Raw genomic sequence first — 72,089 nt, forward strand, 5'->3', positions numbered from 1 at the left:
TCGGACGAGCCACCGTGCCAGGCTTCCTCCGTCCGACGCGTCTGGTGCCGCCTGGGCTCGCGGTCTCGATCGGCGGCGCGCGCGAGCCCCTGCTCGCATGCGCGTCGCCGCGTGATCGCACGTCCTCGGCTCCTGTCGCGTCGCATCGCGTTTGATCGGGGCCGGCTAGGGTTTGGCGGGCTTGGCCGGTGGCGCGCGCGAGCCCTTGCTCGCCGGCGCGTCGCCCCATGCCCGTCGCCCTCGGCTCCCACTCGATTGGCAACCCTCTTCGATCGATCATAGCGCAATTCGTCCCGGCGCAAGCGCCGACGAATCGCACATCTAGTTCGTTCGAATAATTCAAGTTCTATGATTCGAATGTTCTTGAGTTCAACATGCATAAACATAAAAAATAAAAACACAAGAACATGCTTCGTAATCAATCAAGACATGCATACATGAATTTCGCGAAATTTAAATCCAAATAATCAGAGCCAAAGACTGGCTCTGATACCAATTGTTGGTGCACGCAGCGGAAGAGCATGTAAATAAATCACATAATAATCAGATCTATTTAGCAGATTATTTAGACAAAATCTATTCGCGTAATTATCACATGTATCATGCTCATAACTTGAATTAATCATGCTTTAAGAATATTGAAAACCTAAAACATGCTTTTCTACGGAGTAGAATAATACCTAATTAATTCTCCAAAGAATTGAAGATGGCTAGCGACTTCTCCACGTGTAGCTTTAAGTACTAGACCACAAATCTTCTCTCTGGTTCCCGAACTGTACTCTAATATCAGTGTGGGCTGATCTTACTAGAATACTAGGACTTAAATAAAGAAGACAGAAGAAATCCTTTTTGGAATAGGACTCAAATTCGAAATCTCCTACAGCTGGGAGAGATCGAAATTTTCGAAAATTGCAATATGAGATATTGTGTATTTTCTGTCTCCTTTATTCTCCTATTTATATTAAGTTCCTTTTGGGCCCAGACAGGGATCTATGGAAGGCTTTGGATATGGGCTCATCCAATTTACTTTTTACTAATTAAATTGAACCCACAATTTAATATAAGTTATAATTGGAATATTACGAGCAGCCACTACAGAAGTAATATTGAACTCTCCCCATCCAAATCCGAAATTATAAGTAATCCGGGTTTCCGTTTATCTTTCATTTCCCGTGCTTAAGATTAATATGTCCATTAATTAATTAATGTCTGCTATTGACTTAATTAATTAACTTCTTATTAATTCCAAGAGTGGACTTAGCATGAAACACTCATTTATTATTCATAGAGTAATCATACTCCAACTAGCTAGGTTCCGAATAATAAAACTTAGTTTCGCGCTCCTCTTGAGGACATTATCAAACGAGACTCACCTCGTGCACGATTCAATATAATAGCAATCCTAGCACCGCTAGATATCGATCACCACTGCCCAATATATCAGGATAATTGGGCTACGAAAAACCCGCACCATTTGATAAGTCAAAGCAATGCATAATCAATACCGTATGCTCAATGCTAACCTACATTGATTAAGAAATAAATATTTATCAAGACCTCGCCTTTCAGTAGATAGCCCAAGGCAAGTCTTGCTGTTAGATCCGTTCAGTGCTATACCACACCAATGTCATCTTATTTCAGTAAGGCTTAGAAATATACGGACTGACATTGCAACCTTTCTCGATGGGTAGTCTAATTCCATCTAGGTTGTGAAATTCATATTTTTCTTTGTTTAGAACTGACCGTATTACCTTAAAGTGGACGACGCCCACAACCGGTCTACTAAAACAAAGACTTAGACTTTGTTAAGTTAACTTATACATTTAAACATGCATTAACATCCATTAAATGTAAAACATAACAACATTATGACAAAAATAATCTGTTTTATTCATTGGAAAATAAAATAAGAGTTTTACAGTATTCAATCACTCGAAACGTGATTTCTAGTATACAAACTCTAACAGACGGATGCCTAAAAATTGAAGCTAGCTCATGTATATGTGTTTATGTGTTTGTATATTTTTCTTAAACTTTTTTTAGTTTTACTTTGAGTCTAGGTCAAGGAGTCGGTCAAGAGAATAACCTTGCTTGAAATTCGCCTTATTCTTTTTTCTTTTCTTGTCTTTATACTTGAGGACAAGTATGGTTTAAGTGTGAGCAGTTTGATAAGGCTAATTTCATGCATCGGTTATATGGTGAAAAGAGTTATAATTTGCTGGGTCTAACACGTTTCCTAAGCCAGGTGTGTGGAGAAAAATCGCTAGATCGAGGAAATGCTGAAGGAGATGGTCTAGCGAAGTAATGAAGTGAAGTGAGCAGAATTTAAAAGAAAAGAAGGCGTGAAGGAGGGAGTCAATAGCTGAGGGCAACAAAGTCTATCTATACCTCGCTGGGCCCCACTCCAACGCCTATATATAGAAGAGCATGCAACGCACATCATATCACTTTTTCACTCTTTAAGCTCACACACATACACACACTTGGGAATGGGAGATCTGGGGTAGTCGGGTTACGAAGGGTTAATTTCTTTAGAAGTTTCACAGTTGCAACACCGTCCGCGTGTGGACGAAGATACAATCTCTTTAATTTCGTTAGTTTTGCACTTTTGTGGTCGAACTTCACTTTCGGGAGTCGACTTGGTTGTTGATGATACTCGTTACCTTTTCGTTTTGGTTGATTTGCGTTTGGTTGTTAAATTTCAAGTTGATTTACGTAGATCTCGCTGCTCAGAGTTTATTTTAACAAGTATTATGTCGATCTCTGTTTTATTTTGATGTTGTGGTGCTTGATATGGGAATTCGGTGATAGATCTGTGGTTTATTGACTGATTGGAGGTTGTTGTTCGAATCTGAGGCGATGAAGTGTTTCTGTTGGTTAGAGTTTGTGTTGGACGCTTGGATCCGGAGTGGATTTAGCGTCTGAGGTTGGATTCGAAGTGAGAAAAGGAAGTTGTTAGATGATTTGAGTTTTCTTCTTGTTTTCTGTTTTACTTCGTCTAGCATCTGCAGATCTGTTTAGTTCTTCGTTGTTATGCATAAATTTGACTTAGATTTAGTTTGCTCTGCTCTAATTTCGTTCATGTTGATTTTCTTATGAGTTTTTGCGAAATTTGGTTGTAGAAGATGATGTCGCTGTTAGTTAGCGAGTTAGTTATTCTGCCAGGTTTTCGTCCGTACTCTGCTTTTTCAGACATGGTCCCCACAGTCGGTTTGTTTCGTAGGTCTAGGTAATTACAGTAGTTTTCTTAGATCTAGTGTTTGAGCAGTTATTTTCTCGCAACGTTCTCTTGTTATTCCACCTAGGTCTAGTTATTAGCGTAGGAGTTTTAAGATTCCCAAGTCAGGTTTAAATTATTTTCCTCAACCCAAGAAAAAATGTGTGGCAGCAGCCAACACCAAAAACAAATCCAAATCCTTGAACATGAGTATTACGCATCCTTCTCTGTGGGATCGATCCCTACTTCCCTATACTAGGTTTAGTAAAGTGGTTGAGGGTTTTTTAAAGAAGTGCTCTGTGTGTCCGACGACCAGGATTTCCTGCGACCAACGAGTTCCTAGACCGCGTGATCTAGTGGATTTGCTGGACCTAGGGGACCTGTTATTTCCTTCTGTACGCACTAAGAAACATCGCACTTTCAGTTTTACAACTGCCACTTTAGATATTGATAGATTAATAATACAATTTTATTATATTCTAACAAGTTTTCTCGTAATAAGTGTAGAGGTTAGTGATAAAATATATATATATATATATATATATATATATATTGTACAAACTGCAAACTATGATCTGGATTGTTAAAAAATATCAACAAATGACAAAATATTAGCAACAAAAAATGTTAACAACATATCAACACAGCATCAATCGTTGACACTGTGTTGACATTTTTTGTTGCTACTATTTTGTCATATATTGACATTTTCTAATAGTCCAGATCATAGGTTGAAGTTTGTATAATATTTAGAGTCTACATTTCATTACATTTCCTAAGTGTTCCATGTTCTTCCAAATTAAATGTGCAATCAATTTTAAACGTTATAAATCAATAACAGTGCCATATTAAAAATATAAAGTGAGTGATACAAAATTCTAAATTGATAATTTAGCTTTCAAGTTAGACACTACTTCCTTGTTCCAAGGAAGATTTATGCAGGTTTATCTTGTGTGTTAAGTAGAAGAGTACAGTAAGATAGAATGAATAAAGTAGAAGTAAAAGATTTTTTCAGTTTTAGTAATGAGTCATCTTAGTTGGAACAAACTAAAAAAGAAAGTAAGTTATCTTTAGTGGGACAGAGAGAGTACTATCATTAGTAGTTCTGAAATACTTCCTACATCGCATTAAATATGAAACATTGGGGAATCAATGCGAAATTTTATATAATGTTGTTTTGTTAGTTAATGAAGAGAGAGTAAAGTAAGAGAAATGAAAAACTGAGATATAATTGTTTCTATTTTAGGAAACGTTTTAGGTTTAATAAGACAATCTAAAAAGAAAAATGTTTCATTTTTAATGGACAGATAGAGTATATATTTATAATGTACAAAATTTCAAAGTAGTAAGTATTACTCCCTCTGTCCCATTAGAAATGAAACGTTTTCCTTTTTGGTTTGTCCCATTAAAAATGAAACATTTCTAAAAATGGAAACAATATTCTCTCTACTTTTTCTTCTCTCTTACTTTACTCTCTCTTCATTAACTCACAAAACAACACTACATAAAATCTTGTGCCGAAAAGCAAATATTGCATTTTTAATGGGATGGAGGGAGTAATTATTACCTTCATACCACTCAAGATGTCCACATTTCCTTTTTAGTTTATCTCACTCAAGATATCCACTTTCCCCATATTTAGATTTAAATTCATCTCTCATCTCGCATTAAAATAGTCAACTATTATATTTTTCTCTTTACTCACTCCACCTAATCATTTCTCCTAAAATTTCATACTGACACTCAAGAATTTGGACATTTTAAGTGAGACAGATTATGAGTATATTTTTTTCCTAATATAGCTTTATGTGCTAGCTACATTTATACTACAACTGAGTAATTTATAATCTTGTGTCTAAAAGAAAGTTTCATTATTCATTTGTCACACTATTTTCCATTTTCTTAAACAAATTGATAATTCTATTTGTAATAATGTATTTAATGTTTTATTTTCATTACATAAATTGACCGACTAATCATCTACTACTAATTTAATTTGAGTTTAGGACGTTATGATAGAGTGTTTTTTTTTGGATTTGGAGCCTGTTCAAATTGATTTTGTCTATTTTTTTTTATTAAATTTACAGCATGGTGATTTTTTTATTCATGTATTAGAACAACTTTGTGTATAAAAATTTGTAGTTATCTTTTTTACTATAAGTGTTAATTTTAATTACATGTACATATATTTATTTATTGATAGATTATAATATAATATACTAATATATAAGAGCATCCACAATGGCAATAGGCCAGCCATAGGCCAGCCACTCTCTCTCCCTGTCACGTTATCAGTACTAAAAATCCACCTGCCACATCATCATTTTAATCAAATAGGCTAGCCTAAGGCCAGCCACAGGCTAGCCGCAATAAAAATAATTCAAAAACAACAACATTTACGGAATTAAATTTACGATAAATTACGGAATTAAATTTACGAGACATATACGGGAAAATTCATTAATTTCATTTTAAAAAAAGTACATTCATTTTTTAAAAAAAATTACATAATAAAGAAAAAAACTATCGCCGTGCAGTCTTCCGTGCCCACAACTCTTTAATTATATCCTTTTGGAGTTGAATATGAGCATCAACTTGGCGCATGTTGGCATGTGCCTGGAGACGGTCGGCTTCATCGTGAGGTACCCCCCTTCGTACGTTGGGGGTGGCCACGCCGTGGCTTGGATCGGCTGCATCAATATCGTCATTGGCCCAATTAGTCAGTTGTACGCCTTCGTCTTTGACGATCATGTTGTGCATGATAATGCAAGCGTACATTATATCAGCAATGCATTTGACATCCCACAAACGCGTTGGACCCTTAATTGCCGCCCATCGAGACTGGAGCACACCAAATGCGTGCTCCACGTCCTTGCGCGCCGACTCCTGTCGTTCCGCAAAGTAGACCTTCCTGTCATCATTTGCGTGCCTGATCGTCTACGCAAAGACAGGCCACCTGGGGTATATCTCATCCGCCAAGTAGTAGCTCATATCATGTCGGTTGCCGTTGGCCACAAATGAGACGGCCGGACCGATGCCCTGACACTTCTCGTTGAAGAGGGGCGACGAGTTGAGGTTCGACCCGGCTACCCCAAAATACGCATTGCCAGATCCACAGCCGGTAATCAGCTACGGCCTCGAGGATCATCGTGGGATTCTTTCCCTTGTAGCCGGTCGTGTAGGCCCTCATCCAGGCAGTTGGACAGTTCTTCCACTCCCAATGCATACAATCTATGCTGCCTAACATCCCGGGAAACCCATGCTGCTCCCCGTGCATCTGCATCAGATACTGACAATCTTGGGGGGTAGGGCTTCGAAGGTACTGATCACCGAAAATTTGAATCACGCCCTGACAGAAAAACTTCAGACATTCCAGAGCAGTCGTCTCTCCGATGTGGAGGTACTCATCCCACATGTCTGCGCGCCTCCGTAGGCCAACTGCCTGATTGCCGTCGTGCACTTTTGAATAGGGGTGTGGCCGGGTCTGCCAGCCGCATCGTGCATGAAGCGGAAATATAGATATCGATGCTCCAAAGCGTCAACGATACGCATAAACAACTCCCTGCGCATTCTAAAACGTCGCCTGAACATGTTTGCGTTAAACCGTCGGTCCAGTGCGAAGTAGTCGTCATATAGCCACTGATGTGCAGCTACGTGATCCCGATCAATCACTGTTCGACAGTGGACAACGGGTCGAGGGCGAGGTACCGCCTGTTGTTCGACCCTTTGCATGTACCGCTCTATCTCGCGGTTCATGTAGGCCTCCATAGCCTCGTTCATCCGTCGTTCGTACTCCCCAGCATCCCCACCACTACCACCAACCGCATTACTCATCGCTCGATGTTGCTCTTGTACAGAAATTTAGAGAGAAAGAGAGAAAACTCGTTAAAACAAGTGGTGCAAATGAAAATGAAAATGAAATTAAAATCGTGTATATATAGTGTTTCAAAAATTTTCAAAAAAAAAATAAAAAAATTGTGCTGGCCGATCGCGAGCCTGCAATGGCGGCCAGCGCTCGCAAATCGGCGTGCACTCGCCTATTTTCTCGCTGGAAAGGCGCTGGCCGATTCCAATGGTTCAGCTAGCCGGTGCGCTAGCCGCCATTGTGGATGCTCTAAGCATGTAATAGAGCCCCTATCTGCTCCGCCACAAGAGAGAGTGTAATTTTAAATTTTAATTTAGCTATTTGCAAGTTTATATTGTTTCATTTTTATTTCACAAATATAACCAATGTTTGACATCGGTGAAAAATAAATAAAATATGAGATGAAAATTTAAATTATAACCAAAATGATGCTAAAACACATTATGATCGAACCAATAACATGAAAGTTGAAAACCAGATTGGTCAATAACATTGAAAAGAGTGTCTCGATTGCATGAATAGACGAGAGCACATGATATAGTTATTGGCATTTTTGGGAAAAAGGGGACAAAATGGGGGTGCACATTAATAGTGAGGTTGCAGGAAAAGGAACCTACCTCTACTGCTTATTTCATTTGTTTAAGTATCTTTAGATTAGCGGTGAGTCCAAAATGGCAATGGAGGCGGAGGTACCTCTACTCAATCACAATGATGCTAACCGTTGGCGGAAATTGGGCGAAGATATGAAGCGTGTGAATCTGATCGCGCTGCCCATGATAGTTGTGACGTTATCTCAGTACCTTCAGCGCACCTCCCCATTGTTCATGTTAGGCCATTTAGGCGAACTCTCTCTCTCTAGCGCCTCCATCGCCACCTCTTTCTCCAATGTCACCGGGTTCAGCTTACTCGTAAGTAAAGTAAAGACTCATGTTTCTATTTTTCTTTTTAATTTCTTAATCATGTTGTTTGGGTTTGTGCAGTTCGGAATGTCTAGCGCTTTGGAGACTCTATGTGGGCAGGCTTACGGCGCGAAGCAGCTGCAGAGAGTTGGGACTTTCACTTGTGGCGCTATCCTGTGTCTGTTTATTGTGTGCCTCCCTGTTTGCGTGCTTTGGATTTACACGGAGGAGTTGCTTATATTTGTGGGGCAGGATCCTTTGATTTCAGCTGAAGCTGGAAAGTTCACCATTTATCTCATCCCTGCGCTCTTTCCTTACGCTATTCTGCAGTCCCTCATTCGTTACCTGCAGGCGCAGAGTTTAATCCTCCCCATGCTCTGGACCTCATTACTCTCCCTCTTCTCCCAGTTGCTCCTCTGCTGGGCTTTTCTGTTCAAGTTCAATCTTGGAAACCCTGGGGCCGCCTTCTCCATTGCCATATCCTGTTGGTTTAACGTTGTTTTGCTTCTGCTTTATGTCAAATATTCACCTGCCTGTGACAAAACTCGTGCTTCCTTTTCCATGGATGTTCTTCTCACCATGTGGGACTTCTTTCGCTTTGCTGTCCCGTCCGCTGTAATGGTCTGGTAATACACTACACTACTGTTACGGACTTAATTCCCACATCGGTTGTGAGAACAACTGGTGTGGGGTATATAGACTAAATGGACTCTCTCACCTAACATGCTAGTCTTTTGGGCTGAGTTCTCATGTTTGGTCTGTATCAACTACTATAGTTGATGGTTTATTTTTATTTATTTTCGGATTGTGATTCTTGCAGTTTGGAGTGGTGGTCGTTCGAGCTAGTCATATTGCTCTCAGGACTGTTGCCAAATCCACAGCTGGCCACATCCATTCTTTCTATAGGGTATGTTATGTTCCTGTGCAAGCGCATAATATCATACTAATTTGGTGTGCCTAATTGTTGGTGGTGTGCGCAGTTTTGCCGTTACTTCACTGCACTATTACATACCCTACTCTTTTGGTGCTGCTGCAAGGTTGGTTGAGCTATACTTGTATTAATGCTAAAATACAAATAATTAATGATGGGGATTGTGTTTGATGATACATAGCACCTTGGTGTCGAACGAGCTTGGAGCAGGGAAGCCAGAGGGAGCTCGAGCTGCTGTGTATGCAGTGCTAGTGTTGGCGGTAGCAGAGTTCCTGATAGCCAGCGCGACCATGTACTCGTGCCGCGGTATTTTAGGGTATGCATTTAGTGGGGAGAAAGAAGTGGTTGATGGCGTGAAAACAATGGTTCCTCTGCTTTGCCTGTCTACCATCATGGATAGCGCACAGGGAGTGCTTTCAGGAGTGGCGAGAGGAAGCGGATGGCAGCACATAGGGGCGTACGTGAATCTTGGGTCATACTATATAGTTGGGATCCCGGTGGCTTTGGTGATGGGGTTTGTGTTGGACTTTAAGGGGAATGGTCTTTGGAGTGGATTGGTAGCAGGGGCAACTGTGCAGTCTATCTCACTTTCTCTCATTACATCTCTCACAAATTGGGACAAACAGGTATCTCATTTTTTCCTTTTATGACCATTACCATTTACCGATATAGGCTGGCTGTTGTTGTATACTTGTATTTGTATGTATGCTACTTTTATTGATGCTGCACTTGCTAAATATACAGGCAAGGGAGGCTAGAGAAAGAGTTTTTTCTCAAAAAATTCCAGTGGACCATTAAATCCGTTTTAGGGTGATGATTCTTATTCTTCACTTGTAATGTATTCTAATAAGAGTACTACATTCTTGTATTCTATTCTAGGAGCCTTTACTCTGTCGAACTTAATGTCATTTTTGTGTTGCTGATAGCATTTCTTCACTATCAAATCCCACAAATTTTATTATTTTGACTTATGAGTGTTCTCAATAAAGCGACATGAATCGGTAATCTATACATATATGAAAGGGGAGTTTTGGGGGGATTTATGAAATTACCGATAAGTTTTGGGGGTATTTATGAAAATATAACTCTTAATGCTAGAATGACATTCTATGGCGTTTCGAAATCATCATTTTCAAATCACATCTATACATATATAAAAGGGGAGTTTTGGGGGGATTTATGAAATTACCGATAAGTTTTGGGGGTATTTATGAAAATATAATTCTTAATGCTAGAATGACATTCTATGGCGTTTCGAAATCATCATTTTCAAATCACATACAGCAGAGCCTCATGGTTCATTATATTTACAGTTATAATATATTTATATACATTATGGCGGGGTTGTGTTAGTGTGCTAACTAATTTACAGTAATAACTAATAACTTTCAATATTGTGCATTAAAATTATCAACACAGAGACATAATTATATCAATACAACATGTTAATTTAAAATGTTAACACAAAGACATAAGTTTATCAGCACAAGAAGATTGATAAATTTATGTCTTCGTGTTGATGTTTTTAACATACAAAATTGATATTAGTTATTAGTTATTACCATAACTTAGTTAGTATTTGATCACACACCCATTATGGCGTTTCCAAATCATCACTAGGATTATTGTATTAGTGTCATTCTCTTAATCAATAATTAATTGATTGGCTTTAATGGCATTATTATATAAGTTAGCTACGTTAGATACTTAGATTAGTCGGCCATTTTAAAAAAAACGTTTGGAATCTATACATATATAAAAGGGAGTTTTGGAGAAAATAACAAGATTGCCATTATAAATATTTTAATAAAATTAGAAAAATGAAATAGTTTTATTTATTTGTCTTATAATTAGGAAAGTGAAAAGGTTTTAATTATTTCTGTAATAATTAGGGGAAGTTGAACATGCAAAAACGTTTCCTATAGGGGAGTGGAAGTGTAATGGTTTTTGGTGATGAATTGAATGGATTGGAAGTGGAAAGGTTTTTAATTAAACATGCAAAAACGTTTGCTATATATGTGTGTTGTTAAGACTGATTTGAATGAATACAATGTTGTTGAAGATGAAAATCATGCCATTGAGCTTATAAATGGTTCAACTCTTGAGAGTAGAAAGATTGTGGCTAAATAAGCTACACATGCTCCACTTGAGTAACCACCGAGCTGAAGGGAATCAAGGTCTTGCGTAAGTATATTATTGGATAACATAATCCTCACTGCATAATTTTCTTATGACTTTGATTAAGATGTGAGTTTTGCTTTGATCAAGGTCTGTTGTCTCATATAATCCATATTTCTTACTTTTATCTTTTACATGCCATTAGGAGTCTGGGTCGGGCGATGAAGGAGAAAATGAGCCCGATGAAGAGTCTTGGGGGTTTAGAATAGTCTTGGATATAAATCATTAGTGTTTGGTTCGATTAAATTGGAATTAACTGTGGTTGTTTGAGCTACAAGTCTTTGGCTTGATTTAATTAGTGGTGGTTGTTTGAGCTTCAAATTTTAGTTGAATTTACTGGTTTGGATAAATGTAAATTTATTGTTACTTTCGATTTTTCCTTCAAATAATCTTATTGTTATATGCTTTTCGTGTTTAAATTATGTTCATATTGTTTGTTACCACCGATGGGAGATGGATTTAAGATTTAACAGAAAAACTTAAATTTTGTGTATTTTGCAAAATAGCAAAGGAACGATTGATAGACTCATAATGAAAACGGAGGGATCACTTGTGAGTAATAAATGTAGAGTGGTATTTCCCAAATACAATAATAAATTCAACAACAACTTCTCATAAATAATTAAATATTAAGTATAATACTAAATTCACTTTTTATATCTATGTGATAATGTGAAGTTGATTTACAATAATTTTATTTTTTTTAAATAGATATCCATTCTAGATGTATATTTTCGTTTAAGTTTAGATTTATTGCTACAAATAATATAATATGTTGGATTAGTTGCTAATTTTTAATCAAATTTGTTACTCCTTATTTTGTTGTATGTTAAATTTTTTTGGATACATATTTATTATAATGTGGATATTACTTGATTCCTGTAAATTTGAATTAATAAGGTGATTCGATGGTGCGTGGACCAATGGAAAACAATTGGGTAATGTATTCATATTTGCAACTGAATTAATAAGAAGTATTTATTTAGATTGTTCGGGCAAAAAATAGATTATTACAGTGGCATATTATATGGGGTAGTAAGAATGTGATACTATTTGTGAAATTGAAAAATTACTACATTTTCATTGTGAAGGTCTTGTCTATATATATATAAAAGGGATGTCATTTTAAATTAGATATATTATTAGTAGTTTACATAAAACTGATTTTTGTAAGAATAATTATTTTATAAAGTTGGTACATAAAAAGTTTTTTAGATCTTTTAATTTGTTGGAGGAAGTGAATAGACTCTAAATTAGAGCTGGTATTCGGTCGGTTCGGTTCCTAACCGAACCGACAAGTCGGTTAACCAACCATATTTCGATTCCAAATCAAAAACCGAAACCGGCACCGACAAAGAATCGGTTATTTCAGTTAGAACCAAACGGTTAAACGATAACCAATGGAACCGGATGGAACCGAAATTCTTTGAAAATTTTCACTAACCAATGAACTCATTTTTCTTCCTTTTATAATGGCCTAATCTCTCCTTTCTTTGTTATACTGACGATGTGGGACAATGGTAAGTTTATGCTTACATTTATATACTACTACTACAAATAAACTAATAAAGTTTTTATACGAACAAATAGAAAAGTGGCATTATACTTTTATGAGTACTATAGAATTAAAGAAAAACAACAATTATTTGTTTACCTTTTAGCAGCATTATTTGTGGCAGTGCACTAAATTAAAAGGCTATCACAACAAAATAAAATACAAAATTTATTTGTTCTGTGTTCATCGTTATTGGGTGTATGTAAACTTTACTCATAGTTGTAAAAATCTTGGTTAAATTACTTTTTATATATAGTTATTTAATAGCTAATCTATATAGGAACTTCTAAAAATATTTAATAGTTGTAATATATATTAATCTCAGCTAAATTTGTATAGTTGACAAAGAACTCTATTAAGATTTATTTAATCTCGGTTTTATATCTACTGTAGTAATATTTATAGAATCTAAGATTTCATGGACATATTATTCTATGTAAATAGAAAAGGAAATTTAAAAATGAAAAAGAAATTAACAAACAAGGCTGAAACTATTTGCCAACATCTCATAAAATAAAATAAAAATTAATTTATAAACTATATAAAACAATTGTATTAATCGATTTGTATTATTTAAATTGAAATTTAATTTATGCCTCACTTTCAAGTTCACCTTCATCAAAAACATAATTTAAGAAAATTGCACAGACCCACAAAATCACTTATGTATCTTAAGATTATCCCAATTCCCACATCGACTTTTACAACATAACAAGAATGCAAAACATTGTTTTAAAAGATAAGCCTCTTCCTTAGTGAAATTAATTAATCATGGCCTTTGGGTTTAAAAAATATATGTGGCTCGTGGCCCATATAAATATGAGTCTGAATGTATGTGGCTCGTGGCCTTTGGGCTTAATTAGTCGGTTTTCGGTTTGATAATCGGTTAACCGATAACCGATGTATGTCAAAGCGGGTCTCCAAACCTGACCCAAACCGTGACCGACATTTTTGGTTCTCGGTTAACCGAAAACTGACATTTTCGGTTCGGTTCTTGGTTAACCGAGAATCGACAAACCGAATACCCAGCCCTACTCTAAATGAAGAGACAAACCGAATACCCAGCCCTACTCTAAATGAAGAGACGTGAAAAGGTTTTGGAGTTACACCTATTGAAATTACAAACATAGTAGGAGTACTACTTCGGCTCCAATAAATAATACCATTTGGTGAATATATAGATGCCTGGAAGAATGCAAGAAAGATTTTTTTTGTTTTATCGTTCACAAAGCCCTATTCTAAAGCACTTTCTTAATATGAGCTTGGGAGGGGGGGAGAATTTTATTAATATTTGGCTCATTTATTGGTCATGATAAGTATATTTTAAAGTTAAGGGTTTAGGATATATGTTTCAAGGTTTAGGTTTTTAGTGTATAGGGTCATTATATTGCAATTAAATGAAGCTCGACTAGGAAGTGTCTCACCAGTGCTATTTTAAATTATAGCTTTTGATAAACAATATCTTAAATCTCATTAGGAGAAGTGGTAAATTATACATTCTTTAGGTTTTTTTCGTGTAGTGTATGAGTATGTTTTTCAAAATTTATGGGTGATTCCTCTTTTTTCAATTCTTTTATGATATTTTCTCCTATGATTTAACATTGAAATATTATAGTTTGTTATTAATTGTTTCATAGTATTTATTATTGATCTATATTTATTATATACATATTTCATATAATGATATTGTTTCTAATTTTATTTAATTAATTTATAACCTAAATCAATATTCTTAAAAAATATTTTAGTCCGTGCATAGCATGGGAGTAATACTAGTATTAATTAATGCTCTAGTACTATTTCTTTATCATATTTTAATAGTAGTAATAATTTAAAATAATACTTTCTCAGTCCCAAGTGGAGCATTTCTATTCTGGCACGAAATTTTATGCAATGTTGTTTTGCGAGTTGATGGGAGAGAATAAAGTAAGAGAGACGAAAAAAGTAGAAAGAATGATGTTTATATTTTTAGAAATATGTCATTTAAAATGAGAAAACCCAAAAAGAAAAATGGTTCACTTAGAATGGGATGGAGGGAATACTAGAGCCCCGTCGTTTATCACGTTTTCCAACTCTATTCTTCTGCTATATTTGATAGAAATTGAAAGTTTAACTCTAAGAATCAACCCGCACTATTCTCAAGTGTTAGTGTCTTGTTTTCAGACCAATGAAATAATTCTCATCAGATCAGATACATGTGTTAGTGGGCTACATCTTCCTCAAGTTCTCCTAGATCAAGAAAGAAACCTCAGGGACTACAACATGACAGTATTGATTTGGATCACATGAAGAAAATTAAGGTTGTGGATTTGATGATACAGAATCACATATTGTTTGATATATTTGTGTGAATGCCAGCAGATTTGAAGTATATGTTGTTAAATATGCACATTGAAGTGAAGTTGATGTTATTTTTAGTATGCAATTGTTAGATTACTTTATGTAGACCTAGATTTATATTTAGTCTATTAAACTTTGTTTCAGAATAATTATTACTTCCTCCGTCCCTGAAAATTTGTCACTTATTTCTATTTCCGTTCGTCTTTAAAAATTTGTCACATTTCATTTTTACTATTTTTAGTAGTAGACCATACATTGCACTAACGCATTCACACTCACATTTTATTATAAAACTAATATATCAAAGTAAGACCCACACGCCACTAACTTTTTCAACTCACTTTCTGCTATATTTCTTAAAACTCGTGCCGAGTCAAATGGTGACAAATTATGAGGGATGGAGGGAGTATAACTTTGAATGTATAGAAGAGACCTTTGGTACTTTTTATTTTTATTTTAGATGCAATTTTATTTTTAGGGCGTGTTTGGTTTGGCATTTACCGTTCCTCAAGAAAAGGGATGGCTATGGTTTGAAATTCCCATTTCATGGTTTAGCATTTCTGTAACGGATGTTTGGTTTGGATGTTTTTAATCATTCGATTACATTTCAGGTGTTTGGTTTGAGGTTATTACAGCCTCAGAATAATCAAAATTTCCATGTTCCCCACTTTGTCCTTATTTTATTCTAGCAATATACAGAACTTATTCCAGTCACAATTCAATGCAATCTCTCCACCGCCTACTTCTACTACAGAATCACAGATGTTTCAGTGCGTGTGATACCATTTCCATTCGATTCGTCCAATCTCCGGCATCGGTAAGTAGCTTCCGTCCACACCACTTCTCGGTAGATTTGTTGGCAGTTTCTGGTGCAAGTTGAGGAGTATTTATGGGCAAAAGAAAGAGAAGGTAAAGGAGGCCGAATTGTGAGAAAAAAATTCAGAGATTGGGAATGATCTGGGACGAGAAATGAGAGAAAAACTGAGAGAGATTGAAGGCACGACTTGGGTGGATTATTTGGAGGTCCAAGAAGTTGAGTAATGATGGGCAAAAAGGAGGGGTGTTTTTGTAAATGTGAATGACTCATCCTCTTAACTAGAGAGATGCGATATGTATCAGAGACTTTTGGGAAGAAATGCAAACTACCACTATCTGCATTTTTAAGGCGGGCCTCGCCTCAAAACTTGGGCCTTCCAGAAACTAAAAATGTCAAATCAAACACAAGATAACCCCATATATCAGCCGCTAATTGTTCTTAAATGTCAAACCAAACATGCCCTTAGAGTGAACTACTCCCTCCGTCCCACAAAGATTGTCCCATTTTGACCGGGCATGGGTTTTAAGAAATGTAATTGAAAGTGAGTTTAAAAAGTTAGTGGAATGTGGGTCCTACTTTTATATATTAGTTTTATAATAAAATGTGAGTAGGAATGAGTTAGTGGAATATGGGGTCCACTACCAAAAATGGTAAAAAATGAAATGGGACAAACTTTGTGAAACGGACCGAAATAAAAAAAAATGGGACAATCTTTGTGGGACGGAGGGAGTACATAAATGGTACCTGATCTTTAACTTTCGCACATAAATGGTTCCTGATCTTTATTTTATATCGGTTTTGGTACCCCATGACAAAAATAACCTTAGGTACCAAACATGTGATTTTTTTGTTATGGGGGATATTTTTTAGAAATTTAATTAAATAGAACCAATTATGTGATTTTATTTTTCTTCCTTTAGTTTATTTCTCTTCATTTTCTTCTTTCTTTTTAGTAATTTATCTTCATTTTCTTCTTTCTTTTTAGTATTTTATCTTCATTTCTTCTTTCTTTTTTCTCCTTAGTTTATGTTTCCTCTTTTTTCTTTTCTCTTCTTTTTCTTCTTTCTTTTTAGTGTTTTATAGATACATCTAATTGCATTCATAATATAAATCAATAATAAAACACTTAATTAAATTAATTATTTAAAGTAATTAAATCAATTAAATATTTTTAATTAAATTATTTATACTCATTTTAGGATTGAAACACCTAACTAAAAATATTCAAACTCTTTATTATTATGAATACAATTTTAAATTTTGATTAAGGCTATATTGATTAGTTATTAATTTAATATAAAATAATTATTATTATTTATTAATTACTACTAGTTTTTACTATTATAACAATAATATTTTTATAATAATTAAATATATTATAATTATGATTAAGTATATTTAAATGATATTAAAAAAATAAATTAATTATTAATTTATACCATCAAAATAATAATATTAATATTGATTAATAATAATAGTATAAAGAGTGGGGAGAATGAGAGAAGATATTATAATATCACTTTTGATACTAGTTTTGTCAATCCCAAAATATCCATTATGACACAAATGGAAAAATGAATTTGTTTAGAGGGTATTTTGGGGTGAAAATTGCATCAGGTACCAAAAATGTGATTTATAGGTATCAAAAATAATATAAAATAAAGATCAGGTACCATTTATGTGCGAAAGTGAAAGATCGTACCATTTATGTAGTTCACTCTTATTTTTATATTTATCTCATTATATTCAAAGAAAAGATCTGATGGGCTCTATTAATTTCTTTTCTCTTTTATCCAGGCTCATTAGTTATTTTCCTTTTTCCCCTCACTTTCTTGGCTGTGGTTGTTGATGTTTAGTTGTTTACGATTTATGTATTCCCTCCGTCCCAAAAATATGTTATATTTGTGGGACGATACGAGATTTTATGAGGATTTATTTTGTGTATTAAATGGAGAGAGAAAATATAATTTTTATATTTATATGAGAGATAATATTTTCTAAAATGGAAAATATGATATGTTTTGTAGGACAAACTAAAAAATGATGTGTGACATTTTTTGTGGGACAGATGGAGATGGAGTATATGATACGAGGTGTGACTTAATTAAGGTCATCCAAACCAGTCTCCCAACGACAGCTACCTACGGCAGCCACATAGTCCCCTGCACCCCCCGACGAATCCCTCTTCATCGTCCTCTCTCGCCCCTTCCTTGGATTCCTTAATCTCCCTCAATAATGACGAATTCATGGTTTGGCTCTACTTGCTCGTCGCCGATTGCAGACGAAAAGGGTTTGAATTTGCTTAGGGTGCCGTCGTTATATCAATTTCTTATTCATCGACTGTGGTTCCACCATTTTTACTGTATATATATATGTGTATATATATATATATTGTTATTTGATTCCTTTGTATTTTCTCGCATACTATGTTTAATGTACTTTAATTAGCTCTATGAATTTTGAGTTATTTATGATCATATGATTATGGATTTCGATTAAGGTTTTTACTGCTACATACAGGCTAAGTTTGTTTTTGGTTTTCCCAAGGGCCTGAGAAGTCATCAGAAACCCCTGTTTTCGACCCTATACTTGATACGAAGCAACATCATGATGAGGAAATTGCATACAACAAAAATCTATAAATCTCAACCTTCGCCACCTATATTGGCTTCTCATTACCTGAAAATAACTAACGCAACAACAACCGAAACCTTCTTGGAGCCATCGGCCCAGGACTCTAGGCTAAGTAACAGGCAGTGTTTGTCCTCACTAGTGCTGCTAAATGAAAGGAATAGTGTATCAGGTGCTCTGAAGTTAAAGAATTGTCCCTTTATTGAGGATGATTGAGATTTAAAAATTGTTTACTAGCGCGTACAACATAGTTACTCTGTATTTCTTTGTATTCAAGAGTTTTTTTTGGTGAGATGTGTAGCTACTCAAGGTGTACAAGTTAACTGAATACTATACATAATTTGTTCATTTGCTATATTTGTTTGTTTTCTTATAAGAGATTTATTTGTATTATTTGTTAAATTACTTGCCAATTTTGATTCCTTGGCTGGTGATGATGCTATACATTTTCTCTTATATTTGTCAGTTGTATTCTTATGTGTGGATATAAGCTTAGCTGCCAAGTTTCTATTTCATATCTTCTTGCAATCTTTCAATTAGATGGGGTGCATTCTTGTATATACTATGCATGCTTATTGTCTCCAAAGTGATACTTTATGATTAGTAACAAAATGCACGTTTTCTTGGTTCATGCAATTGTGTGAGATGCATGTGCCCACACAGCATGATAATAATGGTTGTGACTTGCTGCTTACTAATAACCACACTGATAACAACATTCTCCCTCTGAAAACTGGTAAGTAAATATTGTATGGTAGTAACAGATACAAGGAGCTAAAATTGATCAACTTACCAAGCAACACATTATTTAGTGGTATGGTGAAGTTTCTATGTGGGTTGTAGATCACTCTCAATGGGCTTTCCACTAAAAAACTTGGCTAGATTTGGCATCACCTTTCTCCTCCTCCCGACTGTGAAAGAAGTTGACCGAGGAGTACCATGAACAACTGGAGAAGCGGATCTCCGAGCCATTCCTCGTCTTGTTGGTGTCCTTTTAACGCTTTTGTTCATGGTTTTGACATGAAGTGCAGCCTCAGGTTCCATCATTTGCCTCCATTTCTCAAAGTCATTTTCAACTCTCTTTTTTGAATCTGTTGATCCTTCAGTTTCGTGAACCTCACGTTCTTCCTCTACTTGTAGCTCTCTCGTTTCTCGTCTGAAGAGCTCTGCTTTAATCTGAATTTCTTTCTCGCTTGCCTTTAAAGCTTCAACCCACGCCTGAGCAGCTGCAACCTTCTTGTCTGCTATCTCCTTCGCCCCAGCTGCATTCCCTTTCAGGTACTCGTATTCAAACTTGGAAATAGTTATCGTTGAGCTAGGCCGAGAGGCTGAAGCTCTATTCCTTACTGTCTTCTCAATAACAGATTTCAGATTCTTGAGCGCCAATGCTTCTGATGATTTGACAGCTTTGAGATCTTGTAACGCAGCTTGTAATCTTTCCTCACACGAGTCTATCTCTGTCTCTGATTTCTGAATTTCTGCCTTGACAACTGCAGTTTCTTCGCTGCTGAGCGACTTTTCTTTCTCGTGTGTAGCAGCTTCTGACTCGAGCTGTTCAAGCGTGAGCTTGAGATTCGATATGATATCTTTTGCTTTGTCTTCAGCCGCAGATGTTTCTTCCAGCTTGGTTTTAGCTTTCACCAGCTTTGAATTGAGACTTTGAATAAACATCTCTGTTTCCTTTTCTTCCTTCTTTAATCGAGCCGTTTGGTCCATGACATGCATGAGCTCATCCCGAACGACATCCATGGAAGCCATAAACTGGAAGCTTCCTTCTTTAACTTGTTCCAATTCCTTTTTTGTTGCGACCAACTCTTTCAGCACTGACTCTAACAACGATGCAGAATCAACTCCATCAGCAGGTTCTTCCTGATACAGTGTAATTTCCTTATTTTCTACTCCCTTTTTAATTTCCTTAACTTGCTTGAGTTCACTCTCTAACATACTGATTTCTGACATGGTGGCCATCACTCTTGCTTCGAGTTCTTTTGCATCTTCAGTTTCATCAATGATGTTTTGCGTTTTCTTCTGAGATACCTGTATTGCAGATGCGTAGATTTGCGCCTGTTCTCTGGTTTGAGTTTCGATTTCTTCATACTCCTTAATGGCTTCGATTCGGGCCAACTCAACCAGCACGTGCTCTTCATTGACCTCCTCAATCTCCTTGGTAAGTGATTCAACTGAACTCAAGTAAGACTCTCTTTTCGAAATGGATGCGTTCATTTCTTTTTCCGCCCGTCTCCTCTCCTCCATGACGGAAGCCATATCCATCTTGAGCTTGCTTAGCTCTCGTTTCACCAATTCCAATTCTCTAATCACTTTCTCACACTCAAAATTCGCATTCTTCCATTCTTCTTCCTCTCGCTTACCCATCCGCAGCTTCTCCAAGTCCTCCATCTGTGATTTTGCTCTTGCATTCGACTCATCAATTCTGCGCTTTAGATCCTTTGCCATTTTCTTTGCAGCAAACAGCTCAGATCTCGCTTCAGCAGTTACCAGCTCAGCGTTCTTTCTGCTCTCGGCTAAAAGGTTAGTATCTCTCTTTGCCCAATGGAGCTCTCTCCTTTTGACGAAAGGCTTCTAAAAGTTAATTACAGCGAATTATAGTCTATTTTGTTGAATTTTATTTTACAGGAAAATGCAAACTGAGGAATGTTTTTATATGCATACCTCCTGAAATGATGTTTGGAAGTTGTTGAGTTTGGAGTTGCCTTCGCTAATTCGCTGGCGGTAAGAAGTGACGGCCGCCTTGACCGAGCCAGGCCTGGTATCGGCCTCGGCTGGCTTCTCGTGGTCCGCCATTTCTGATGCTCTCACAGTATTATTCCTGTTCATAAGTTGAGAATTTCTCCTAAGGTTAAAAGAATGAAAACTGGGATCAGAGAGGATTGAATGGCATACCTTGGCTTGAAGAAAGAGAAGGTATAGAGATAAAGTGGAGGGTGATTGGGTAGTTATTGGTTTATTTATTTTATTTTTTATTTAGAAACACAACCACATTCTTTCAATTGATAGGGTAGTTATTGGTTGCATCAACAGCCATTGGAATTTTCGGGCGTGGACCCCAATTAACATGGTGCTGTAATGCAGACACGCACACAACAAATAGAGAGAGAGAGAGTTTGGATGCCATATGTTTGATCACCTGTGTTTATCGTTAATAAGTGTTTTAAGTGTGATTAGGGGATCATTTTGGTGTGATGCTGTCATTACTTTTGATTCTCTTGTCTCATTTTGGCCGTTTATTTCTTAACATCTGGACAATTTTAGGGTCATGGATAGGAATCACCATTAAATAGTCTCACGTATACTTCCCTCTTTCAAGTTAATTGATTTATTGAAACTGCGGTTGAGTGAAAGAGAAAATATAGTACTCCCTCTGTTATACTCCCTCCGTCTTATTAAAGATGATTCACTTTCCTTTCCTTTTTGGTTTGTCTAAATCAAGATGACTCATTACTTAAAATGGAAATTCATTTATCTCTAATTTATCATCTCTCTCTTACTTTACTCTCTCCATTTAACACACAAAATAAAGTTGCACAAAATCCCGTGCCGCCCAAAAAAAGGGTCATCTTCCTTGGGACGGAGGGAGTATTATATAGGTGTGTTTTCTTTTTGGCACGCAATTTAAAAATAGTTGTGTTAAATGAGTTAAATAAATGAAGAATAAAGTAAAAAATAAAAAAAGGTAGAATGATAGAGAGAAAATAAAGTAAGAGAGAAAGAATGTGGTGGTTTTTACTAGAAAAAAGAAATGACTCCATTATTACAAAACATACCAAAATAACAAAATGACTTCGCTAAACAGGGGAGTATCCGTCCCATTTAAGATGACACGTTTTTCTTTATAGTTTGTCCAAACTAAAATGACACATTTCCTTTTTTAGAAACTTTCTATCTCCAATTAATATATTCAACCATTTTTTCTCACTCATATTAAAATATTCATATTTCTTTCCCTCTCTATTTTAATATTAAACCCACATTTTCTCTCTAATTCTTTTATCCCTAATCCACCCCTCCCTCCGTTACAATAATACTTTCTCCGTTGCACGTTACTTGAATCATTTTTTTTTATGCATTCGTTTGCAAAAAAAAATTGTAGAGAGAATAAAGAATGAGAGAGAACATATACGATAAGACTCTTCTCTAGATTATTTTCTTTCCACTTTAACTATTTATTACTTCATTCGTCCGAAAATAATATGTACTTTGGGTTCGACACATGTTTTAATGCACAGTTAGTAAAGTTAGAGTGACATAAAAAGAAAAAGTAATTAAAGTATTGTTTGTGTAGAATGAATCTCATTTTATTAGAGAAAGAATTTTCAGAAGATAGAAAGTATATATATTCTTGTTGGACAGACAAAAGAAAATGTGAATATTCTTTTAGAATGGAAGGAGTAATTTTTTTCTAAAACGAATGTAAAGAGAAGTCACTCAAATAACACGAGAGAGAGTGACTATATAAATTTAAATCATATAATACGCGATGTTTCCAATTTTTTGTATTCCGTCTGATATACGTAGAGTCGTCAATTGAGCAACCAACTCAGCCCAACACGATCCAACCTAGCCCATTAGTGAAATGAATTGTATTTGAGCTGGACTCGTTAGTTGAAGGGTACTCAAATTAAATCATTTTTGAACCCATGTCTAATCTGGGCTCATGACAATCACATACCCGACCTAGTCCGCATAGAACATATAAGATCTATAACAACAAATTCTATTTTATTATTTCTCATCTAATTTTAAAGCTTAATAATCGAAAAATACACTAACTATAGGTCAATTCAAGTCTTTATCACTAACTTTGAATATGGTGATAAAATATATGAATTTTTAGTGTGTAGCCAATTTCCAACGATCAATAATTATGATAAAATGAAATCTTTTATGTTGTGTTTAGTGACAAATTTAAGTGTCGTGTATATGATATAAAACAACTAATGTTACATTGAAATGTCAACACATAAAAATATTACTTTAATGATTAATTAGTTAAGTTTTTTTATATGTACTTTAAAGCTTATGCATTTATTTTGCCAAACGACTTTATTTTGGTTTAGATATATTTTGGTTTAGTTAGACGTTTGGACCTCAGACTAAGATGATTCAAAGTATTATTTAAAACATTTTAAGATACAATCTTTGATTTAATTTAGGCAAAATTCAATTTTCTTCAAAATTTCCCTTAAAATCAATACAGCCTGATTGCTTGTCATTTATACATCTTGGTGAGGTTGGATCGAATTCATTGGCTGGTTTTGTATTTTCGATATTATTCACCTAATCTTAAGCCTTGAACGTGAGATGCATATACCTAAAATTAGAGACTTTAGGAATGACACGAGTTTTAAAGTGAAATTGGTAAAATATGAGAGATGTCTAAAGAAAAATTGATTAAAGTATTATTAGTGGAGAATAAGATCCTCCTTATAAAATAGAAAAAAATTCTAGAAAAGAGAAAGGTTTGTACTAAAATAGATAAAGAAGATTATTTTTATGGAATTGAGGGAGTACTCAACTATGTTTTACTACCGCATTCGGTTCAGGAGTTGCTAGTGATTTTCCATCTATGTCCGATGATTCTAGACAACGTTGAAAGCAATACGTGTATATCAAAATGTTAATGGGAGAAATACTTAGTATTCCCTCCGTCCCAGATAATTCGTTTCACATTGATCGAATACGAGTTTTAAGAAATGTAATGAAAAAAAGTAAGTTGAAAAAGTTAGTGAATGTGGTTCATACGTTTATATATTAGTTTTATAATAAAATGTGAGTAGGAATGAGTTAGTGGAATATGAGGTCCACTACCAAAAATAATAAAAAAGTGAAATGAGACAAATTATGTGGGACGGACCGAAACGGAAAAATGTGACAAATTATTTGGGACGGGACGGAGGGCTATTATACTAATAGCAGTAAGTTTGAAGTCTTGGTTGAAGATTTGACAATTGAATTAGGCTGTGAAATCTTGACTAACTCTACCACATAGATGTTACCACCATCTTGAATTCAATTTAATTCCCTTAACCAAAGTGGGTGAAGTCCGCCCACGCCTCCCCTCAGAAGCTTCCATTCATTGTAAAAAAGACATCAATTCAAGTGCCAAACTTTGTCAATTACATACATATGTCACGTGTTGAATTAATAAGCAACACAAAACATCTTAAAAAATGATCTAGGCCATAACAATCAATAACCATCCTACACCAAAAATGAATCTCATCTTGGTGAGCCTCGTGGTATTCGGAATCTGGTGCACCGTGTCCCAGAACGTTGACTACGAAACCTGCAGCCAGCCGTTCGAGTGTGGGCCGTTGCGGGAAATCCCCTATCCATTCTACGGTGGAGACCGCCCGGTCTTGTGCGGCTCTCCAGGCTACGAGATCACCTGCCAAGGAAACATTCCCCGCATCAACACCTCACAAATAATCTACCGCGTACTCGATATTACTAACCAGACTCAGACGCTCGTCGTCGCCAGAGACGACCTATGGGACAATGTTTGCGCGCTACATCTCTCCAACACGAGCGTAGATACCGCCTTGTACGATTTTTATGCAGCCGCTGATGACCAGCAGTTTACTCTATTGTACGGATGCACTGGCGGCATACAAATACCAACAATGCTGTTTCAGTTCACTTGCGATGACAACGGATTAGTCAATGGCTCGGCTTTTCTTTTTGCCACAACCGGCCTACCCGGGCTGGTTGCTGGCGTCACGTGCGGCCCTCAAGTTACTGTTCGGATGAATCGAACTGCGGCCGCGGAGTTGGCTATGAGCCCGACGTTGCCTTTGTTGCGGATGTCTCTTCAAACTGGATTTTCGATACGGTGGTTAGCGGATGATCAGAACTGCCGGAGCTGCTTGGGATCGGGTGGAGTGTGCGGCTCCGATGGATCGGGATCGTTTGCTTGCCATATTAACTCTACCCAAGACGGTAACAATAAATTCAGTTCTTTTGCTTATGCTGTCGATTTTCATTCCATTTTTCCTTCACACCATAAGCTTCACATGTTTTGGGCGGCTATTTAATGTTTCATTGAATTCAATTGAATTCTTCCATTATAAAAACATTTAATACTTCTTAAACATTGTCAAAGTTTGTGGGCTATAACTACATCATAATTAATCGGTTTGGAATTAGAGATACATATTTTCCATCCCCCTATCCACAATCTTTTCCCTCATGATAAAAGTCAGAAAAACGTATTCTGCAAATCGTCAAAATAAAGTGTTAGTCGAAGAAGAAAATGTTGTGACTTGTCCTTCCCCCTTTCACAATAATATACTTCCTCCGTTCCACAATAAGAGTCATACTTTGACATTTGAGTCCATCCTACAATAAAAGTAAAAAAATAGTTAAGTTTCACATTCCACTAATTCGCTCCGCTCCACTCACATTTTATTATAAAAACAATATAAAAAAAGTAGGTCTCACTTACTCTTTATATTTCTTAAAACCCGTGTCAACAACAAGAAATACTCTTATTGTGGGATGAAGTTAGTAGTACTACCTCCGTCCCAAGGAAGATGACTCATTTCTTGGACGGCATGGATTTTATACAATTTTATTTTGTGTGTTAAATGGAGAGAGTAAAGTAAGAGAGAGAGAATAAAGTAGAGATAAAGGAGTTTCCATTTTAAGCAATGGATCATCTTAATTGAAACAAACTAAAAAAGGAAAGTGGGTTATTTTCAATGGAACGACTTAATTACATAACCTAGGAACGGAGTTAGTAGTATTTAATTACAAAACCTAATCAAGTCAATCTCTTTATATGTTTCTTTCTTTCTTTTTATTTTTGTCCGTACTCATTTCTTGATGAGTAGTTGAATTCAATCATCGTATGCTCTTTACAAACTTTTCCCAATCGGATATTTATTGAGTTTTTAAAATAACTAATCAAACTAGATTTTTTTAAGTTGTTTTATATTAGTGAAGTAGTACTGTTTTGGAAAATTATACCTTTTCGTTATTATCTTATTTGCTCATACAGTATGATTTAGGAGTTTAACTCATTATAAAATGCTCCACCTCTTCTATAGTAGTGACTAGGGGTGGCGAAACGGGTAGCAGGTAACGGGTATTTCAGTGGCGGATCCAGGAGAGGGCAAGTGGGGGCGGTCGCCCCCACCATGCGACTAATTTTCCCTTATCCCGGATGTATATTTTCCATATCCGCCTCCACCGTTGCCTCCGACATCGCGCCGTTGACCGAAAAAATAACCATTATCGCCCCAAGTTCAATTGAAATAAAATTTTAAAACTCGACTCAAGCCCAATTAAAAAGGGTTAAAAGCCCAATCTACATCAAGAGTTGTAGTCAATCGAATTCGATATTCCTTGAAAAGAGTATTGATCTGATTGACTGGTTTATCGTCTGTCTCGAATTCATCATTTAAGACTCGAATTCGAATTCGATTGACTGGTTTATTGTCTGATTGAGTTGGTATTGATCTTACTCGTAGCGACTGCATCTGTTGAAAGAGTATTTTTAGCAATGAAATTTGTCAAGACTGACTTGCGGAATAGGATGAGAGATGAGTGATTGAATGACAGTTTGGTAGTATACAATGAAAGATCCATCTTTGTTAGTGTTTCTAATGAAAGAATCTTGAAACGTTTTCAAGATATAGATACCCGTAGAAATCAGTTGTCTCGGTTAACAGATGCTAGAGCTACTTGAATTGTAATAGACTTTCATTTTGCTAAAAAAACATATTAAAGTATTATATTTAATATTTTATTATTTTAATATTTTAATATTTTATTAATTTATTATTTTATTCCGCCCCCTCCGTTTTTTAATCCTGGATCTGCCATTGGGTAATTTCCATCCCGACACGATACCCGTCGGGTATTGGGTACCCGCTACCCGAGGATAGCGGGAATCGGGGCAGGGTCGGGTATTATAATTTAAGGTTTTGCGGGTATCGGGTATACCCGTTACCCGCGTGGATATACCCGGTATACCCGTTAGTACCCGATTATTTTAGTGTGAGGGGTTTCAAATGTTAATGTAGTTAATTAAATTTATTCTTCCATTCACCGCCACCTGCATCTGTGTTAGTTTCTAGTCTTTCCCATTCTAATTCCTTCATGGGAATTTTCTAGTCTTTCCCATTCCACTTTATGAGAATAATCCCATTGTCGTTCCTAGTTAAACGTACTACAGTTGCTACACACATATATATGTATACGTACTACCCACATATACTACTACCACACACACATATATAATATATATAGGTGTAACACAAACTCACACCCATACAAATATAGAGTACACTACACATACAAAAATATACAATCACAACCGCAAATAGATTTAAAAAAAATTAGGACAGACTCGGGTCGGGTACCCCGCAGCGTCGGGTGTGGGATGCCCGACTCAGTGCGGGACGGGTGTCGGGACAACCATTTTGTCCGAAACGGGTAGCGGGTACTCGTTTCGACATCCCTAGTAATGACAACACTTCTTTCCAATATAGAGATTAAGAAAATGTGGGTAATGTATTTTATAAAAAGATAATAACAAAGTAGGAGAGATGAAAAATTATAGATTATAAAGTAAGAGAGATAGAAAGAAAAGAGTGGGAAATGTGTTACTCCTTCCGTCTCGGTTAAGATGACACATTTCTTGGTCGGCACGAGATTTTAGGAGTTATTAGTTAAAATGTTTAATTGCGGAGAGAAAAGGTGGGTGTAAGTATTAAAATAAAGAGAGAAAAAAAAATAAATACTCCCTCCGTCCCCGATTAAGAGTCACACTTTTCCATTTCGGTTCGTCCCTAATTAAGAGTCACACTTCATTTTTGCCATAAATAATAAGTAGGTCTCACATCCCACCAACTCAGTTCACTCACATTTTATTATAAAACCAATATAAAAAAATGGATCCCACATTTCACTAACTTTTTCAACCAACTTTTCTTCACATTTCTTAAAACTCGTACCCGGTCAAAGTGTGACTCCTAATCGGGGACGGAGGGAGTATTTTAATATGAGTGAATAAAAGTAGTTGAGTGAATTGTATTAATTGGAGAGAGAAAGATTCTAAAATGAAAATGTATCATGTTAGTTGGGACAAACTAAAAAGAAAATGTGTCCTCTTATGTGGGACGGAAGGAGTACTTTTTACTAAAAAAATGAAATGACTCTATAACTATGAAATGCCCAAAATGAATAGATAATTTTACTATTATGAAACGAAGGTAATAATAAATAGTTAGAATAGAGAAAAAGTAAAATAAGAGAATAATAAAAAAAGATATTTTGAGCTTCCAACGTCAAAATACCCATATAAATAGAAATCAGATTAATTTAGTTCCCCAAAACAGGTTTGGCGGCGTGGGGATTAAAATGATGTAAACACAAACCTACAATGCCATCATCACTCATCACGCTCTTCTCTCAACATCTATTATCCCTTCATCGGCCACAGCAACAATGTCACCGAGTTAACTCACAATTCGCTCACCCACCAAGTTCTGCGCCTCTGTTCTATGTCCTTGGGTTTTAGCTTTAATTATATTTCCTGAACCTCAAGAGAGATTTGATTCAGTATTAAGTCAAGTTGTTTGTGTTTGTGGCGACAAACCTTGTCCTTTTCCTTTCAGTCTACCTCCTCAAGGTATTGGGGATTTCTGTTATGAGTAGCAAAGCCATAGTTTCGTGAGATTTGATGTTCATATGGAATTAATTACTAGTTTGAGACTTAATTTGCTTGTAGTTGATGTTCATAGTTGAAATATGTTAACACTTTATTTGTTTCATGGCTACTGCAGCGAATAATGATAACTCTAATTTGGGGAGGAATATCGGTATGCTTTTTTTTTTTTATCTAAACTGTTTTACTGCAAACAAATTAGATTTGAGATTTGAAAATGATTTCATGTGTGTATCCACACCCAGGCCTTCCCATAGGTGGTGCAGTTGTTGCTGGTATTGGTTTGGGATGGTTGATTTTCTACTGCAGGCAAAAGAGGAAGCTGACTGCCTCTACTCCAACCGCGAGCAAGGATGACTTGACGCTTCTTTCCTTCAAGGAACCGTCTACGCCTTCTTCAACCAAATTCACTAAAAGCATCCCTTCATATCCACCTTCCAAATCTGATATTGGTAGGGACAACACGTATTTTGGGGTGCAGGTATTCAATTACTCAGAACTTGAAGTAGCAACCAATAACTTTGATCCGTCTAAAGAACTCGGTGATGGTGGCTTTGGTACTGTTTATTATGGTAAGAAAACCATTTCTAGCTAATTCTTGATATTAAATGCAAGAACTCTCTGATCATTTATTTGCTTCCCATCACAGGCGTGCTCTCTGATGGTCGTGTTGTTGCTGTGAAACGTTTGTACAAGAACAATTTCAAGCGTGTGGAGCAGTTCATGAATGAGGTTGAGATCCTAACTCAAGTAAGACATGTAAACCTTGTGGCTCTGTTTGGGTGCACATCCAAGCGAAGTCGAGAACTGTTGCTTGTTTACGAGTACATACCAAATGGAACGGTAGCTGATCACCTCCATGGAAAACGTTCTGCATCTGGGTTGCTATCATGGCCTGTTCGGCTGAATATCGCCATTGAAACTGCTGAGGCGCTTGCATACCTCCATAGATCGGATATCTTACATCGGGATGTCAAAACCAATAACATACTTCTAGACAATGATTTCCATGTAAAAGTGGCTGATTTCGGGCTGTCTAGATTGTTCCCAATAGATGCTACTCATGTCTCAACGGCTCCACAGGGGACTCCGGGCTATGTTGATCCGGAGTATTACCAGTGCTACCAGCTCACGGAAAAGAGCGATGTATACAGCTTTGGAGTGGTCTTGATCGAGCTCATATCGTCCCTGCAGGCCGTGGACACCAACAGGCACCGCCACAACATCAATTTGGCTAACATGGCCGTCAACAAGATCCAAAATCACATGCTGCACGAGTTGGTTGATTCGACTCTTGGCTTTGAGACGAACACTACTGTGAGACGGATGGCTACATTAGTCGCAGAACTGGCTTTCCGATGCCTGCAGCAGGAGAAGGATATGAGACCCTCCATGGAAGAAGTTTTGGTATCTCTGAAAGGCATCAAGAATGAAGACTTTGAAGGCTCACAGAGTTGAAATTGTTGACAATTTGGTGGATGATGACACTGGGCTGCTCAAGAGCAGCGTTGCACCGGACTCCGTTGTGGCTAGCGGCTCAACGCCCAATTCTAGTGGGTGAGCTCACTCAAGCTTTGATTTTTTGTTTCTTACACTTTTTACATATAGTTGTTTCCTTTCATGTTTATGCGTGGCTATACATAGAGCGACATGACTTTGATAACAAGCTTTAGAGGAATGTATATAGAGTAAATGAACTGTGTGAATATTTGTAGACGTTACTTTTGAAGTTTAGGATTAGGGTAGATAGACTAATGACTATAAGCGGATTATATTAATGTCAATTAGCCATGTACTCCAGTTGATGTGATTATTCAAGATTCATATTTTGTTTTAATCTCCCAAGGACTTGCATCTTGTATTAACACAACAATCATAAAAGATAGGTTGATCCAACCATAAAAACAGGATCAAAAGAGAGATAATGGAAGGAAAGATGTAAAATGTGGGAGAATGAATCACCTGCTTTGTAGCGTAGACATGCAAATAAACAAATCAAATCTGGCAACTTTCACTAAGGCAGTAACTCACATTAGGAAATGCATATCTTGACTTGAATTAATGAAATATTAAAACAAACAACCATTCAACAATGGAATTAGATAATCTCTTCCTCGAATTATTGTGCATGGTTTTAGGTTAATAGAAAGTATGTTTGAGATAAAGCAGATTTACCTGCGAATATGTTAGGTAAGATATATAATGATGATTTTATGACTTAGGATTAGGGAATCCTTATTAGAAGACTTGGATAACTTAGAATCGTATAAAATACTTTCAGATCAAGTATTTTGAGTGCACAAAATCTATGATCGGATAAGACTAAGTTTCCTTAGATGATTGTTCATTCTCTGATCTGTATTTAATCAAAAATCAGCCTAAACCGTTGACAATTAACTGCCAAGGCAGTTAATTAACTAAAACTGATTCCAAACTGTTAATAACTGTTAAAACAGTTAATTCAAACACTAAAATAAGATAGAACAAGCTTCTAATGAAGCAGCCGAATTGTTTAGAAATTAAAGTGATAAACACTAAAATTCCAACATTCTTCCTTAGAATTAAAGTGCTAATACACTAAAATTCCAACATTCCTCCCCTATTTTAGTGGATTTATAAGCATGATCAAATCAAAAGAACAGAAAACAAAAATTATGCATAAATGAAAATATCACAAGGATTGAATTTCCATTTTAGTATATCAATGTATAAACATTCTAATTATAAGAGTGGTCTAAGACTTGAACTCTTACAATTCCTTTGAATATCAGTCTTAATATACACATAATTATCAAACAATTAATCTAAACCTGACACCTTTATAACAAGTCTAGTGTTCATATCCTTCAACAAACATTTATAAAGCTAAGTCCAGAGCTTTATTGGAACAACTTGGATTCCATGTTTGTATAGGTAGCTTTTCATCTTGTTCTGTCAAAACAATTTGCCAAAAAAAAACTATTAAGAAGCAAAACTTCAACCTCCTTCAAACTGACAGATTATTACACATACCTTGGATGGTTTGAACATGTGCCTATCTCACATATTTAGGCTTTCCACATTGAATTTCACATCTAATATCAAATTAGAAGGAAATTGAGTATCCCAAACAGATAAGATTAGATGGACTTGAGCCCCACCCCTTTAGCAGATTTGATAACTAAATCTTTAGCCAAGCCTTTGGTTAGATGGTCTGCCAGATTTTGTTGTGTCCCAACAAATTCAACTGAAATGACCCCATGAGTGATCAGCTCCCTAACCATGCTATGTCTGACACCTAAATGTCTAGACTTCCCATTGTAAACTTGGCTATATACTTTAGCCAATGTTGCTGCACTGTCACACCTTATAGAGATAGGTGATATAGGCTTAGGCCATAAAGGAATTTCATAAACCAAATCCCTTAACCATTCTGCCTCCTTTCCAGCAGCGGCTAGTGCTACAAATTCTGACTCCATTGTAGAACTTGTGATGCAAGTTTGCTTCTTAGAAGCCCAAGAGATAGCTCCACCTCCTAGCAAGTAAATCCAACCACTAGTAGAGGAATGATCCTCTGGATTGGCTATCCAACTTGCATCAGAATATCCTTCTAAGATAGAAGGAAAATCTGAGTAACACAAACCATAGTTTATGGTTCCTTTGAGGTACTTAAGTAACCTCCTCACTGCTTGCCAGTGATGAATACTAGGACTATGTGTAAATCTACTTAATCTTCCCACAGCAAAAGCTATGTCAGGCCTAGTACTTATCATTGCATACATTAGGCAACCTATTACTTTAGAGTATTCCAATTGTGAAACTGTTTTTCCTCTATTAGGTAAGAGTTTTACATTAGGATCCATAGGTGTGCTAACTGAAGTACAGTTTCCATAATTGAACCTTTTCAACACTTTCTCAATGTAATGAGATTGTGTGATAGATATTCTGTTAGGAGCCTCTTTTATTATCCTAATTCCCAATATGACTTCAGCCTCACCTAAATCTTTCATTGAGAACTTAGATGATAGGAATTTCTTTGTCTCATCTATCTGGTCTTGACTAGTACCAAACAGAATCATATCATCTACATAAAGGCAGATAATAATTCCTTTACCAAATTTATCAAACTTAGAATAAACACACTTATCAGCTTGATTCAATAGAAAACCATTTGATAAAACAATATCATCAAACTTTTGATGCCACTGTTTTGGTGCTTGTTTCAAGCCATATAATGATTTGATCAACTTGCACACCTTGTGTTCATTTCCTGGTAAAGAATATCCCTCAGGCTGCTTCATGTAGATTTCCTCATCCAAATCACCATTTAAAAAGGCTGTTTTAACATCCATTTGGTGTATAAGGAGTTTATGAATAGAAGCCATAGCTACTAGCAATCTAATAGTAGATATTCTAGCTACAGGAGCATAAGTATCAAAGTAGTCTATCCCCTCCTTTTGTCTAAATCCTTGAATGACAAGCCTAGCTTTAAACTTGTCTATAGACCCATCAACTTTCATCTTTCTTTTAAAGATCCATCTACACCCCAATGGTTTACAACCAGGGGGCAGATCAGTTAATTCCCAAGTGTTATTTTGGAGTATAGAATCCATTTCATCATCTATAGCCTCTTTCCAGAATGAGACATCTCTAGATGACATGGCTTCTTTGAAAGTCTTAGGATCCTCTTCAATTATAGAACAGTAGGGGTACTGGGATTGTAATTCATCCCTTGATCCTTCAATAAGATGGATTTGAAAGCCTTTATCTAGATTACTTTGATTTCTTGGCCTTACACTCCTTCTAACCCAATGTTGAGTTGAAGGTTCCTCTGATTGATTTTCAGAAATTACTAATCTATTTTTAGAATTAGAAAATAGATCCTTAGGCCTTGTGATAGATGTGAATCTATTTTCATCAAAGATTGCATCTCTTGACTCTATAACAGAGTTCACAGAGACAAATTTGTTAGGTTCTAAGACATAAAACCTATAAGCCTTTGAATGATTTGCATAACCAATGAAAATGCAATCAATTCCCTTTTCACCCAATGTCCTACGCTTGGGATCAGTGAGTTTAACTACTGCTCTGCAGCCCCACACTTTAAGATAGTTTAAGTTTGGAGGTTTTCCAAACCACAACTCATAAGGTGTAGCTTTACTTTTCTTATTTGGAACTCTATTTAATATATAGCAGGCAGTAATTATAGCTTCTCCCCAAAAACCTTCATTTAAACCAGAATATGATAACAAAGAGTTAACCATTTCTTTCAATACTCTGTTCTTTCTTTCAGAGATTCCATTCTGTTGTGGAGTATAAGGGGCTGTTATTTGGTGAATTATTCCCACTGATTCAAAATAACTAGGATCATAGTATTCACCTCCCCTATCAGATCTAAAAATCTTTATAAATTCACTCTTTTGTACCTCATCTTCTGTCTTATATACCTTGAATTTCTCTAAGGCTTCATCCTTAGAACTTAGCAAGTATACATAACAATATCTAGTTGAGTCATCAATAAAAGTAATAACATACTTCTTATTTCCAATTGATGGTGTTGAGTGAAAATCACAGATATCACTATGGATTAATTCCAGTAGTTTAGATTCTCTCACAACATTATTGAAAGGTTGCCTTGTGATCTTAGTTAACATACATGTTTTACATTTATCTTTGCTAACTGTAAAGGCAGAGATTAAGCTACTTTTAGACATCTCAATTAGTCTTTTATAATGCACATGTCCTAACCTTTCATGCCACAAATCAGTAGTTGAAAGTTCATTAGAAGTCATCACATAAGCAGAATTATCAACAAAGCAAGATTCAATATTTAATCTTAACATACCATTGCATAAATAACCAAAACCAACAAATACACCATGTTTAGATAAAATATATTTATTAGCTTCAATAACTTGTTTATAACCTAAGTTATTAATTACAGTGCCACTCATTAGATTCTTTCTAATGGTGGGAACATACAATACATCTACTAAATCCAACTGTTTCCCAGAAGTAAAAGTTAGCCTAACATTTCCTATTCCTTCAATCGATTCACTAGAACCATTCCCCATTCTAATCACTGATCCATCAGTGATCTTCTGCAAGGATGTAAACCATCTCCTATCCTTGCAAACATGGTTTGTAGCTCCAGAATCCACCCACCAAGTGTACTCATCATCCTGTACATAGAATGAACTTGGTGTATCCGAGATATAGTTCTGAATAGAAATATTAGAATTGAATATTTTCATACCTTGAGGTACACTTGGATCCTTAGATCCACTTGGTCCAGATTTTGAACCACTTGTACTTGTACCAGCCTTGAAAACTTTCTTTCCAGACCTACAATCTTTCTTGTAGTGGCCTGGTTTTCCACACTTCCAACAAACAAGTTTTTGTTTCTTATTCTCAGAGGACTCTCCTTGAAACATTTTCCTTTTCCCTTTAAACTTCTGTCCACCTTCCACCATATTAATGGAAGATAGTCCAGCCACACTCTTTTCCTTGTTCTTTTCCATCTCCTGAATCCTTAAGGATTCTTCAATTCTGAGATGAGAACCAAGTTGCACCAAGGAAAGTTCTTCCTTTTGATGCTTTAGAGTATGTTTGAAGTCTTTCCAAGAGGGAGGCAATTTATCAATAACACTAGAAACTGATATGGCTTCATCCATATGCATCTGGTGTTGTTGAAATTGTCCAAGAATCCTTAGTAATTCATTATATTGTTCCATCACAGGTCTAGAATCTAGCATCTTATAATTATTGAAATTACTAACCAAGAATTTCTTACTAGAAGCATCCTCTGCCATGTATTTAGATTCTAGAGAATCCCATAATTCTTTGGAGGATTCAACATTCTGATAAATATCAAAGAGTGAGTCAGTCATACCATTGAGAATATGCCCTCTGCACACATAGTCATCATTCTCCCATTTCAGCCTCCTTCTGGTTTGTTCCAGAGATTCATCTTCAGTCGGTTCTAGCATGGTAGTTGTGAGTACATGAACAACCTTCAGGGTGGTCAGCAAGAAGTGCATCTTCTTTCTCCATCTTCTGAAATCTACTCCTTCAAACTTCTCCAGTTTTGTGAAGTTTGCAGTCATCTCCCTCACTGAATTGGGTCCAGTCATCTTCAAACTACTTGATCTTTGTTAGGTAAGATATATAATGATGATTTTATGACTTAGGATTAGGGAATCCTTATTAGAAGACTTGGATAATTTAGAATCGTATAAAATACTTTCAGATCAAGTATTTTGAGTGCACAAAATCTATGATCGGATAAGACTAAGTTTCCTTAGATGATTGTTCATTCTCTGATCTGTATTTAATCAAAAATCAGCCTAAACCGTTGACAATTAACTGCCAAGGCAGTTAATTAACTAAAACTGATTCCAAACTGTTAATAACTGTTAAAACAGTTAATTCAAACACTAAAATAAGATAGAACAAGCTTCTAATGAAGCAGCCGAATTGTTTAGAAATTAAAGTGATAAACACTAAAATTCCAACATTCTTCCTTAGAATTAAAGTGCTAATACACTAAAATTCCAACAGAATATAGGTTTGTGCTGTTATAGCATTTACCTATACAGATAGATAGTTTCCTAAAAGACATCGCAAGACAAGAATAGCTATTACCAAAGATGGTCTTTTTGTTCTTGATGAAATGCAATCACTTCATAACAAAGCATCTTGTTTCTCCATTTCAGTAGCAGCTCACTTAGAAAACGCAGATATTAACCTATTATCTTCCTTAACACCCACAACCAACCCTGCATGGCTCTTACATTCTAGAATCCTCACCTTTACGTACCGTACCGACTCCCTTAGCCCAAACAGCACCTTCCACCGCGCAGGATGCTTCTATCCAGATCGACAGAAACAGACCTTACAACAGGGTCTTTCAGGCTCTGAATGTATTTTGATGCAAACCTAGCCTTGTACTATGTTTACGGATTGGACTCAGCGACAGACCGAGACCCATGAGGGTGGCGACAACGTCTCGTTGAATCTTGAAAATGACGGTAATCTTTATTTGTTCAACGTGAGTACTCAAAGCTGGATTTATGTAAACAGGTGAAATTAACCACGTGGGGGAACCGTATAGTAGGGACCATCTATCTCGTCAGGATTGCATTCTTCGTCTGTGCAATGGATCGCTGCAGCGAAATAATGATTTGAAGTTGTGTGGCGTTAATAGCTACTGCGCTTACAAAGATGAAGATGTTGATTGCAGATACCTCCCGGATTCAGTATCGGTCATGAACGCGAATGGAGTGCCGGCTGCACCTCAAATTTAAGGGTAGACTGCAGAGACAAACAAAGTAGAAAATGTGAGATGACAAGCGTTCTCAATGTAACTTGGGAAAACAATTACTATAGTGATTCGAGTGGAACCACTGAAGAACGGTACAAATAGGGGTTGTCTAGAAGATTGAAACTGTGTAGCCTTGTTTAAAGATGGCGAATGTCGAAAAAAAAAACCTTCCACTAAGCTATTGCAGAGATGCCACAGACATGGCCTTAGTGGAAGTGATTAACTCCGTCCCTATGTAGTCTGCCTAACTGCTCATCTTGGATTCTTGATTGATTACATTAGCTAGTATCTCGCGGTTTTAGTTTATTTTCAAATATCTATTTTGATGCAGTTTTATGATCTATACTATTTCTATCACCAACAAGGGTATCAGTTGGTATACTTGGTGTACTTATATCCGACATCATCTACTGCGTTACAAGACAATGTGGATGGTGCAATCAGGGCAAGAAAAACCGACAGAGTCTTGACAAATTTGCACTCAAGCATGGATCTCTAATTCCAAAACGATATTGAGACGATGAAATCAAAAAAATGACAAAGTCCTACGCAGAAAAACTAGGCAAAGGAGGCTATGGTGTTATATACAATCTCTTGGGATTTTATTATGAGAAAAATGCAAGCCAGAGTCTATGAATTTATGACCAACAAAGTTCATTGGCAAGAGCAAATCCGCAGACCCAAATTGCTCCTTGGGGATGCCCGAAGTCTTTAATATCTCCACAGAGGTGGCATCACCAGGATTATTCATTTTGATATCAAGCTTCAGAATATCTTTTGGTTGAAGACTTTCACCCAAAGATATCAGGTTTTGGGGTAGCTAGAATATGCTTGGGACAAAGGAACTATAGGTTACATTGTTCCTGAAGTATTTTCCAGAAATTTTAGTGTAGTTTCTCACAAATCAGCTGTCTATAGTTATGGTACTTCTTTGAATGGCAGAAACAAGAACAAATGTTGAGACTAAGTCATCCCAATAAAGTGAACATTATTTTCTTGAGGAAATTTATGAGCACGTACAAGTGCAATATGAAAAGATTTCTCTCAAGCCAGAAGAGGAAGGAAGAAGCTGATAGATCGGAGGAAGGGTTCTACATTCGCTCGGGAATCACTGTAGTAGTCGAGAAAGGAACGATAGCTGATGGAACGGTCATATAGATGTTGCTCTTTCGACACTGCAATTTATACACATAACGCTTATTTCCTCTTTCCATATTACAGCTTTTGATTTAAAAATTTTAATTAGTTATTTATACTAATATTATATTATATATATACAAAAATATCCTTTATATAATTTCATGGGAAGCAGGAACTAATTCAAAGAAAAAAGTTAAGAGAGAGGGGAGAAGTTTGTGAATGTTTCTTTTCTCAATCAGCCACCACAGTCTTCAAAATGAAGAGAAAATAAGTTTGTCTTAATAAATAATCCGTGACTTTAGACTTTTCTCACAATTTGAGGTGGTTAATGGCTATTGATGGAATTGATACAATTTATTAGTGCAAATATTTTGACAATAAAGTAGTATAGACTGATAAAAATAGAAAGAATGATATATTGTTAGATGGCAAACCAATGGACTAATAATGAATATTACGCTATCTAATTTTAAAATTACAACGTTCATCCAATCCAATCTCATGCTGCTACGTGGTATGAAACATACAATATGGTAAATACTAAAATGCAATGTATATTTAAAGAAATTATAAATAGATTTCGGCAGATTACATTTTAGTTATAGACAGATTGTATTTTTAATTGTTGAGTTTTGCATTTTAGAAATAGACTTTTTAATTTGCATTTTATACATAGACAGATTGCATTTATATATAGTTTATTTTGCAGGAATGTGATCAAATGAAAACTCTAAATATTGTATAAACTCAAAACTATGATCTGGACCATTGAAAAATATCAATAGATCACAAAAAAGCATCAACAGGAAAATGTCAACAGAATTTCAATGGTAGTTAATGATTGATGTTGTGTTGATACTGTGTTGACATTAAAATCTTGAAATTTTACACTCTGTTAATATTATATTGAAACTATGTTGAAGCTATGTTGAAGCTATGTTGAAGAGTTTTTTGAATTTGTACAATATATAAGTTTGCATTTTATCACTATTATTTTGCATTGTAGACATTTTATGTTAAAATGCAAAATTTAACTATATAAAATGCAATTTTCGTATGACTAAAATGCAATCTGCGGAAAGGCATGATCCCTAGTGCTCCCATTATAGTAGTATTACAGTATTTTAGTGACATAATGGCTCTAATGATACATACTCATTAAGCTTAAATCTTATCATTTCCATTCGCTCCAATTTAATTTGTACTATTTCCAATCGTTGGGTCTAAAAAGTAACGCTATTGGCAATGAAAATTAAAGAACTATTTAAGCAATTTAGATCTGATAAATGGACAGACTGCGTCGAATTTTAAACAAAAAAAATTCTCTATAAATCCATCAACGATAATGGATCACCATTGCTAAATTCATTTAGTTTTATCATACATATTTTACTTAATTTGCAGTTGTACTACGTAGTTAAATTATATAATTAAAATAAAATTACATTAAAATTCTAAGATCGTATGAAAATTTAAAATATACATGATTAAAATCTTGAAATTATACTAGCCCCGTTCCATAAAAATATGTGCACTTTCCATTTTCGTCCGTCCCACAAAAATATGTGCATTCCATTTTTGCAAAGTTATATCAATTTAATAATGTAGGTCTCACTATCCACTAACACTACTTCAACTATCATTCTCCCCCTCCTTTTTACTTTACCATACCATTCTCCTCTTATTTCTTACTTTACCAATTTTGTCCTAATTCTAGTGCCGTACCCATTGCCTACAATTTTATGGAACGGAGGGAGTATAATTAAATATGTAACTTACGTGATCAAAATATTAGTATTAAATAACTAAAATTGAAATCACTCATTCTTCGTTAAGCAGTTGATAAGGTTATTTGACAAAAAATATTCAAACGGCTAGAAACACACAACATAAAGTGCAGGACATGTAAATCTGTATTTTTGCAATGATGTATGCACTATGTGTAAACTAAAGTCATATGTAACCAGATGCAAGTGAACGGATACAAAATTTTCACAGTGGGATATTGAGAACTTTTTGGTGCATGCATTGTTCGCAACCTCTAGGGTCGGATTGTTGTTATAACTAGGGGATTGCGAGATATATAAATATGAAATGATACATATGACGATTGTTGTTATAACTAGGGTTGGCATTGTCATAAAAGCAACAATGAGTTGTCATAACTGGAACCGGTAATACTATTCCTTTTCAAATAAGCAAAAATACTACTCCCTTCGTCTCAAACTAAGCGAAAGGTTTTATTTTCGTATGTGTTTTGGAAAATGATAATAAACAGTTAGAGTGAAGAGAAATAACGTAAGAGAGATAATATTGTAGAAGAGGGTCTTATCTACATTATTCTCTTTCTTACTTTACTTTCTCTTTACTCTAACTATTTATTACTATTATTTGTGCAAAACATGTGCGAAAATGAAACGTCTCGCTTAGGTTGGTATAGAGGGAGTATATAATACTAGGAAATTGCGAGAGATATAAATAAGAAATGATACATATGGTAATTGTTGTTATAACTAGTGTCGCCATTGTCTATAAAAAATAACATTTAGTTGTCATAATTGCAACTGGTAATACTCTTCGTTTTTGAATAAACAAAAAACTAGTGGTACTTGGATTGTAAGAGAGATAAATAGGAAATGATACATATAGTAATTGTCATTATAACTAGTGTTGGCATTGTTAGTAAAGCAACAAATAGTTGTCTTAATTGTAACCGGTAATACTCTTTCTTTTTGAATTAGCAAAAAAATTGTATAAATTCTTTAATTTTCGCGTATTATATTAATGGTTCAAAATTTTATAATACTATTTTGATAATTCTTCTATGCTTCTTCAACCATAAAAAATTCATGATAAAATTAAATTCTAATTGAAATAATTATGCAAACATTTTTTTAAAAAATAATCAACATTTTAAAATTTTACGAATACATTTGTCATGATACCACATTCTTATAAATCTATAATATAGATTTTTGTAAATAAGAGTAATTCTAAAAAGTATAATTCATGTAAAAATGCAAACAAAACATAAATGATAAATCTTCAATATATAATTTGGTAAATATATATTTCATTAGTTCACGAAAAATAGTCTCATTTTACCATTTTTGTGTAACATCCCAAGAAAAAAAAAATTTAAAAATATATATTTCGACGTGTCAAATAAATAAAGTATTACTTTATACTTTGTTCTTGATTTTATATTAATAATCAAGTGTTGATGTTAGAAAGAAAAAAATTGATCTAAGAGTTTGATGTGCAAGAACATACAAGAAATTATGAAATAATTGTCCATATACAATTATAGTAGAAGTATATATTGAATGTCTATTTATACATAATAGAGTCTCTTCTATACAAGTGAGAAAAATACTACATGTTTCTATATCTATACAAAGAAGAATAATGGCTTCCCGAGATGCCATCCTTTTTCTTCAAATCATGATCCTACACACAAGAAATGTTGACACGGTAAGAAAATCAATCTCATCTTTTAAGCCTAATCAACTATGAATGATGATCAAAGACAAAGATGACTATTCATTTGAAAGTGGCACCAATACATACGAGAGGATATATATGTGTGTGTAAATATATATGTGTATTTATATGTAATGTATCTCTTCATGCACATAGTGAAGAATAGTGACGAATAGTGAAAGACTATTCATGCACATTATGATTTCAATAGAATGGGCCAAAAACATCCTTCACAATGCAGACAAACGTGCCATGGAAGATATGCAAATGTCTTGCGAAATGAATTACATAGTAAAGACTTATCACCTACGTGTTGATATAAGAGGGATTTGCTACATACGTGCTTTGAACGAAGAGAGTTACTACATGCAAAGAGGTACGTGTTAATCACGAATGAGACGTGTTTTACAATTAGAAGATGATACTTACTCCCTTGTCGGAAATCATGTAGTATATAAAGCAAGAGTAATTTTCATCTATCACATACAAATACACAAGTTTTCCACTAAAATCGTACACACTCAAATTCTCTTTTACGAACAAGTTTTTAAGCAAGCAAGGGGAAGAGTATTTTCAAGTTGGAGCACAAATCAAACCAATCTTTGTCATTCTTTTGAGGTAGGATTTTCTCAAACTCCATTTAAATCTTTTCAATTCTTTTCAAGCATGATTTTATCAAGCATGTCATTTTAGCATGAAATCATATAGAATATAGAATCACAATAAGCATGCTCCCCAAATAATCAACCTTTCAACTCTTTCTTCTCAAAATCAAGTGTGAAAACCATTTTATTCTATGTAGAGCCTAATTTACATATCATATATGCAAAGTCATAGAATCGATAAATCAATTAGAGAAATAGGGGCCTCACCTCAAGCCGAAGATTCTGCCCGGCGACGTCGACGGAGCTCCGGCGGCTGTCCGGCGGCGTTCCGGTGGCTGTCCGGCGAGCAACAACGAAATTTATTTTCTTTTCGATCCTCTTTTCACGATCTATCCGTTTCTACAACTTTCAAAATCAGATACTAAGTTTTGTGTTTTCAAAATCAAATCTTTAGTAAGAAAAATTAAATAAAAGAGATGTGAGAACCTTACCTCTCTCGGTCGACGGCGGATGGCGACGGCGGTGAGACCGCCGTGTATGCAGCGGCGGTGGTGGCAGGCGGCGGCTGGAAGGACCAGCTCGTCGCTGGATGAAGGCCGAGCCTAAGTTGGGCAGCGGCTGACCGAGAGAGGGAGAAACGAGAGAGGAGAGAAGGGGGACGCCGGTGGAGGCTGACCGCTGGTCCGGTCGAGGCCGACGAGCCATGGCGGAGTTCCGGCGAAGCTGAGGGAGTTGAGAGAGGGAGAGAGAGACGTTGGGAGTGGAATGGAGGCGCAGGAAGTGAGAGGAGAGAATGAGAGTGGGTTTTCTCTCATTATTCATAGTCTTGGGCTCTTATTTTTAAATTATTTTGGACTTTAAGTTTTATTTCAAGATTGGGCCTCTTTAAACTAAATAAGTTGGATCTCTTAATTTAATTCTTTGGGCCAAGATAATTAAATGGATTAAGTGCTTGGGCCAGAATAAAAATGATATATGAGTCCATGTTTATGAATTAGTTTCCTCTTGGGTTAGTTAAGTTATTAGACTATACTTGATTTATTTTTAAGTTAAGATTTAGCTTGGATTAAATTAATTTTTTGGGCTTATACTCTCTTGAATTAATTTAAATATGTAGGCTTGCGTAAGTTGGTTAAAGTAAAGTCTTGATTTTATTTGTTAGTGATCTCTCCATTTAATTAAGTGAAAGGAATAATGTTGGAAAGAACAAGAAGATAGGATGCATATCCTAGGTGCATATCATATGCTTTTATTTAATTTTTGAAGTTAAATCGTGATTATCTTTTATTGGACAAGGTCCATCGCGAGGAACGTAACTCCAAGTGAGTTAATATTATTTTACGGAGTTGGAAGCATACAAGGTGAACTTTCGAACTTATATACAAATGAAAAGTATGGAATATTTTGAGATAATATTTATCTATGCAAATGATATTGTCTTGCCATAAATTGTTTTGGTTTTATGTAATGATGCCTATCTGTGTTGGTTATACCGAATGTGCTATGCCAATTAAAGTAAGAATCGAATTCGGGTCCCAGCAAGGAGAGAGTCCCTACTCGGACTAGTGTACACGTGGACTGTGTTTCATCGAGAGGGTTGGCCGGTCCGGTGTCCGCGGAAAGTGGCCACTTTCCCGGCACAAGAAGGAATGTTCAGATATGGCAAATTACAGAAGGAATGAAGTCTGATCAGACGAACTTTTAAAGTAAAAGAATTTAGTAAGCTTGGGTCTTTTTGAGGAAAACCCCCAAGGATTACTCTAACGATGGCTTGACAATATTTTTATAAAATGTATATGTGTATCTTTCGGCAATGTGTTCACTGAGTACTTTTTGTACTCAGCCCTGCATGTATTTCTAAATGTGCAGGTTGAGCTGTGATGAAGTGGAGGGTGCTGATCCAAAATGGGGCTTACTCTTATTCTTATGCAGTACTCTCGGAGGTTCATGTCTTCATACATGGAACCGTGTTTCAGTCGTTTCCGCTGTGCATTGAAGCAATTCACTTCTATATGACTCTGATATTTGATAAAGTTGTATTGTATGAACCTCTAACTCGAGTCTTTGTGATCGAGCTATTCTATTCAAAGTATATTCTTTTCAAATAACCCTCGAATATATGATCTACCCATGTTTCTTTTTCCCAAATTTCTATCCCCTCTTCTTAATCCCCATCCCCGGTCATGGTTAACCGTGTTTTACTATCCTTAGTAAAATGCGGGCGTGACATTTTGTGTATCCATAAAAAATAGTCTTATTTCATTAAAAGGAAATGTTATCTCATACTTTATTCACATTTTCTCATTTTCACTCTTACTACTTTTTATCTTCTCTCTCTTATTTTTTCTCTTTTAACTATCCTATTTTATCTACTTTTTCACCCCATCTCTTAATTTATCAATTTCTCATTAAAACACATGTTATTCACGGCATTAAAAGTAAGAGAGAAGTTGAAAACTTTCCTTTTTTGAATATGCCCTATTTTTCGTGGACAACAAAAAATGACAAATATGCTCTATTTTTCGTGGACGGAGGGAGTATATTTTAACAGATACTCAACTGTAGAGCTATCCAATGCAACATTAGGGGTGGGTAAGTACGGTATACCTTACCAAAATCATCATACCGTATACCTTACCGAAAATTCGGTATGAGAAAAAAACATACCTTTACCTTACCAAAATTTTCGGTATACCGAATTTCGGTATACCTTATTTTCGGTATGACAAATTTCAATAACGATACCATACCTTATTTTTAGTATGTCATACCAAAATCCGATATACCGTACTTTTGCGGTATGCCAGTGTATTACGGTAAATCGGACTACAGTACGACATACTAAAATCTCATTATTTTGTAAATAATTCCAAATACTAAAACAATGAAAATAAAATTTCAAAATACTTAGAAAACATGAAATTTAAACTGCAACAATTAAACTCCACGCAATCACACAACGTTCAACTATATTTGTTTGAAACTAATTTAACTAAAATATTAGTATATTTGTTTGAAACTAATTGATTCAACAATATCAAGTTTTCCTAATTGAGTTTATTTGATTTTATATTTAATTACTCTCTCCGTTCCACAAAAGATGTCACACTTTCCTTTTTTAGTTTGTTCCACAAAAGATGTCACATTTCCTTTTTTGAAAAAAGTTCTCTCTCACATGAATATAAAAATTACATTTTTTCTCTCCATTTAACACACAAAATAAAACCTCCTAAAATCTCGTGCCGTCCCACAAGTGTGACATCTTTTGTGGGACGGAGGGAGTACATGATTAGCCGTCAACTATAATGAGACAAGATTTAATTTCTACATGTAAATATTTATTTGCTTGGTAAAAGTATGAATTTACTTGATATAATTTGGCATATATTGATATCGGCGTATACCGAAAATCACGGTATATACCTAAAATTACGGTATGTACCGTATTTTCGGTATACCTCGGTATATGAAAATTCATACCGTTACCGTAGCGAAATAAATCGGTAAGGTATCATACCTTACCGAAAATTGCGGTATACCGAAAATTCGGTATCATACCTTACCGAAATAAATAGTTCACCACTTTTGATTAATAAAATAAAAGTATTCATAAATGAAAAAAAAAAAAAAAAAAACATAAGAAAAACAATAACAATCCAATAATTCATAAATTTTGAAATTGCAATTATAACTAAAAACATATTTTTCAGAATTAAGTTAATAGTATCAATTAATCAACTAAAATGAAAAAAGAATATTATTATTAAAAACTTATAGTTGATATGTTTTCCTCTGGAATGCCTAAGTGATGTAAGCATTTCTTTAAATATATTTTGAATTACGAAGTAAAAGTTATAAATTTGTAATGGTTATACTAATTATTTAAGAATATAATAATAAGCAGCATATACCACTATGAATATTATAATAAAATAAAATAAAAAATATTTTATAATAATCGTATTACATTTATAATTTAATAATTAATGTTCTCTATCCCATGCTAATTGACACACTTTTCTCCCTAGGATGTCTCACTCTAAATATACTATTAAAAATTTATTTATAAATATAAATAATTTACACATATTTACTTAAATTAATATACATAAATAAAAAAATAATTTAAAAAATGCATACAATTACATGATATAGCCTGATGTACAAAACTCAATAAAATTCTAATTAAATAAAAAAAAATTCAATTATAGAATTCTGTATTATTAAAAGTCCAAATTCTAAAATTTAATACACTAAGCTCATTATTAGAATTTAATACAGTAAGCCCAAACTAATACCATACATACAAATATACAATGCAATTTTCGTCTACGCCTAATACCTCCACATCTCTACTCACTCACCTCGCCGCCGCCGCCGCCTCGTCTGCCCAACCGCGTCTCCGGCGAGCGACGCCAACGCATTCCTCCATTCCTCATTTCCTTCACTCTCCCCTCCAATAGGTGGAACCCGCTGAACATCAGCTTTTTGCCGCCGCCGGAAACCTCCTCTTGTCCGCCGGCCACTGAACACCAATCTCCACGCCGCCGCAAGGCACAACACCTCCAGCTTGTGTTCCTTCAACACCCAGCCGTGCCACCACCGCCGCATGCTCCAGCGGATAAAGATCGGATCTTTGAATAAATCCTCCGCCGCCGTCGTACTTCTCTCTCCTTCCTCTTCTTTTTCGTCTTCTCAACTGTGTTAGAGTTTGTATACTAGAAATCACGTTTCGAGTGATTGAATACTGTAAAACTCTTATTTTATTTTCCAATGAATAAAACAGATTATTTTTGTCATAATGTTGTTATGTTTTACATTTAATGGATGTTAATGCATGTTTAAATGTATAAGTTAACTTAACAAAGTCTAAGTCTTTGTTTTAGTAGACCGGTTGTGGGCGTCGTCCACTTTAAGGTAATACGGTCAGTTCTAAACAAAGAAAAATATGAATTTCACAACCTAGATGGAATTAGACTACCCATCGAGAAAGGTTGCAATGTCAGTCCGTATATTTCTAAGCCTTACTGAAATAAGATGACATTGGTGTGGTATAGCACTGAACGGATCTAACAGCAAGACTTGCCTTGGGCTATCTACTGAAAGGCGAGGTCTTGATAAATATTTATTTCTTAATCAATGTAGGTTAGCATTGAGCATACGGTATTGATTATGCATTGCTTTGACTTATCAAATGGTGCGGGTTTTTCGTAGCCCAATTATCCTGATATATTGGGCAGTGGTGATCGATATCTAGCGGTGCTAGGATTGCTATTATATTGAATCGTGCACGAGGTGAGTCTCGTTTGATAATGTCCTCAAGAGGAGCGCGAAACTAAGTTTTATTATTCGGAACCTAGCTAGTTGGAGTATGATTACTCTATGAATAATAAATGAGTGTTTCATGCTAAGTCCACTCTTGGAATTAATAAGAAGTTAATTAATTAAGTCAATAGCAGACATTAATTAATTAATGGACATATTAATCTTAAGCACGGGAAATGAAAGATAAACGGAAACCCGGATTACTTATAATTTCGGATTTGGATGGGGAGAGTTCAATATTACTTCTGTAGTGGCTGCTCGTAATATTCCAATTATAACTTATATTAAATTGTGGGTTCAATTTAATTAGTAAAAAGTAAATTGGATGAGCCCATATCCAAAGCCTTCCATAGATCCCTGTCTGGGCCCAAAAGGAACTTAATATAAATAGGAGAATAAAGGAGACAGAAAATACACAATATCTCATATTGCAATTTTCGAAAATTTCGATCTCTCCCAGCTGTAGGAGATTTCGAATTTGAGTCCTATTCCAAAAAGGATTTCTTCTGTCTTCTTTATTTAAGTCCTAGTATTCTAGTAAGATCAGCCCACACTGATATTAGAGTACAGTTCGGGAACCAGAGAGAAGATTTGTGGTCTAGTACTTAAAGCTACACGTGGAGAAGTCGCTAGCCATCTTCAATTCTTTGGAGAATTAATTAGGTATTATTCTACTCCGTAGAAAAGCATGTTTTAGGTTTTCAATATTCTTAAAGCATGATTAATTCAAGTTATGAGCATGATACATGTGATAATTACGCGAATAGATTTTGTCTAAATAATCTGCTAAATAGATCTGATTATTATGTGATTTATTTACATGCTCTTCCGCTGCGTGCACCAACAATTGGTATCAGAGCCAGTCTTTGGCTCTGATTATTTGGATTTAAATTTCGCGAAATTCATGTATGCATGTCTTGATTGATTACGAAGCATGTTCTTGTGTTTTTATTTTTTTATGTTTATGCATGTTGAACTCAAGAACATTCGAATCATAGAACTTGAATTATTCGAACGAACTAGATGTGCGATTCGTCGGCGCTTGCGCCGGGACGAATTGCGCTATGATCGATCGAAGAGGGTTGCCAATCGAGTGGGAGCCGAGGGCGACGGGCATGGGGCGACGCGCCGGCGAGCAAGGGCTCGCGCGCGCCACCGGCCAAGCCCGCCAAACCCTAGCCGGCCCCGATCAAACGCGATGCGACGCGACAGGAGCCGAGGACGTGCGATCACGCGGCGACGCGCATGCGAGCAGGGGCTCGCGCGCGCCGCCGATCGAGACCGCGAGCCCAGGCGGCACCAGACGCGTCGGACGGAGGAAGCCTGGCACGGTGGCTCGTCCGAGAACCACCGAGGCGCCGGTCTTCTTCGCAAAACCCTAACCCTAACCCTAATACCGAAACCCTAGCCGACCCAGCCCTAGCGAGGCGCAACCGAGAGCAGCCGCCGGCTGCTGGTGCGCGCGAGCTCGTCGGGCAGTGGGAGATCGCCGGGAGGTCGTGGCTCTGGCTGCGCCTTCTGGCTCGACGACGACGGAGGGTGAAATCTCGGCGGTTGTCCGCCGGGAGGAAGAAGGGAGAAGGAAGAGCGCGCCGTAAGGCGCGGGTTTTCCGGCGGTCGTCGGGGGGCGAACACGCCGTCCCGGCGAGAATCTCCGGGGATATCTTCGTATCTTCGTTGTGTAGATTCGTGCCAACCTCGAATCTCTAGAAATTGACGAAAGATTATTTTAATGATTATTTAATTGTTTAATTAATAGATATCATTAAAAATAATATTATTTAATGAAATAAAACATTTTGGGAAGATTTCCCTAGATTTTAGGAATATTTGGATTATTTTCTATATCTATGAATATTTTATATCCTAGATGATATAGATAAGAATAATTTAATAGTTTCCTAATTATAATATATATCTAGAATCTATTATAAGATATGATATATATAAGAATACATTAAATAATATAATTGATATTCTTCCTAATCTTGAACTTGGAAATTATATGAATTTGATTTTTCATGTCTAATTAAGATTATAAATAATGTATTTTATTTTAGATATATCTTATAGTAAGACATGAATGAGAATTAAATTCTAGATTAATAGTTTCTATATTAAGATATTAAAGATTATAAAAGATTTAATTATCCAGTAAATTAAATACCAACAGAATTTAATTAGTCTTAATCTGCCTTAAGGCTAAAGGATAATTAATTAAAACCATAACCCAAATATCTAAGCGATAATTATGAACTAATGGTTTATATATGGTCTCCATCGGTTGGACTGCCAAATTTTGTGAAGCTGATTTTCTAATATTATCGCCACCTACAGAGTAGGGACAATAATCCTACGAAAACAGTAAGTTCATAAGGGCGGACTTCTCAAATAATGAATAGAGTGAACTAGAAAGTGATTCCTAATATTATCGCCACCTACAGAGTAGGGACAATAATCCTAAGGAATTGCGAGTTTCAGGGTTCAATCGGAATTTATGAGATAGCTTGATTTTGTTATCAACACATGAACATTGTTATGGGAGTGTGTTGTAGAAATAAAATACTGTAATGCTAAACCAGGTGGTCGTGCTTAGGAAGCATTTGACATGTCAACCTCCAGAGGAGGAAGCTATTGATATGTCGGTGTTGTGACCAGTAAATTGTCGAAATTTTAATGCGTATTAACCTCCTGAGGAGGATACAATTTATTAATTTTGCTGTTGTAAGATTTTGAAAAGTTTTATGGTTAATCTACTCAATTTCCTTACATAAGTTTATGACAAATAGTAAAATCTTCTGTTTGCAGTGCAATAAAATTCGTCAAGATGTCTTTTAATCCTCTTTCTGCCATTCTCAAAGAAAACAAACTCGAAGGCCAAAATTACATCGAATGGAAACAAAACTTGGATATCGTTCTCACAGCAGAAGAGTACAAGTTCGTACTCACTACTCCACGCCCAGCTGTCCCGGCTGCTAGTGCCAGCCAAGCATTGCGAGATGCGCATAGACGGTGGCATAAGGCGAATGAGATGGCTAAGTGCTACATGTTGGCTTCTATGTCATCAGTACTCAAGCATCAGCATTCTGCCATGGAAACTGCCGCCGAGATCATGACAAATCTCGCAAATCTTTTTGGTACTCAGAATCGAACGGCTAAGTCTCAAGCCTTTCGGAGTATCATGACGAAGTCTATGAAGGAAGGCTCGTCTGTGAGGCAACACGTCCTCGAGATGATGAGTCACCTCAACCAGATTGAGGTATTGGGAGGGACGATCGATCCCGAGTCCCAGGTTACTATAATCCTTCAGAGTCTTCCCCCTAGCTTCCAGCAGTTCAAGCTCAACTTTGAGATGAACAAACGGAATTATACTTTAGCAGAGTTGCTGACTGAACTTCAGTCGGCGGAGGACCTTATGGTTCAAGCTAAAGTAGCTATGATGAGTATCGCGCCTAATTCCTCTGGCTCTAAGGCTAGAAGAGGAAAGAAAAAGGCACCGAACCAAGTAGCAGTCAACAATGCTAAGGGAAAGAAGAAACAGCGGGGTGACAAGAAGCAAACTGGAAAATGCTTCAAGTGTGGAGAGAAAGGTCATTGGAAGCCAGATTGTCCTAAAAAGGGCAAGGCTACAGGTATGCACCATGCTCTAGTAGTCGAGTCATGTTTGGCTTTGACATCTACTCATACTTGGGTTATTGATACTGGAGCAACTGATCATATATGTTTTGATCCTGACTTGATGCAGGTGACAAGACGGCTACATGATCGTGAGATAGAGGTCCAGCTGGGCGACGCTACGAAAGTGGCGGCCGTTGCAGTGGGAGACGTTTATTTACGTTTTTCTAGTGATAGATTTTTGATTTTGAAGAATGTTTTGTTGATACCCTCTTTTAGAAGAAATTTAATTTCAGTTTCTAAATTGTCTTATGATGGATATTCGATTTCTTTTAATGACAATTGCGTTATTAAGAAAGATGGTTCTTATATCTGTCGCGGTATCATGGAAAACAATCTGTACACGATCACTTCTACACAATTTAATCAACGTAAATCAGAACTCAATGCTACATCGAAAATTTCTAAGAAAAGAAAAGAACCTTCAACTTCAATGAATGAAACGTACTTATGGCACCTTAGACTTGGTCATGCCAACGAAAGAAGGATTCATGCGATGGTTGATCAAGATCTTATTAAAGGTCTTGAGAAGGAACCGTTTTCGAAGTGTGAGTCCTGTCTCGAAGGCAAGATGACTAAGAGATCTTTTAGATCAAAGGGGAATAGGGCCAAAGAAGTACTTGAGCTCATTCATACTGATGTGTGTGGACCAATGTCAACCGAGGCAAGGGGCGGTTTTCGATATTTCGTCACCTTTACAGATGACTACTCGAAAATCGGATACATCTATTTGATGCGCTACAAGTCTGAAACTTTTGACAAGTTCAAGGAGTTTAAGGCTAAAGTAGAGACGCAACATGGTAAGAGTATCAAATGCCTGCGATCTGATCGCGGAGGCGAATACCTAAGTGCCGAGTTTTTGGACTATTTATCGGTAGCTGGGATTGAATCCCAAACGACTGCGCCGGGCACACCCCAGCAGAATGGCGTGGCTGAAAGAAGGAATAGGACCTTATTAAATATGGTCAGATCGATGATGAGTTATGCACGGTTACCTGTTTCGTTTTGGGGTCATGCTTTGCTTTCTGCAAACTATCTCTTAGACGTCTTACCTTCTAAATCTGTTCCTACTACCCCATATGAGTTGTGGAATGGGCGTAAGCCCAATCTAGAACATCTCAGAGTATGGGGTGTCCGGCTCATGTATTGGAAAAGGATCCAACTAAGCTGGAATCTAGGACTGAGGTTTGCGTGTTTATAGGATACCCTAGAGGAACGAAAGCTTATGAATTCTATAGTCTCAGAGATCAGAAAGTGATTGTGAGCACTCATGCCACATTCTTAGAGGAAGACTATGTAATGAATCATAAGTCCAGCAGTGAGATTGCTCTAGAAGAGCTAACTCAAGTTTCAACTTCCATTAACCAAGAACAATTACCAAGTGTAACAACAATTCCAGAAACTTCAACTAATACTCCAGATATTGTAGTGCCGCGCCGCAGTGGGAGGGTCTCTCATGAGCCCGATAGATACATTGGTTTGGGTGAGTGTATGGATCACTCCTCGGACAGCAATGTACTGGATCCCTGGAATTTTGCAGAGGCGCAGGCTGATGTCGATCATTGCGAATGGGTGAAAGCAATGGATTCGGAACTACAATCTATGTTAGACAAAGACGTCTACAATTTGTCTGTCCTACCCGAAGGCTGTACTGCCATTGGGAGCAAGTGGATATACAAACGTAAACGTGGACCCGATGGACGAGTTAAAGTCTTCAAGGCAAGACTAGTGGCTAAGGGGTATACCCAAAAGGAAGGTATCGATTACGATGAGACCTTCTCCCCAGTGGCCATGCTCAAATCGATCCGTATACTTTTGTCTATAGCAGCTTACATGGATTGGGAAGTATGGCAGATGGACGTTAAGACTGCGTTTCTAAACGGGAGTCTTGAGGAGACCATCTACATGGAACAACCCGAAGGCTATGTAGTGAAGGGCAAGGAACACATGGTTTGGAAGCTTAAGAAGGCCATTTATGGTCTCAAGCAAGCATCTAGATCATGGAACCAGTGTTTCGATCAAACTGTTCAAAAGTTTGGATTCGAAAAATGCCCTAATGAAAGCTGCGTGTATAAGAAGGTTGAAAAAGGAAATGTTGTGTTCTTAGTTTTGTATGTAGATGACATTCTTCTAATTGGAAACAATAAAAAGATGTTGTCATCAGTGCGAACTTGGTTGTCCAGCCAGTTCGAGATGAAAGATATGGGTGATGCGGGACACATTCTCGGTATCAAGGTTCTTAGGAACCGAGGTAAGAAAATGTTGTGCTTATCCCAAGAATCTTACATCGAAACGGTACTTAGACGCTTTAGCATGCAAGATGCCAAGAAAGGTTTCCTACCTTTTAGACATGGCATCCAGTTGTCTCAAGAGATGTGTCCTAAGACAGCATCTGAGATAGCAGAGATGAGAAGAATACCATATGCCTCGGCAGTTGGTAGTCTCATGTATGCTATGCTTTGTACTAGACCCGATATCTGCTTTGCTGTTGGCATGGTAGCAAGATATCAATCAAATCCCGGCCAAGGACATTGGACTGCCGTAAAGAACATACTCAAGTACCTTAATCGGACTAAGGACTATGTTCTAGTTTACAATGCAGCCGAGCTCTGTCCTTTAGGATATACAGATTCAGACTTTCAGGCTGATCTGGATTCGAGAAAATCAACTTCCGGATATGTGTTTACCTTAGGAGGTGGAGCTATAGTTTGGAAGAGTGTAAAGCAGAAATGCATTGCAGACTCTACCATGGAAGCCGAGTATGTAGCCGCTTCGGAGGCTGCAAAGGAGGCTGTATGGCTTAAGAACTTCCTTCTGGACTTAGGTGTGGTTACGAATATGCCCAAGCGCATCACCGTTTATTGTGATAACTCTGGTGCTGTGGCAAATTCGAGGGAACCACGGGCTCATAAGGCGAGCAAGCACATAGAGAGGAAGTATCATATCATTCGAGATATAGTGCAGAGAGGAGACATACAAGTGGTCAAGATTGAGTCAGAAAACAACCTGGCAGATCCTTTCACGAAGGCGTTAGCGGTAAAGCCGTATGAAAGCCATGTTGAAGGAATGGGAGTTCGACTAATTCAAGACCTCAATCCGCTTTCAGTATAAGTGGGAGATTTAGACGTCAGCACATTTTGTATACTCGAAAGTGTTTTGAGTATAAGTGGGAGATTGTTAGAGTTTGTATACTAGAAATCACGTTTCGAGTGATTGAATACTGTAAAACTCTTATTTTATTTTCCAATGAATAAAACAGATTATTTTTGTCATAATGTTGTTATGTTTTACATTTAATGGATGTTAATGCATGTTTAAATGTATAAGTTAACTTAACAAAGTCTAAGTCTTTGTTTTAGTAGACCGGTTGTGGGCGTCGTCCACTTTAAGGTAATACGGTCAGTTCTAAACAAAGAAAAATATGAATTTCACAACCTAGATGGAATTAGACTACCCATCGAGAAAGGTTGCAATGTCAGTCCGTATATTTCTAAGCCTTACTGAAATAAGATGACATTGGTGTGGTATAGCACTGAACGGATCTAACAGCAAGACTTGCCTTGGGCTATCTACTGAAAGGCGAGGTCTTGATAAATATTTATTTCTTAATCAATGTAGGTTAGCATTGAGCATACGGTATTGATTATGCATTGCTTTGACTTATCAAATGGTGCGGGTTTTTCGTAGCCCAATTATCCTGATATATTGGGCAGTGGTGATCGATATCTAGCGGTGCTAGGATTGCTATTATATTGAATCGTGCACGAGGTGAGTCTCGTTTGATAATGTCCTCAAGAGGAGCGCGAAACTAAGTTTTATTATTCGGAACCTAGCTAGTTGGAGTATGATTACTCTATGAATAATAAATGAGTGTTTCATGCTAAGTCCACTCTTGGAATTAATAAGAAGTTAATTAATTAAGTCAATAGCAGACATTAATTAATTAATGGACATATTAATCTTAAGCACGGGAAATGAAAGATAAACGGAAACCCGGATTACTTATAATTTCGGATTTGGATGGGGAGAGTTCAATATTACTTCTGTAGTGGCTGCTCGTAATATTCCAATTATAACTTATATTAAATTGTGGGTTCAATTTAATTAGTAAAAAGTAAATTGGATGAGCCCATATCCAAAGCCTTCCATAGATCCCTGTCTGGGCCCAAAAGGAACTTAATATAAATAGGAGAATAAAGGAGACAGAAAATACACAATATCTCATATTGCAATTTTCGAAAATTTCGATCTCTCCCAGCTGTAGGAGATTTCGAATTTGAGTCCTATTCCAAAAAGGATTTCTTCTGTCTTCTTTATTTAAGTCCTAGTATTCTAGTAAGATCAGCCCACACTGATATTAGAGTACAGTTCGGGAACCAGAGAGAAGATTTGTGGTCTAGTACTTAAAGCTACACGTGGAGAAGTCGCTAGCCATCTTCAATTCTTTGGAGAATTAATTAGGTATTATTCTACTCCGTAGAAAAGCATGTTTTAGGTTTTCAATATTCTTAAAGCATGATTAATTCAAGTTATGAGCATGATACATGTGATAATTACGCGAATAGATTTTGTCTAAATAATCTGCTAAATAGATCTGATTATTATGTGATTTATTTACATGCTCTTCCGCTGCGTGCACCAACAAACTGGCCTCCCCATCTCCTTCGCTCCAGATCCCTCATTTCACTCAGCCAGCCGTTGCCGCCTTGTCGCCACAGCCTCGTCTCCAGCAGCCTTGCCACCCTCTCATCGGAGTTGTCGCCGGATTTCAAGCACCCTGCTATGCTGCAATCGAAAATAAAAAATATCAGAAAATCAGTAAAAAAAATACAGATTCAATTAATTGTGTATCTATATAAGTGTCTTAAACTTCTCGAAGAAGCTATTTTTTCTGCATTTGATTGGACCGATTTTTAACCAATTATATGCTTTTGTTTGCCCAACCGCATGGCTATTATGTTAGAGTTTGTATACTAGAAATCACGTTTCGAGTGATTGAATACTGTAAAACTCTTATTTTATTTTCCAAGGAATTAAACAGATTATTTTGTCATAATGTTGTTATGTTTTACGTTTAATGGATGTTAATTGCATGTTTAAATGTATAAGTTAACTTAACTAAATCTAAGTCTTTGTTTTAATAGACCGGTTGTGGGTAACGACCACTTTAAGGTAACACGGTCAGTCCTAAACAAAGAAAAATAAGAATTTCACGACCTAGATGGAATTAGACTATCCATCGTGAAAGGTTGCAATGTCAGTCCGCATATTTCTAAACCTTACTGAAATAAGATGACATTAGTGTGGTTCTGAACGGATCTAACAACAAGACTTTTCTTTGTGCTATCTACTGAAAGGAGAGGTCTTGATAAATATTTGCTTCTTAATCAATGTAGGTTAGCATTGAGCATACGGTATTGATTATGCATTACTTTGACTTATCAAATGGTGCGAGTTTTTCGTAACCCAATAATCCTGATATATTGGGTAGTGGTGACTAATATCTAGCGGTGCTAAGATTGCTATTATATTGAATCGTGCGAGAGGTGAGTCTCGTTTGATAATGTCCTCAAGAGGAGCACAAAATAAGGTTTTATTAATCGGAACCTAGCTAGTTGGAGTTTGATCACTCTAAGAATAATAAATAAGCGTTTCATGCTAAGTTCACTCTTGGAATTAATAAGAAATTAATTAATTAAGTTCATAGCATACATTAATTAATTAATGGACATTTTTATCTTAAGTGCGGGAAATGAAAGTTAAAACGGAAACCCGGATTACTTATAATTTCGGATTTGGATGAGGAGAGTTCAATATTACTTCTGTAGTGGCTGCTCGTAATATTCCAATTAAACTTATATTAAATTGTTGGTTCAATTTAATTAGTAAAAAGTAAATTGGTTGAGCCAAAATCCAAAACCCATAGATCCCTGTTTGGCCCCAAAAGGAATTTAATATAAATAGGAGAATAAAGGAGACAGAAACAACATAATTTTCTACAACTAAAATTTTCGTCCCCCCCCCCCCTATTGGAGTTGGACGATTTTTCCTCTCCTCCGTGGAATAGAATTTTTGTCTTCTTTATTTAAGTCCTAGTATTCCGGTGAGAGTAGCCCACACTTATATTGGAGTACAGTTCGGGAACCAGAGAGAAGATCCGTGGTCTAGTATTCAAAGCGTCATGTGGAGAAGTCACTAGCCATCATCAATTCTTTGGAGAATTAATAAGGTATTATTTCTGCTCCGTAGTAAAGCATGTTTTAGGTTTCAATATACTTAAAGCATGATCAATTCAAGTTATGATTATGATACATGTGAGAATTACGCGAATAGATTTTATCTAAATAATCTGCTAAATAGATCTGATTATTATGTTATTTATTTGTCCGATTAATATATTAAATTATGAAATCGAGACGCTTCCGTTGCCAGTTCCTTCACATTCATCTACACATATGAATAAAATAGATTGATGACCAAAAGGGTAAATAAAATAGCTTTACATTTTCCCTCCAAAAAGGGCAAAAATGTCTTTCAATAAACTGTCCATTTTGATTAGTATTGATAGATATAGATTTTGTCATTTTGGTACGTTCCATACTAATAGAATTATTTCTCTTTTTATTAAAAATCTAACACATTTCTACACATCACACCTACTTTACTCTCTCTTACTTTCTTCTCTATTCATCTTTGTACCTTTTTCATTTTCCACTTTATTCTTCCTTTACTTAATTCACCTAACATAATTTTCTTAATCTTCGTGCCGAAAAGAAATGCCTTCATTATTATGAAACGGAGTAAGTACCATTTTTTATACAGATATTTATATGCACCAAATATCTTCTTTTCCTCCCTTTGCTGAATGCAGATTTGATTTGTCAAGTAAAAGATGTTGGTGTTGCTTTAGTCTGGTAACACTATCGGTCTATCATCGATATTTAGAAAAAATCATTAACTGTTTGTGTGAATACTAAATTTATGTTTATTTTTCCTCCCAAGATAATTGAGCAATTTTTACTTTTTCCCTCAAAAATTTTAATCCTCTAAAATCTTGATTTTCGAGCTGACTACGTCTATTTAATTTCATCCCCATAATTCAATATGAGAAATTAAATTTTGATCTTTTATCAAACTCTGATAAATTTTGTTTGATTGATTTGACTCGAAAATCAACCTTTTTCTTAATGTACTGATAGTATATTGTTTTAACCATTGGAACTGAAAATGTTATTGTGATTTGAAAATTTAAAACGTAGGGCAGTATATTGATATTAACCACTTGTATTAAAAAAATTAGCTGCGATTTGAAAATTAAAAAATTATACTCCATTAAAAAATGTATTCCCTCCGTCTCCGATTAAGAGTCACACTTTTCCATTTCGATTCGTCCCAAATTAAGAGTCACATTTCATTTTTACCATAAATAGTAAGTAGGTCCCACTTTCCACTAATTCAATTCACTCACATTTCATTTTTACCATAAATAGTAAGTAGATCCCACTTTCCACTAATTCAATTCACTCACATTTCACTAAATTTTTCAACCAACTTTTCTTTACATTTCTTAAAACTCATGCTCTGTCAAAGTGTGACTTCTAATCGGAGAGGAAGGGAGTACATAATATGGCAAGTATGTTGTTGATATCAGACGAAGATATTGAAGTCGAAATGGATTTCCACATTCTAACTTGTCCATTTTTATATCGATTTTGTTACACTCTTATCTGCTTCATTGATGTCTTTCTTCACTTTTTCGTCTATTTCCACTTCTGTTATGCATAAAATCTGCTTAAAATGACGAAAAAGAGAGACAAATCTATATGTTTATAATGAAGGATACACAATGAAAATTTACAGAGCAGAATCTATATAGAAATATAGGAATCATTTGTTCGTTGAACCTGTACCTTTTTATGTTTGTTGTTCATCTCCATTTCTCTTCTCAATCTCCCAACCTTATTTCCTCCTTTTTTCTTCTGTGTGCATTGGGATGTTACAGATATATGCAAATGTAGTGAAGATATTGTCAGAGAAGTTTGTTCATCTATTTTTATTATCTTATGCAGCACTGTTAGTAATGAGTAAAGAAGTATTTTAGATTTCACCTTAAAAACCTGCAAAAACAACAAAATATAAGATTTCACCTGCTCTTTTTTTTTTTTTTTGAGAGAAACCTGTTCTTATTTTAGGAGGGAAAACTTTCATTTTTTCTGGAGGGGAGGGAAGGGAATTTTGGTCACGACACGATAATCCGACACGAATCCGCACGAAATTATTGCGTGAAGGTAAAGTCTTATTGAGTCCGTGTCCTTATTGGATTGACCAATTATGTAACATCTCAGAATTTAGAACCCTAATTTTAGAGCCCTAGAATTAATTGTTGATGACGTGGAATCGAGAATGCATTTATTTCATGGGTCGAATTGAGTCTAGGGTTTGTGTTGAAAGTTTAAAAAGTCAAACTTATTGATTTAATGATGTGGCATGTGATATATTAAGTTATGAGATTATGTGGCAAATTATTTGTTTAAGGGTGAGTGAGAATATTAGAGAAAATTTCCATAAATACTTGCCACCCAATTCTTGTAATTTTCGAACCCTAGACCCCCTTTGAAGAGAAATTCTATTTCTTCCGGATTTAATTTAATCCTTGGGATATTTACCCAAATTAAAATCCAAGACCCAATTATTTCCTTATTTTAAAAGAGGAAAATCGAGCCCCTTATTTTCCTAGGTGATTTTCGAAAATCACCCATGTAGGGAAGGAAATATTATCTTGCTTATTTAATTGATCCCTTATTTGATTTCCTTCCATACCTAGAATTTAATTATTCTATCAAATCTTTCCATACCTCAAGAGATCTTGTCTTACCTTATTCTAGTCAATATTTAAAAATCCATGCCTTATTTAAAAGGCATAGGAGACGCCACTTTCCACTCCAAATTGGGAGAAATTCTTATTTTTATTTTGCTCCGTGATATTTTGTTCTACTCCGTAAAAAAATACCAAAACAAAATCTTGGCCATCCTAGAAGCATAATTTTCGAAAACTAGAAGATTTGCCCTAGGATCTATTTTTGTAAATTCTTCTTCCCTACTTCACAATATTTATTTATTTAATTGTGGAGAATGAGATCTTACAAAATATTCTATTCTAGTTACCTAAAGATCTTGTTGAGCTCTATAAATAAGAACCAAAACCCCAACCCTAGCCCCCATAAATTTCGAAACCCTCCCCCATACACTCTCTCAAATTTTCTTCTTCTACTCTCCAATATTTTGCTATCTTTTGGAGAAGAATTGAAGTTTAATCCAAGAACTTTGAAGAATCAAGGCTAATACTTGTCTTCTACCGATCGTTTTTCTCTAAAAGGTATTTTGTTTAAGAGTTATTCTTATTCTTCTTCTACTTCTTCTTTTTCTTCTTCTAACCGATTAATCGGTCTTCTTGAACCCTCATGCATCTTGGTTGAGTGAAGGAGGGATAAAAAGGGATGTGGGAACATGTATGTGTGTGTGCCGTGTATGTGTGTGTGGCGTGTGTGTGTGTATTCGACGTGTGTGTGTGTAGTGTTTGTATGGTGTGTGTTAGATGGTTAAATAATCTTGTGTGATAAACATGATCTTGATTAATTAGTGATGATAAGATAAATCGTTGGGAAGAGGGAAAAGTAATGAGACATGCATGAGTAAGAGTAGTATTGAACCTAATTTGTGATATGTGCCTATGTGATTAAAAGGTGAAACTTTGGTTGCGAAGCCGGATAACGGAAAAGCGAAACTACTTGAAAACTAAGCAGTCGAGGTGGGCTTTACTCAAAAAACTCTCTTTTATTTTATCAAAATGTTGTTTGGTGTTATAAGGGTGGTTTAACTGTTATGCCATGCCTATGTTTGTTTTAATGTGATGTTGGATATGCTTATACGAATTCGGGTCTGAGTATGGGCCGCAAGCCCTACCAGGCTGTGTACACGATGGGATCGGGAGCCGTCCTTGCTAGTCGGCCGGTCTCGTGGGCGAAAAGTGTGGCCACACTTTCGTCGCACCATGGAATGATTGTGATTGTTATTTTGATGAGGAAAATGGGGAGTTATTTTGACTGGCCAGTCTATGGAAAATATATTTTGTGATGCTCGTGATATATCTCTTATAACTGCTTAAAACTCGAGATCACTTGGTAAGGGTGACATAACTTATAAAATGTTTTGGCAATGAGCTCACTGAGTATTTCAAAATACTCAGCCCTGCATGTGTTTTCCTTATGTGCAGGTTAAATGATGACGAGCGGTGGCGGGTGTTGAGCAGATTAATTAATTAATATGGATATGTTGAACTTCAAGCGTAGTTGTGTCTTCATACATAGCTATACTTTCTCTTGGTCGTTTTCCGCTGAATTTTGATACACTTTAGAATTTCTTTTGGAATATTTGCATCTTGCCTTCGGTTTGAGGCCTTAGCTTTTTCTTGTGACTTTGTCTTGGATATTGTGTCGTACTCTTAAGATATTTGGATCGTCATTTATGCTATCTTTCTTCCTCTAAACTTCTAGGTTAAGTTGTTGCATTAAATACTCTGATATTTCTTCCAATTCTTTTGGTCAGTACACTTTAAATGAAACCCTAGCCTATGTTTACTTCTTTTAAGTCGGTTTTGGGTAGCAGCCGCTGCATTTATTGTATCCTAGGAGGGCGGGCTGTTACAGTTGGTATCAGAGCCTCAGTTCTTTCCGCTCTGGACCTAAGAGTCTTTTCAAACTTTAGGTAGTCCATGTAATCATTGTAAAGGAACTAAATGCGAAAAGCTCAACACCGCAACTCGTCTCGTTCAACCACGAAGAAAGAGGTACAAATATTTCTATGATTGAAGTTTTATGCTCTTGGAAATTTTGGTTGAAAGTGTTATTTTTGTGAAAAGCATGCCTGATGTGCTAGAAATATTATGAATGCGAAGCGATGCTTCTTGAATGATGATTTGTTGAATGTTACATGAGACCTTGTGAAAATTTGTGAAATGCGAATGTGATCACGTGAGACTATGTTGAAATATTGCTATGCTTAGACTTGGACTTTTGGACCTAGCATGCTTTAGCTACGATCACAACGCTTGTACCAATAATAGAAACGTGGAAGGACTAGTATACGGCCGTTAGAGTATGTGGAGATTCGACGAAACGCGAATGGAAAATGCGCAATTAGTTATCTTAAGAACGGGAACCTTGGACGCGACGTCACCCCTGTACCACCATCCTTTGACTTTTACATACTTTCACAGCACCATTTGAGATCACGCACTTTCTACTCTTTTCCACCTTTGTGATGGTGCTGACTTGTTCCTTTCCCCCTTTGTAGATGGTTCAACCCTATCACGCCCTTATGCGTCGCCGTTACGCTAAGAATAGGAACTTTCCGGTGGAGCGCTATAGAGAGATAGAATGGGACGGAGAGCAGTTCCTTCTGAACTTCGTTACCGACTTCTATGGTCATTGGCTGGACGCCTACGCGTACGGGACTACCCATCACGAGGGAATCATGCGACTTATCCATATACTGCCTTCCCCTTGGAGCGAGTGGACCGCTCAAGCCTCAGTATCCTACACTTGGTTTAGCCCGCCCAAATACACGCCTCGAGGAGACTTCGTCCGCCTAATAGGAGTTTTACTTCCGGCCATGTCTGCCGCCGTTGACGGACCTCCACTCCATCCGCCAACGCAAAGGTACTTGTCAGGAGCAGCACGTCAGATGAAGTATCGCGATGATGAGGAGCCGCACGTTGCTCGTGTTCCCCGTAGAAGGACCCTTAGGATGCGCGTTTCGGCCCCTCGAAGGATCATAAGAGAGGCCGAAGAGATGCTTACCTCGATTCCTTCGCCCCAAGGCAACGAGGAGAAAGACGAGGAGATGGGACCGTTCGAGAAGGGAGAGAGTTCGAACGCGGAGAGTGTCGGAGAGTCGGGAGAACCCGAAGAGGACGAGGGCGAAGATGTCTAGTGCCAGAATAGAAATTTTGTTTTTCCCTTTCCCCATGTTTTTGAATTCTAGAACTTCTAATTATGTTGTTATTTTCTTCCGCGATCGTATCGCTCTTTTCCATTCATTGTACCAAGACCTTTTGGGATCACTTTTGAAATTTAATGGGGAATTCGTACCTTTCATTCTACTATATGGCAATGAAGCCGTCTTCACTCTTTTCTATCCTTATTGCATGAATATACTTGCTCGTTCTATTATCTTCCAAGTGTTTTCCACCTTGTGGTGCAACCTTATTACGTTCTCTGTTTTCCTTACAACTGCTATTGTGTGGTTTTCCTTTAGACCCTGCTTGGGAATGAAAAAAAAAAAAAAAAATTCTTTTCTTCCTTTCAAAGTACCCTATCACTACCTTGAAATTTTAAAATAAGTGCGCTAACAATTCGAGTGTGATAAATCAGAATGCCGCCTAGACGCAACGTGAGGAACGAGGAACCTACCTCCCAGGCTTCGGTAGAAGAAAGTGTGACGCAACCAAGACCGCCGTCACCACCACCACCTCCACGAGTAGATAGGGAAGTCGTGAAGCTTTTTCTTGACCAAAAGCCTCCTACCTTCGACGGGATGGGTGAACCTGCAAAAGGTGAAACTTGGATACGTGCCTTAGAACGCATCTTCAAGACCTTAGTGTGCAACGATGCGGAGAAGATGATCTATGTGACGCATCAGCTGACCGGGTCCGCCGATTTCTGGTGGGACACTAAGTTAAAGACCATGCCCCAGGATCGCATAGACGAGATGACTTGGGAAGAATTCAAGACTGAGGTTTACGACAAGTACGTACCCAAGAGCTACTGCAAGGCAAAAGCCGCCGAGTTTCACAACCTCACCCAAGGACGCCTGTCCGTAACCGAGTATGACCGTGCACTTTGTGACATGACCCGTTATGCGCCTGAACAGACCGACACCGATGAGAAGCTGGCTGATAAGTTTCGTGAGGGCCTTAGGCACGAGATTAGGATGGCATTGGCAGTCCGCGGAACCCTTACGTAAGCCGAGGCGCTAGCCCTCGCACTGGATGTAGAGACAGCAATGCCAAAGGAGAAAAGCGTGGGAAACACCGCAATGACATTACCCCCGCCACGTTCTAACCATGATAAGAGGAGATGGGAGGAGAGAAGGATTCCCTATGACAACAAGCGATACCGCCCCACTCAGAACAGGCCGTCGTACGGAGGAGGACAGACTCCGTTCAATCCGAGGAGCGACCCCCGTGCCAGACCACCCCAGTGTAACGTTTGCACCAGGTACCATTTCGAGGAGTGTAGAGGACCGAACCCGACTAGGTGCTTCAACTGTGGAGGGAACGGTCATTTCTCGAGAGAGTGCCCAAGCAAGAATGTGGGAAACGGGTCGAGGCAGAACCATCAGGGTTTTCGTCAGCCGAGGGCGCCACCTACGGGCTCGGGAGCAAACCAGGATCAACCACTGCGGCTGCAACAGCCTGTCCGCCCAAGACTTCCCGCCCCGGCTAGAGCATATGCTATAAGTCAGAAGCAGCCCAAGATCGAGCAAGGGAGGCCCGAGAGTGGAAATTTAGCAGGTATAGGCGAAATTCTTGATACCCCTATTGTTGTTTTGTTCGACACGGGCGCATCTAATTCGTTCATCTCAGAGTTCTGTGTGCATACCCTAAGCTTGCCTACTAGAAAGTCTGAACATAGGATGATGGTGACCTCACCAGTAGGAGGACTGGTAGAGATCTCTCGGTTTTTCTTGAACGTAGAAATCGTACTAGGAGAACTTAAGTTAGTTGCTCACGACCTGCGAGTTATGGCGATGAGAGACGTTGACGTAATCTTAGGAATGGATTGGTTAACCACGAACTTTGCGATGATTAGTTGTAAGAAGCGACAGATAACCCTACAAGCCCCGGGTACGGAACCCGCCGTGTGCCATGGAATCTCGACGAACCGACGAATCGCTGTAGTCTCTGCGTTACAAGCCATCGCCATGCTGAAGGAAGGACGCCCGTCCTACCTTGTCTATCTCCACAGAGAAGAGAAGGAGGAAGCGAGGCTTGAAGACGTTGTTGTCGTACGAGATTTTCCCGACGTTTTTCCCGAGGAGTTACCTGGACCGCCGCCAGATAGGCAGTTAGAATTTACAATCGATCTTGAACCTGGAGCTGCACCCATATCGAAGGCGCCGTACCGCATGGCACCTAAGGAGTTGGAGGAAACACGTACTCCCTCTGTCCCATTAGAAATGAAACATTTACTTTTCAACACATGTTTTGAAAAAATAATACTCCCTCCATCTCACAAAAGATGTCACATTTCCATTTTTGGAAAAAGTTCTCTCTCACATGAATATAAAAATAATATTTTCTCTCTCCATTTAATACACAAAATAAAACCTCCTAAAATTTCGTGTCGTCCCACAAGTGTGACATCTTTTGTGGGACGAAGGGAGTAATAAATAGTTAAAGTGGAGTTAAAATAAAGTAATTTATAGAATAATATAAAGGGGACTCTCCTCTACATTATTCTCTCTTACTTTATTTTTTCAGCACTTTAGTTATTTATTATAATTTTTTCAAAACAAGTGCGCAAAAGCAAACGTTGCATATTTAATGGGACAAATGGAATATAATTTAGGAAGCAATACAAAAGTTAGAAGTTGGTAATATGTGCTTGTATATAGTATCGTTAATTAAGGAATATATATGCTAAAATTTTAAAATTCAAAATTTGTAATATTTAGTATCGGAACATATATTCCTCTAAAAATTAAGGAACATATATGCTAAAATATTGAATATGTGCTTGTATGCAGTGTCGTATTAAGAAAGTTGTGAAATAGTTGCTATTATATATAGTAAATCGAAAGAGAGAAAGGAATTTGAATCCTCACCTAGCCTCTCTACCTCAGTTCGACAGTTCCTCTCACACACGTAATAAACCTCTCGGCTCTCTCCCTCTCAACTATAGCAAAAAGTGGCATCTAGTGATTCTGCAGCGAAGGAGAACAAGCACATTCCCGAAAACATACAAAGACTGAAGAAAAACCACAAGAAGAAGAGGAATCCTGACGATCGCCATGAAGCCCTTAGTTTGGAGCTCTCTGCATCCAAACCCAAGACAAGAGTGCGGAATCCCAAAAATTTTGTTCTGCTCAGCAAACTTTGTGGCGATATTAGTATGCCGCAACTATTAAGAAGACATTGGGATATGATCGGAGAAGGGAATGCTCTCAAGTTTGAACATCAGTTGAAAAAGCTTCGAAACAAGGAATTAGGTTTGTTTCATCAAAGTTGTGCTTTGAAGGAACGAATTTGTGCCATCTTGCTGGAGGTTGTTACTGGTGTTAAATCTTCCCCAATCAATAACGGTGTTTCTCTCTCTACCATCTCATTCATTTAACTTTCAATTTAGTATAAGCTCCTTAAGAATTCAAATCGATTTAATTTTAGATATAACTAAAAATATTTATGTTCATATTTTTTCTACTTTTTTTTTTACTATATTAAATTAGTTGTCATACTTTATAACATCATTTGATTCTTGACAAGACATAGATAAAGGTAAATTAGATGAAGGTGACGTGGAAATGCTGGAGCTAGATGTCCAATTGGTGGACAAACCTGCAAAATTTATGCTATGAGTAACGATATAATTTATTCATATGATAAAATGCAAATCCATATATTATACAAACTTCAAACTATAATCTGGACTGTTAAAAAATATCAACAGATAACAAAATAGTAGCAATAGAAATTGTCAACACAATAACAAAATAATAGCAACAGAAAATGTCAACACAGTATCAACACAGTATCAACCGTTGACACTGTGTTGACATTTTTTTTTGCTACTATTTGTCATCTATTGACATTTTCTAACGGTCCAGATCATAGTTTGAAGTTTGTACAATATATACAGTTTGCATTTGATTACATTGCAATATAGATATATATATTTATGTTATATTGACGTGAAGTAAATAATTTACTTTTAGGGTGTCTCCAACGGCGCCCTTCCCACTCGCCCATCGGCGACGTCCGACCGGACGGGCACCATTGTGAGCGGGAAGGGCGCCCACGCCCGTCCCGAGTGCCCCTGCGATGGACTCGCCCCTCCCGTCGACGGGCGAGTGGGACGGGCGCCAATGTGGCGAAGGTCGCCCGTCCCACTCGGACGTCCGACATTTCAAATTTTTTATTTTTTTTTAAATAATACATAATAAACTCTATAAATAGGGTTCCCCCAACTTCATTTCATTCACCCCACTTGTGTTAACAAGTTTCTCTCTCTACAAATTTCATTTCTACTACAATTGAGTACAACAGAAACCCCCCCACCACGAGCGGAGGGAACACACCCTCGATTCCCATCGGCGCGAAGGGAAATTTTGCGGGGATGAATCCCCAGATGGCGGGGATGGGCGGTATGCCGACGATGACTCCCCAAATGTTCTACAATATGTACACTTGGATGAGTCAAATGGGTCAGATGATGCCGGGGGCAGCGGGTATGCCGGCAAATATGTCGGGGATGGGTGGGACTGCGGGGATGGGCGGTATGCCGCCAAATATGGCGGGGATGGGTGTGACTATGCCAGGGGCAGCGGGGATGGGCGGTATGCCGCCAAATATGGCGGGAGTGGGAGGGATGGTGCCCGGGGCAGTGGGGATGGGCGGTACGCCGCCAAATATGTCGGTGAGTGGATCGATGCAGCACAGGAGCCCGAGGACGCCTGGGGAATCTGTCTATCGGCCATATATAGATTTGTTGGCCGATGACTCCCCTTCTTCTGTTCCGGAGACTCAGTACGCCGGCATCGAGACTTTCTCTTTTGAGGATCTGGGGCTATCACCGATCCGTGAGACTCCCCAGGAGGAGGCGGGGCCTGTAAGGGGAAGGAGAAAAAGCAAGGCCACGGCCAGGAGCGGGGGTAGGGGCAAGGGCAAAGTCCCGAGATCTTCCTCACACACGGGGATGGGAGGGGAGGGGAGGAGGGTGTGGATGAGAATGAGCAGAGGACGATCTGGACCGTGTAGGAAAATGTCGCGCTTGCGAAGGTGATAAGGCTAATTTCATGCATCGGTAATGTGCGAAAAATGTTATAATTTGCTGGGTCTAACACGTTTCATAAGCCAGGTGTGTGAAGAAAATCGCTAGATCAAGGAAGTAATGAAGGAGATGGTCTAGCGAGGGAAAGAACGAAGTGAGCAGGATTTACAAGGAAAATTGGCGTGACAGAGGAGTGTACAGCTGAGGGCAACAAAGTCTTATCTATACCTCGCTGGGCCCACTCAAACGCCTATATATATAGAAGAGCATGCAACGCAAAAAAAAAAAACTTTTTCACTCTTCTTAGCTCACACACTTTACACACACTTGGAAATAGATCTGGGGTAGTCGGGAATGGAAGGTTACTTTTTAGAAATTTCGTGGTTGGCAACACCGTCCGAGTGAGGGCGAAGATACAATTACCTTTAATTTCAGTTGTTTCGCTTGTTTTTACCGTCGAACTTCACTTTTGGGAGTCGACCTTGATGATGATGATGCTTATTTGTTTTACCGTTTGTTGATCTGCGTTTAGCAGTTAAATTTCAAGTCAATTTGCATAGATCTCTCTGCTATTAGTTTATTTCTTCAAATGTTATGTCGATCTCTGTTTATTTTGATGTTGAGGTGTTTGATATGGAATTTGGTGACAGATCTGTGGTTGTTTGAGTATTCGGAGTTCCTGGCTTAAATCTGACGTGATGGAGGGTTTCTGTTGTTTGGAGTTCATGTCGGACGCTTGGATCCGGAGTGGATTTAGCGTCTGAGGTTGGATTCGACGTGTGGAAAGATAGTTGTTCGATAGATTCTGTTTTTTTCTTCTTGATTTCTATTTTACTTCGTCTAGGGTATGCAGATCTGTTAAGTTCTTCGTTTATTATGCATTAATTTGATTTCAAGTCAGTTGCTCTGTTTTAATTTTGCTTATGCTGTTTTTCTTAAGAAGTTTTACGCAATTTTGGTTGTAGAAGACGATGTCACTGTCAGTTAGTACGAGAGTTAGTTATTCTGCCAACTTTTCATTCGTACCTTGCTTTTTCAGACATGGTCCCCACAGTAGCTTTGTTTCCTAGGTCTAGTAGTGTAGAGGTTTTCTTAGATCAAGTGTCGGATAGTTAAATTTCTTCTACTACGCTCTTTCATAATTTTTCCTAGGTCTAGCTGTTAGTTTAAGAATTTTTTATAAGTTCCCAAGTCAAGTTAATTTTTTATTTCCTCAACCCAAGAAAATGCGTGGCAGCAGCCAACACCAAAAACACTCTCAAATCCTTGAACATGAGTATTACGCATCCTTTTCTGTGGGATCGATCCCTACTTCCCTATACTAGGTTTAGTAAAGTGGTTGAGGGTTTTTGAAAGAAAAGGTGCTCTGTGTGTCTGACGACCAGGATTCCTTGCGACCCACGAGTTCCTAGACCGAGTGATCTGGTGGACTTGCTGGATCTAGGGAACCTGTTATTTCCTATTTGAACATGCACAGCGAACTACCAGGCTTTTCAGAAGGCATGGGTCGGTGTTGTAGAGGATCCCTACACCGGAGCGAACCAGTATGTTGACCGAATGTGGCATCGCATCAGTGCCGCCTACTGCGCCAACAAACCGCCTGGGGCGAAGCCTCGCATCCCCGAGCAATGCCGGAAACAGTGGCTCCGGTTGAGGCCTAAGCTCAGTCGTTTTGCCGCAATCTACCAAAACAACATGCGCATGGTAAGCAGCGGCATGTCTGAGGATGATGCGCGGAGACAATCCTTAGCCCAGTACCCCAGCAAAGACTTGGGGATCAAAGAGTTTGACCAGTGGGAGGCCTTTCTCGTGGTCAAGGATTCGCAAAAGTTTGCTGTGGGTGTCGAATCGGGCTGGAAGCGGACGAAGATCAACTCTTCCGGTGAGTACAGCAGCAGTGTTGGTTTGCACGAGCTCCCCGAAGCCGAGGAAGTGGCCCCGCTACCACGAACAGACACTCGTCGTCGTCGTCACCCGATGGGGCAACAGGCTGCGCAGCGGATGGCGAGGGGAAGCGGCAGCGGCAGCGGGTCCTACGAGGTCGAATCGGAGGTCCCAGTAGGAGAAGATGACGACAGCCTTGCCCGCGCGCAGCAAACGAAGACCCTGATGCAGATCACTTTGAAGTGGTATAACACGCACGATCCAGTCTTGAGAAGGCTGTGCAAGGAGATGGTCGACCGATGTCGGCGCGATTTAGGGATGCCACCCATTGATGATGATGGCGTCGAGATCGGGCGGGGGCGGGAACGTCGGAGGTGGCAGCGGCACGGGCGACGGGGACGAGGACGAGGACGAGGAGTGAAAGCCGAGGGGATTATGTAATTTTATTTTTAAACTATGTTTTTTTTTAAATTATGTAATTTTTTTTAATTATGTAATTTTGTTTTTTAATGTAATTTTCGTATTTTCCGTTCGTATTCGTGTCGAATTTTATTTCCTTGAATTTAAATTTTAATTGTGAATTAATTTAATTGTGGGAAGGGCTAGTGAGAGGGGCGAGTGGGAAGGGCTAGTGATGTGGCAGTGGAATGGGAGGGGCTAGTGCTGACGTGGCATGGGAAGGGCGAGTGGGAGGGGCGCCGCCGGAGACCCCCTTAGAAACCAAGAAGAATAAAAGTAGAAGAAGACGGTACAAGATCCATAATTGATTTATCCACTCTACCTAAGGAGTTGCGCATAGTGTATCGTTACTACGATGCCTCTCAAGATGGACGGAATATAATTATGCTACTCGATGAAGCCCTCTTCGGTCACGAGCGTACCCTTTTTGTACATCTTGAAGACGTCGAGCCTTTCTGTCTTTTGCGCCCAATATCTTATATGTGTATAGGTGTCTACATATGGTAAATTTCTTACTCCCTCGTCCGCCATTAAATGTCTCATTTTTTTCTTTTTTGTCCGTCCGCCATTATATGTCTCATTTGTTTTTTCTTTTTTGTCCGTCCACCAATAAATGTCTCATTTCACTTTTACTATATTTAGTAAATGGACCCTGCATTCCACTAACTTTATTCCATTCATATTTTATTATAAAATCAATATATAAAAGTAGGTCCTACTAACCAATAACTTCTACCCACTTTAGTACTCCCTCCGTCCCAAGATATTATACCCATATACCATTTTGGGATGTCCCAACATACTTGACCCATTTCTATTTTTGGTAAAAATTTACCTTATTATCAACTCCACTTGCACTACTAAACAACATCTCCTAAATTCTTGTGCCCAAAAGAAAGAGGTCTAATATGTTGGGACGGAGGGAGTACTTAAAGTCAAACAATATTTTAAAACCCGTGCCGGTCAAATATGAGACATTTAATGGCGGGTGGTAGGAGTATTGTAGTTGGTTTGAATTTGTTCTTGCAATTCCTTAATCTTTAAT

The 72,089-nt window shown here is 37.2% G+C and overlaps 5 protein-coding genes, 3 long non-coding RNA genes and 1 pseudogene across 10 annotated transcripts; 6 read left to right on the plus strand and 3 right to left on the minus strand.

Annotated features, from left to right (window-relative positions):
- Window positions 1-7,712: 7,712 nt before the first annotated feature.
- On the plus strand, window positions 7,713-9,873 carry LOC125215454 (protein DETOXIFICATION 14-like). The gene is made up of 6 exons (XM_048116874.2): window positions 7,713-7,990; window positions 8,063-8,607; window positions 8,802-8,888; window positions 8,962-9,018; window positions 9,094-9,538; window positions 9,657-9,873. Exons 1-6 carry the CDS (start codon window positions 7,754-7,756, stop codon window positions 9,708-9,710), a joined length of 1,425 nt encoding a protein of 474 aa, XP_047972831.1. The 5' UTR covers window positions 7,713-7,753; the 3' UTR covers window positions 9,711-9,873.
- Window positions 9,874-19,140: 9,267 nt separating this feature from the next.
- On the minus strand, window positions 19,141-21,268 carry PMI2 (PLASTID MOVEMENT IMPAIRED protein (DUF827)). 2 transcript variants are annotated; one of them, XM_089068649.1, is made up of 2 exons: window positions 21,104-21,268; window positions 19,141-21,010 (listed from the first exon to the last, which is right to left on the minus strand). In XM_089068649.1, the coding sequence occupies exons 1-2, from the start codon at window positions 21,266-21,268 to the stop codon at window positions 19,262-19,264; spliced, it is 1,914 nt and encodes a 637-aa protein (XP_088924775.1). In that variant the 3' UTR covers window positions 19,141-19,261. The 2 variants fall into 2 exon arrangements, with proteins under 2 accessions (XP_088924775.1, XP_088924776.1); XM_089068650.1 differs by having other exon boundaries at window positions 19,141-21,013; window positions 21,104-21,236.
- LOC125214073 (uncharacterized) lies at window positions 20,183-21,623 on the plus strand. The gene is made up of 3 exons (XR_016137173.1): window positions 20,183-20,312; window positions 20,482-20,962; window positions 21,068-21,623. It is a non-coding gene; the product is annotated as an uncharacterized LOC125214073 (long non-coding RNA).
- A 3,040-nt stretch (window positions 21,624-24,663) lies between these two features.
- Window positions 24,664-30,968, plus strand: LOC148931204 (Protein kinase superfamily protein). The gene is given in 5 exon segments (XM_089067472.1): window positions 24,664-25,390; window positions 29,242-29,277; window positions 29,369-29,695; window positions 29,773-30,560; window positions 30,562-30,968. Coding segments are annotated over 5 exon segments (2,001 nt in total). The 3' UTR covers window positions 30,685-30,968.
- A 1,223-nt stretch (window positions 30,969-32,191) lies between these two features.
- Window positions 32,192-32,969, minus strand: LOC148931205 (secreted RxLR effector protein 161 pseudogene; annotated as a pseudogene).
- An 8,875-nt stretch (window positions 32,970-41,844) lies between these two features.
- On the minus strand, window positions 41,845-43,454 carry LOC125212101 (uncharacterized). Of its 2 annotated transcripts, none has more exons than XR_007174609.2 (3): window positions 43,145-43,454; window positions 42,921-43,052; window positions 41,845-42,015 (listed from the first exon to the last, which is right to left on the minus strand). It is a non-coding gene; the product is annotated as an uncharacterized LOC125212101 (long non-coding RNA). The 2 variants fall into 2 exon arrangements; XR_007174610.2 differs by having other exon boundaries at window positions 42,921-43,058.
- Window positions 42,422-44,761, plus strand: LOC125212102 (uncharacterized). Its single transcript, XR_007174611.2, has 3 exons — window positions 42,422-42,666; window positions 43,950-44,014; window positions 44,523-44,761. It is a non-coding gene; the product is annotated as an uncharacterized LOC125212102 (long non-coding RNA).
- An 18,244-nt stretch (window positions 44,762-63,005) lies between these two features.
- On the plus strand, window positions 63,006-63,644 carry LOC148931206 (uncharacterized). Its single transcript, XM_089066754.1, has one exon. It carries the CDS (start codon window positions 63,006-63,008, stop codon window positions 63,642-63,644), a length of 639 nt encoding a protein of 212 aa, XP_088922880.1.
- A 603-nt stretch (window positions 63,645-64,247) lies between these two features.
- On the plus strand, window positions 64,248-64,676 carry LOC148931207 (uncharacterized). Its single transcript, XM_089066755.1, has one exon. It carries the CDS (start codon window positions 64,248-64,250, stop codon window positions 64,674-64,676), a length of 429 nt encoding a protein of 142 aa, XP_088922881.1.
- Window positions 64,677-72,089: the final 7,413 nt, after the last annotated feature.

This window comes from Salvia hispanica, chromosome 3, assembly GCF_029641045.1.
Source record: "Salvia hispanica isolate PSC_SH4W2 chromosome 3, Shi_PSC_v1, whole genome shotgun sequence".
Lineage (NCBI taxonomy): Eukaryota > Viridiplantae > Streptophyta > Magnoliopsida > Lamiales > Lamiaceae > Salvia > Salvia hispanica.

Bases quoted from the DNA above. Each gene is read 5' to 3' on its own strand.
- LOC125215454 (XM_048116874.2), top strand. From the start codon at position 7,754: ATGGCAATGGAGGCGGAGGTACCTCTACTCAATCACAATGATGCTAAC. The intron at 8,608-8,801 runs GTAATACACTAC...TGATTCTTGCAG, and splicing joins CCGTCCGCTGTAATGGTCTG to TTTGGAGTGGTGGTCGTTCG. The intron at 9,539-9,656 runs GTATCTCATTTT...CTAAATATACAG, and splicing joins TCACAAATTGGGACAAACAG to GCAAGGGAGGCTAGAGAAAG.
- PMI2 (XM_089068649.1), bottom strand. From the start codon at position 21,268: ATGAACAGGAATAATACTGTGAGAGCATCAGAAATGGCGGACCACGAG. The intron at 21,011-21,103 runs GTATGCATATAA...AACTTTTAGAAG, and splicing joins TCCAAACATCATTTCAGGAG to CCTTTCGTCAAAAGGAGAGA.
- LOC148931206 (XM_089066754.1), top strand. From the start codon at position 63,006: ATGGTTCAACCCTATCACGCCCTTATGCGTCGCCGTTACGCTAAGAAT.
- LOC148931207 (XM_089066755.1), top strand. From the start codon at position 64,248: ATGGGTGAACCTGCAAAAGGTGAAACTTGGATACGTGCCTTAGAACGC.